Source organism: Oncorhynchus mykiss, chromosome 20 (genome assembly GCF_013265735.2).
Source record: "Oncorhynchus mykiss isolate Arlee chromosome 20, USDA_OmykA_1.1, whole genome shotgun sequence".
NCBI classification, from domain to species: domain Eukaryota; kingdom Metazoa; phylum Chordata; class Actinopteri; order Salmoniformes; family Salmonidae; genus Oncorhynchus; species Oncorhynchus mykiss.
This window is the reverse complement of record NC_048584.1, coordinates 22,599,908-22,661,514: the sequence shown is the minus strand read 5'-3', so window position 1 is coordinate 22,661,514 and position 61,607 is coordinate 22,599,908. Positions and strand designations below refer to the sequence as shown.

The window sequence follows — 61,607 nt, the reverse complement described above, 5'->3', positions numbered from 1 at the left end:
CTTGGCTGCATCTCTGATCAGTCTTCTCCTTATATGAGCTGAAAGTTTAGAGGGACGGCCAGGTCTTGGTAGATTTGCAGTGGTCTGATACTCCTTCCATTTCAATATTATCGCTTGCACAGTGCTCCTTGGGATGTTTAAAGCTTGGGAAATCTTTTTGTATCCAAATCCGGCTTTAAACTTCTTCACAACAGTATCTCGGACCTGCCTGGTGTGTTCCTTGTTCTTCATGATGCTCTCTGCGCTTTTAACGGACCTCTGAGACTATCACAGTGCAGGTGCATTTATACGGAGACTTGATTACACACAGGTGGATTGTATTTATCATCATTAGTCATTTAGGTCAACATTGGATCATTCAGAGATCCTCACTGAACTTCTGGAGAGAGTTTGCTGCACTGAAAGTAAAGGGGCTGAATAATTTTGCACGCCCAATTTTTCAGTTTTTGATTTGTTAAAAAAGTTTGAAATATCCAATAAATGTCGTTCCACTTCATGATTGTGTCCCACTTGTTGTTGATTCTTCACAAAAAAATACAGTTTTATATCTTTATGTTTGAAGCCTGAAATGTGGCAAAAGGTCGCAAAGTTCAAGGGGGCCGAATACTTTCGCAAGGCACTGTATATATATATACACACACAAATAGAAATTTGACCAATTGATCGGTATCTGCTCTTTTTGGTCCTCTAATAATCGGTATTGGCGTTGAAAAATCATTATCGGTCGACCTCTAGTCTGCAGTAACGCCTCTAGCACTGAGATGCAGTGGCTTAGACCGCTGCGCCACTTTGGAGCCCCGAGATTAAGCATGTGGCATAGGAGTGGGATTCTGTGTTTTCACATGCAAAAGTGATTGCTTTTGATGCTTTATCTGCCTTCCAAATTAAAACTGGTTAGACAATTATATACACGAAAGTATGTGGAGACCCCTTCCAATTAGTGGATTCGGCTAGGTCTGCTGACAGGTATATAAAATCAAGCACACTGCCATGCAATTTCCCTAGACAAACATTGGCAGTAGAATGACCTTGCTGAAGAGCTCAGTGACTTTCAATGTGGCACCGTCATAGGATGCCACCTTTCCAACAAGTCAGTTGGTCAAATTTCTGCCCTGCTAGAGCTGCCCCAGTCAACTGTAAATGCTGTTATTGTGAAGTGGAAACGTCTAGGAGCAACAACGGCTCCGCCGCAAAGTGGTCACACAAGCTCACAGAGCGGGACCGCCAAGTTCTGAAGCGCGTAGTGTGTAAAAATCGTCTGATCTGTTGCAACACTCACTATCGAGGTCCAAACTGCTTCTGGAAGCAACGTCAGCACATGAACTCTTTGTCGTGGCGCAGAACAAGCCTAAGATCACCATGCGCAATGCCAAGCGTCAGCTGGAGTGGTGTAAAGCTCACCACCATTGGATTCTGGAGCAGTGGAAATGCGTTCTCAGGAGTGATGACTCATGCTTCACCATCTGGCAGTCCGACGGATGAATGTGTGTTTGGCGGATGCCACGAGAATGCTACCTGTCTCAATGTATAGTGCCATCTGTAAAGTTTGGTGGAGGAGGAATAATGGTCTGGGGCTGTTTTCATGGTTTAGGCTCCTTAGTTCCAGTGAAGGGAAATCTTAACGCTACATTATACAATGACATTCTAGACAATTCTGTGCTTCCAACTTTGTGGCAACAGTTTGGGGAAGGCCCTTTCCTGTTTCAGCATGACAATACCCCCGTGCACAAAGCGAGAACTTGACTGGCCTCACAGAACCCTGACCTCAACCCCATCGAACACTTTGTGATGAATTGAAACGCTGACTGCGAGCCAGGCCTAATTGCCCAACATCAGTGACCGACCTCACTAATGCTCTTGTGGCTGAATGAAAGCAAGTCCCAACATCTAGTGGAAAGCCTTCCCAGGAGAGTAGACTCTGTTATAGCAGCAAGGGGGGAACTAACTCCAAATTAATGCCACAGTTTGGAATGAGATGTTCGAAGAGCAGGTGTCCACATACCTTTGGTCATCAAGTGTATGTTTTATGGAAAATAGATGTTTTATGTTTCTGGATAATGCACAATGCTGCCTTGTTGACAACATGACTGAGCAGTGCAGATTACTGTTCTGTTTTAAGAAGGGCACTCCTCCCTCACCGCGTTTGCCCGTTCATGTCACGGGCCATAGACCGGTACACCACGGCTCAGGTTAATAGAACTCCGTCAGTGACTCGGATAATCCTACAGTAGTATCAGTGTTGTCCATGGCAACTGTAACAGGCAGCTGACCTTCTGTGTGCTGTGCTTAAGCGCCATGCTGAGGGTATTGATCAACTATTTAAGCTCAGCCAGTGTTTTCTCCTCTCCCTTTAAATTAATCTAATCTGTCTGACCCTCACTATGGTGACTATTAATAGCCCTGGGCCCGTGGGTAAAGGAAGGCAGACACGCTAAGGCCTGGTCTGGCCCTGGGAAAGTGGACCAGAAGAACCCCTTACCCATGTCTCTTAACAAAAAAATAAATTTATGTTATGTGTCACATGCTTCATGAACAGGTGTACACTAACAGTGAAATGCTTTCTTGCGGGTCTGTTTCCAACAACGCAGAATTAAAGATGAATAAATATAAAGTGACAATAAATACATAGTGAATAACAAAACCTAGTAAAATAACATGGCTATATACCGGTGAGTACGAAGTAATTGAGGTAGCTGTTAGAGGTTGGCCGATTTCAAGTTTTTCATAACAATCGGGTAATCAGCCTTTTTGGACGCCGATTATATTGCAATCCACGAGGAAACAGCATGGCAGGCTGTGACCACCTGTTACGTGAGTGAGCCTGCCACGTGAGTGCAGGGTCAAAAGGACCTTGTGGATGCAAGGAGCCAAGGTGGGTTGCTACCTAGCATTAAACTTATAAAAATAAAAATTATTCACATAATCACTAGTTAACCTAGTAATATCATCAACCATGTGTAGTTATCTAGCTTGTCCTGCGTTGCATATAATCAATGCGGTGCCTGTTAATTTATTATCAAATCACAGCCTACTTCAACTTAGCCAAACGGGTGATGATTTAACAAAAGCGCATTGCCGAAAAAAGCACAATCTTTGCACAAATGTACCTAGGTAAGGGTATATATGTACAGTGCCTTGCAAAAGTATTCGGCCCCCTTGAACTTTGCAACCTTTTGCCACATTTCAGGCTTCAAACATAAAGATATACAACTGTATTGTTTTGTGAAGAATCAACAACAAGTGGGACACAATCATGAAGTGGAACGACATTTATTGGATATTTCAAACTTTTTTAATAAATCAAAAACTGAAAAATTGGGCATGCAAAATTATTCAGCCCCTTTACTTTCAGTGCAGCAAACTCTCCAGAAGTTCAGTGAGGATCTCTGAATGATCCAATGTTGACCTAAATGACTAATGATGATAAATACAATCCACCTGTGTGTAATCAAGTCTCCGTATAAATGCACCTGCACTGTGATAGTCTCAGAGGTCCGTTAAAAGCGCAGAGAGCATCATGAAGAACAAGGAACACACCAGGCAGGTCCGAGATACTGTTGTGAAGAAGTTTAAAGCCGGATTTGGATACAAAAATATTTCCCAAGCTTTAAACATCCCAAGGAGCACTGTGCAAGCGATAATATTGAAATGGAAGGAGTATCAGACCACTGCAAATCTACCAAGACCTGGCCGTCCCTCTAAACTTTCAGCTCATACAAGGAGAAGACTGATCAGAGATGCAGCCAAGAGGCCCATGATCACTCTGGATGAACTGCAGAGATCTACAGCTGAGGTGGGAGACTCTGTCCATAGGACAACAATCAGTCGTATATTGCACAAATCTGGCCTTTATGGAAGAGTGGCAAGAAGAAAGCCATTTCTTAAAGATATCCATAAAAAGTGTAGTTTAACATTTGCCACAAGCCACCTGGGAGACACACCAAACATGTGGAAGAAGGTGCTCTGGTCAGATGAAACCAAAATTGAACTTTTTGGCAACAATGCAAAACGCTATGTTTGGCGTAAAAGCAACACAACTGAACACACCATCCCCACTGTCAAACATGGTGGTGGCAGCATCATGGTTTGGGCCTGCTTTTCTTCAGCAGGGACAGGGAAGATGGTTAAAATTGATGGGAAGATGGATGGAGCCAAATACAGGACCATTCTGGAAGAAAACCTGATGGAGTCTGCAGAAGACCTGAGACTGGGACGGAGATTTGTCTTCCAACAAGACAATGATCCAAAACATAATGCAAAATCTACAATGGAATGGTTTAAAAATAAACATATCCAGGTGTTAGAATGGCCAAGTCAAAGTCCAGACCTGAATCCAATCGAGAATCTGTGGAAAGAACTGAAAACTGCTGTTCACAAATGCTCTCCATCCAACCTCACTGAGCTCGAGCTGTTTTGCAAGGAGGAATGGGAAAAAATGTCAGTCTCTCGATGTGCAAAACTGATAGAGACATACCCCAAGCGACTTACAGCTGTAATCGCAGCAAAAGGTGGCGCTACAAAGTATTAACTTAAGGGGGCTGAATAATTTTGCACGTCCAATTTTTCAGTTTTTGATTTGTTAAAAAAGTTTGAAATATCCAATAAATGTCGTTCCACTTCATGATTGTGTCCCACTTGTTGTTGATTCTTCACAAAAAAATACAGTTTTATATCTTTATGTTTGAAGCCTGAAATGTGGCAAAAGGTTGCAAAGTTCAAGGGGGCCGAATACTTTCGCAAGGCACTGTAACAGTTTGGGCCGCCTGGCTCGTTGCAAACTGTCAACTAATTTGCCAAAATTGTACATAATTATGACATAACATTGCAAAACCTTCAATGTAACAGCAATATTTTGAATTAGAGTTGCCACCCGTTAGATAAAATGCAGAATGGTTCCATATTTCACTGAAAGAATAAACGTTTTGTTTTCAAAATGATAGTTCCGGATTTGACAATATTAATGGCCAAAGGCTTGTATGTGTGTTTATTATATAATTAAGTCTATGATTAGATATTTGATAGAGCAGTCTGTCTGAGCGGTGGTAGGCAGCAGCAGGCTCGTAAGCATTCATTCAAACTTTACTGCATTTGCCAGCAGCTCTTAGCTATGCTTGAGGCACAGCGCTGTTTATGACTTCAAGCCTCTCAACTCCCGAGATTAGGCTGGCAATACTATAGTGCCTATAAGAACATCCAATTGTCAAAGTTATATGAAATACAAGTGGTATAGAGAGAAATAGTCGCTGCGTCATAATTCCTATAATAACTACAACCTAAAACTTCTTAACTTGGAATATTGAAGAACTGGGAATATTGAACCACCAGCTTTCATATGTTCTGAGCAAGGAACTTAAACATCAGCTTTTTTACATGGCACATTTTGCACTTTTACTTTCTTCTCCAACACCGTTTTTGCATTATTAAAACCAAATTGAACATGTTTCATTATTCATTTGAGACTAAATTGATTTTATTTATGTATTATATTAAGTTAAAATAAGTGTTCATTGTTCATTCTGTATTGTTGTAATTGTCATTATTACAAACTAATATATAAAAAAATATGTATTTGAAAATAAATAAAACCCGGCCATTTAATCGGTATCGGCTTTTTTTGGGACATCCAATAATAGGCATCGGCATTGAAAAATCATAATCGGTCGACCTCTAGTATGTACCTTATTTCAGTCCACTTATCAGTCTACTCTGGCCTACTTGGAGTAGGCTAGGGGAAAGGGGGATACCTAGTCAGTTGTACAACTGAATGGATTCAACTAAAATGTTTCTTCTGCATTTAACCCAACCCCTAGGAGAGGTATGGGGGGCTGTCATAATTGACATCCACATCTTCGGCGCCTGGGGAACAGTGGGTTAACGGTCTTACTCAGGGGCAGAACGACAGATTTTTACCTTGTCAGCTCAGGATTCGATCCAGCAATCTTTCGGTTACTGCCCCAACAACACAAGTGAGAGCGTGCGTAATTATACATGCTGAAAGGCTTTCAATATCTGGGAAAAAAAATCCACATCGGGCAGCAGGTGAGCTAGTGTCGGACAATGTGGTGATGCGGCTTGTAGAACCTTGTGTTGGCAAGGGGAGACATTTCTTCACTTCACTGTCATCGGCAAACAAGTTTCTTGCAAAGAAAACATGTCTGGATGGCACCATGAACAAAATGAGACTGGAGCTCCCTCCCTCTGTGCAAACAAGGCACCTGCACAGCCGTTGTATGCCTTCTAAACATTCCATCTCTGAGATCTACAGACAGTTCCTTGGACTTCATGCTATAGTTTCTGCTCTGACATGCACTGTCAACTGTGGGACCTTATATAGACAGGTGTGCTTCCTTCTAAATCATGTCCAAACAATTGAATTGGCCACAAGTGGACTCCAATCAAGTTGTACTGACGTCTCAAGGATGATTAAAGGAAATTGGATGCACCGGAGCTCAATTTGGAGTGTCATAGCAAAGAGGTGTGAATACTTCTGTAAATTAGATTTCTGCATGTCATTTTCAATACACTTGCAAAAATATATATGTTTTCACTGTCATTACTGTGTGTAAATGGGTGACAAAATAAACATCTATTGAATCCATTTTGAATTCAGGCTGTAACAAAATGTGTAATAAGTCAAGGGGTGTGAATACTTTCTGAAGGCACAACAAGCAGACTAGGTAAATAGATCAACTTTTCTACTATGGGTTGTCTGACTTTTATATTCATTACTCATTTAGTTTGCAGAGGAAAGGTAAATGTGGACTGTCCTAGCATCATTAAAGTGCACCTATTTTTACATGTTCCATATTTTTATGCCGTGGCGTAGCGCCACAGCTAAACGACTGCAGCGGAAACACTGACTAAACAAACAAACAAACCAGAAGGATGTGAAAGAGCCAGACAGAAGTTGTTGTACTAACTGTGATCAGCTCAGAGCCTAGTTAGGTCTATGACGCATCCACTGAGCTGGGAATCGCCACTGTAATGTGACTGAGGAGTGTGTGTGCCAGGACTGATGAGAACACGTCCAGACAAGCACACAGCGCACAACACACTTAGCCAAAGAAGGGTGTGAGAGCTTGTCTGTGTCCAAACAAAAACAGCAGTAGCCTAAACCAGGGGTTCCCAAACTTTATCAAGTCGGCTCCACTCCCGGCATTGGGGAACACCCCTCCCCCAGCATTGGGGAACATCCCTCCCCCCCAGTCTATTTCTATGGGCACAAGCACGGTTCATGACCAACTGTTCACACCCCTCATTTGCGGAGAGAACATTTTGAAGGTTTAAAGCTTTTTCCTGCAGTTCTATACATTATACATTTTGTCATGGGATGCAGAGCAAAGTTTACAGTTTTAAAGTGCATATCCTGCAATTCTACACATCCAGCTCTACTAGATGTCTCATCTGTTTGTACTGTTGACCACTCTTTAGCCTACTCATGTCATCTCATGCATGCCATACATTTACAGCAGGCAAAACCAGAGCCAGCATGGATGCCAAACCCACTAACCCAGAGCATGCACGTATGGAATGACAAACACCGCAGTGTTGGCTGAAGCAGAAAACCGATCAGTGGTGATCAAGCACCAGACACTCCAGTGCTTCTAGGGACACGAGAAAGATCCAACCGTGTGTTCTCAGACTAACATGGTAGCGTGAGAGACGTGACATGTGGAATACAGAGGAGTCTGAGTCACAGTGGGCCATGGAAGGTTGTTAGAGGAAGGTCGCACACAAAACGCCTTGGAGGGAAAACAAGAGTCAACTGTCAGATACGATAAAGTGTCCCCACCTCAGTAGCAGCTATTCATAACTGCTGTTGGGACAGACTCTTACTCCTTCCATGACAACGCCTCATACTGCTTCTAAATAGGACACTGTCATGCTAGTTGTCACTCAAATGCTGTGTGTTTGGGTCCCATGACGTTTTCATTCCAGTATACTTCTCTCCAGTCAAACGCATGCTATTTATCTAACGTGACTGAAAGAGAACATGGCTTGAAGCAACAGCAGGAGCCTGTATTTTCAACAGCGTTGTTTCTGTACACGCCCTCTCTGACTTTAAATGGGGTGGAGAAAACCAAAAGAACAATAACATTCCGGAACGACAGAAATAAAGTGTTGAGTGTATGGAATGTCTTCACTGAGCAACAGGAATTCTGAGGGACTCCACCTGCTGTCTCTAGACTCGATGGGAATTTCCATGGGAACCAGACTAAACACAGCACCAGAGGAGACCCAGAGCATCAAACTAAATTGAACTGAAATTAAATTAATAGAATATACACACACAGTCTTTACTTTGCACTACTAGTACCAAAGATTGTCAAATTTCCTGGCAGAGTGTTACATTTTGTTACCAACATGAGGAAGAATGACATCTGTAACTCAGCTAAGAGCCTCTTGTATTCACATATGCTGAGTCCGCAGTTCCATTGACTTACTGTACAGCAAGTAATGGGCGAGTTGGTAGAGTAAATGCAAAAATGTAGCCTAGGTAATGATTTATTTACCTGTAGAAGGTCATCGCTGAGGACTTCTGTTTTCTCTGCTCTGTGGATGAGAAAACACAACAGGAGATAGATTAGGTTTGACAGCTACTGATTAGAGACACTTTGTATATGCAAACACTGTCAATACAATGAGGCCTTTCCAGACAGACTAGATTCCACACAGTGCAGAAGAACAGGGTCAGGTATTATGGGCAGTGATCATGTGAACCACTGCACTAGCCTGGGTACCAACCACACTGTTTGAAATGTATTATACAAAACAACTATGGTACATTGTTGCCTCGGTAAGACAACAGGAAGTTGGTTGAAGCACACTGGCACCCAGTATAGAAAACCACATGAAAGCCTGAGCACTATCGGTTCACATGGTGGGGTTTAGAGCCCGACCGATAAACAGGTTGACCAATATTGTCGGCTGATATTAGCCTTTCACAGAAATATTTGTATCGGTCTTGACTTCACATACAGTGCCTTGCGAAAGTATTCGGCCCCCTTGAACTTTGCGACCTTTTGCCACATTTCAGGCTTCAAACATAAAGATATAAAACTGTATTTTTTTGTGAGTTAATACTTTGTAGCGCCACCTTTTGCTGCGATTACAGCTGTAAGTCGCTTGGGGTATGTCTCTATCAGTTTTGCACATCGAGAGACTGACATTTTTTCCCATTCCTCCTTGCAAAACAGCTCGAGCTCAGTGAGGTTGGATGGAGAGCATTTGTGAACAGCAGTTTTCAGTTCTTTCCACAGATTCTCGATTGGATTCAGGTCTGGACTTTGACTTGGCCATTCTAACACCTAGATATGTTTATTTTTGAACCATTCCATTGTAGATTTTGCTTTATGTTTTGGATCATTGTCTTGTTGGAAGACAAATCTCCGTCCCAGTCTCAGGTCTTTTGCAGACTCCATCAGGTTTTCTTCCAGAATGGTCCTGTATTTCGCTACATCCATCTTCCCATCAATTTTAACCATCTTCCCTGTCCCTGCTGAAGAAAACCAGGCCCAAACCATGATGCTGCCACCACCATGTTTGACAGTGGGGATGGTGTGTTCAGCTGTGTTGCTTTTACGCCAAACATAACGTTTTGCATTGTTGCCAAAAAGTTCAATTTTGGTTTCATCTGACCAGAGCACCTTCTTCCACATGTTTGGTGTGTCTCCCAGGTGGCTTGTGGCAAACTTTAACCAACACTTTTTATGGATATCTTTAAGAAATGGCTTTCTTGCCACTCTTCCATAAAGGCCAGATTTGTGCAATATACGACTGATTGTTGTCCTATGGACAGAGTCTCCCACCTCAGCTGTAGATCTCTGCAGTTCATCCAGAGTGATCATGGGCCTCTTGGCTGCATCTCTGATCAGTCTTCTCCTTGTATGAGCTGAAAGTTTAGAGGGACAGCCAGGTCTTGGTAGATTTGCAGTGGTCTGATACACCTTCCATTTCAATATTATCGCTTGCACAGTGCTCCTTGGGATGTTTAAAGCTTGGGAAATATTTTTGTATCCAAATCCGGCTTTAAACTTCTTCACAACAGTATCTCGGACCTGCCTGGTGTGTTCCTTGTTCTTCATGATGCTCTCTGCGCTTTTAACGGACCTCTGAGACTATCACAGTGCAGGTGCATTTATACGGAGACTTGATTACACACAGGTGGATTGTATTTATCATCATTAGTCATTTAGGTCAACATTGGATCATTCAGAGATCCTCACTGAACTTCTGGAGAGAGTTTGCTGCATTGAAAGTAAAGGGGCTGAATAATTTTGCACGCCCAATTTTTCAGTTCTTGATTTGTTAAAAAAGTTTGAAATATCCAATAAATGTCGTTCCGTTTTCATAATCATCGGAAATCGGTATTTTTGGGCGCTGATTTGCTGATTTTTTAAAAATACCTTTATTTAACTAGGCAAGTCAGTTAAGAACACATTCTTATTTTCAATGACGGCCTAGGAATGGTGGGTTAACTGCCTTGTTCAGGGGCAGAACGACAGATTTTCACATCGTCAGCTCGGGGGATCCAATCTTGCAACCTTACAGTTAACTAGTCCAACGCAATAACGACCTGCCTGTCTCTCGTTGCACTCCACAAGGAGTTACGCGAATGCAGTAAGCCAAGGTAAGTTGCTAGCTAGCATTAAACATACCTTATAAAAAACAATCAATCATAATCCCTAGTTAACTACACATGGTTGATATTACTAGATATTATCTAGCGTGTCCTGCATTACATATAATCTGACTGAGCATACAAGCATACAAGTATCTAAGTATCTGATTGAGTGGTGGTAGGCAGAAGCAGGCGCGTAAACATTCATTCAAACAGCCCTTTTGTGCATTTTGCCAGCAGCTCTTCGTTGTGCGTCAAGCATTGCGCTGTTTATGACTTCAAGCATATCAACTCCCGAGATGAGGCTGGTGTAACCGAAGTGAAATGGTTAGCAAGTTAGCGCACGCTAACTAGAGGGACGGAAGCTATACTGTTACACTGGCAATACTAAAGTGCCTATAAGAACATCCAATAGTCAACGGTTAATGAAATACAAATGGAATAGAGGGAAATAGTCCTATAATTCCTATAATAACTATAACCTAAAACGTCTTACCTGGGAATATTGAAGACCCATGTTAAAAGGAACCACCAGCTTTCATATGTTCTCATGTTCTGAGCAAGGAACTTAAACGTTAGCTTTTTTACATGGCACATATTGCACTTTTACTTTCTTCTCCAACACTTTGTTTTTGCATCATTTAAACCAAATTGAATATGTTTCAGTATTTACTTGAGGCTAAATTGATTTTATTGATGTATTATATCATTCAGTATTGTTGTAATTGTCATTATTACAAATAAATAAATAAAAATCAGCCGATTAATCGGTATCGGCTTTTTTGGTCCTCCAATAATTGGTATCAGCGTTGAAAAATCATAATCAGTCAACCTCTACTCCATACCATTTGTATTTCATATACCTTTGACAATTGGATGTTCTAATAGGCACTTTAGTATTGCCAGCCTAATCTCGGTAGTTGAGAGGCTTGAAGTCATAAACAGCACTGTGCCTCAAGCATTGCAAAGAGCTGCTGGCAAACACAGTAAAGTTTGAATGAATGCTTACGAGCCTGCTGCTGCCTACCACCGCTCAGTCAGACTGCTCTATCAAATAGACTTAATTATACTATAATAACACACAGAAATATGAGCCTTTGGTCATTAATATGGTCAAATCCGGAAACTATCATTTCGAAAACAGAACGTTTATTCTTTCAGTGAAATACGGAACCGTTCCCTATTTTATCTAACGGGTGTCAACCCTAAGTCTAAATATTGCTGTTACATTGCACAACCTTCAATGATATGTCATAATTATGTAAAATTCTGAAAAATTAGTTCGCAGCAAGCCAGGCGGCCCAAACCGCATATACCCCGACTATGCGTGCAATGAACGCAAGAGAAGTGACACAATTTCCCTAGTTAATATTGCCTGCTACCATTAATTTATTTAAACTAAATAGGCAGGTTTTAAAAATCTACTTCTGTGTGTTAATTTTAAGAAATGCATTAATGTTTATGGTTAGGTACATCCGTGCAACAATTGTGCTTTTGTTAAATCATCACCAGTTTGGCGAAGTAGGCTGTGATTCGATGATAAATTAACAGGCACCGCATTGATTATATGCAACGCAGGACAAGCTAGTTAACCTAGTAATATCATCAACCATGTGTAGTTAACTAGTGATTGTTAAGATTGATTGTTTTTTATAAGATAAGTTTAATATTAGCTAGCAACTTACCATGGCTCCTTTCTGTACTCCCGTAACAGGTGGTCAGCCTGCCACGCAGTTCCTCGTGAAGTGCAATGTAATCGGCATCCAAAAATGCTGATTCCCCACTGTTGTGAAAATTTGAAATCGGCCCTTATTAATTCAGCCATGGCGATTAATCGGTCGACCTCTACTACAGACCTTGGTTCGATTCCAGGCTGCATTCATTTAGGAACCGGGCTGCTTCCCGGGCGTGAGCCAGGTGCCCCGTTCAAAGCCAATGGTGAAGTGAAATTGTCTCAAAACAAAATTGACATAACCTAGCTAGATTAAGCACATGGAATAATGAGTAGGATTCTGTCATTTCATACCTCAGCAAAGAGACGGTGTAATATTGCATGTGACCAACATGTTGAAAATGGTGCTTTCACACAAGACTCCATAGTCCATTCCCTCTCTCCCCCTCCCCCATGCCTTTCTATTCCTCCTACAAGTCAAGTAACCCGTTTTGTAGCTTGTAACGTTTCCCCTTGCCAACTGGTCCTAGTATAGTTTCCCTGTTAAGGTCCCACTGCTTAGGTTTAGGCTGATGTACAGCGAAAAGTTCTCAGGTCAGATGTTAAACAGCAGACAGTCAGTAACTGGAGCCCTAAACTCAGTCCCTCCTCTCCTCCAAAAACTGGGCTCTGTGCACTATAGTAACCTTGTGACAGTGGTGGACAGCTGCTTCCAATTACAACCCAGAGAGAGGCATGGTAAGTGAGCGAGAGAGAGAGAAAAAAAAGAGAAAGAGATGGAGGCTAAGAGAGAAAGATGGAGGCAGAAAGAGAAGGAGAACGAGAGAAAGGGGCTGCGAGCCAAGCCCCAAAACCAAATCCAGCGAGGATTCAAGTCAAAGTTTTCTGGAGAAGTGCCTGAAGCCAAGCAGCTTGGTGAGGTCACATGGTGTGTGGACATTCAACCTCAGAAACCAGAAGACATGGGTCTGCGTTCCAAATGGCAAAAGTAGTGCACTAATAGGGGGCCATTTGGGACAAACATGGTTCGAGCAGCAGCAGGCAGCCAGGGCCAGAGGGGACATATGAGACTCACATCACTCACCACATCTACAGCACTCCAGAGAGAAACACACTTTAAAACATATTACTAAACCACAGGTCAGAATCCCTCTAGCTGTCTCCCATTTATTGCCTCTGTGTTATATAACAGTTCAGAGCACATGGAATGAGTCTGCATGGAATTATTGACTCGCAGCACCAATCAATTATATTTGCATGGCTATTTGGTGTATAAACAAATATGAGTAGCAGTAGCCTCTAACAACATAAAAGCCACACTCGCTCATCCAGACAAACTAAACTGCGTCACTAAAAACAAAAATAGACCTAGTATAATGTCCCAGCCCAGGAGCAACAAAACAATTGTTTAGCCCAGGTCAGCTGAGAGATTCTATCAAAGTGAATGGAGCTGAGTGACTACACCAGGCTCTGTAGAACTGTTACACTCACCACGAGGTATCTTTGTGACCTAGCTAGCTATAGCAACAACAGTCACTTGGATCACTGAACAACATAACAGTTAGGCTGCACCCCGCCACCAGCCTAAGAATTATCCCCATGGCAACGTGCTGGAGATGGTAAATGAATACTCTATCCGGTTTCTACAATAGAGGGGCTGTTGCTGGCCTTTTCACCACTCATTCAGTTTGGAGAAGAGGTTGAGTTTGTCATATTAGCAACAGTTGGCAGCTCAGGGCTCACAACATAATGGATATTGGACAGATGAAATGATAGGACTTGTGCACAACTGAATACTTACAGGTGTGAAGTAGCATACTGTTGCTGTCTGGTTTCATAGCCACGGGAAAGTGTGGGGTGGTGCGCTAATACAGGACTAGAACAGGCCCAGAGCACTACTCTGGTGAAAATTTTATTTGTAAAGGTTTTATTATTATTTATATTATTCTGATTTTGCAGGGGGTGCTGCAGTATCTTCAGCACCCTTACTGTGTCCAGTTTTACAAGGAGATGTTGTGCCACTGAGCACACTTCTGACCAGTCAATTTCAGTGTTGCATGGACCTACCACATAGACACCCAACCCTTTGAGAACTAGGGAACTGAAGAATGTCTTGTGGTTTTAAACAACTTACTGTGCTGAGATGTGCAACCTGTCTGCCTGTGACAAACTGTGGCTAGATTTTTTCCTTAATCCTTCTACCACTCTGCTGGAACAGGCTCAGTCTTATCACCAGATCTAATCACACTAGATTCAGCAGAGTTACCTCACCAGGTTCTGTCTGAGGTCCATCAGAACTTGGGAGTTAAAAATCAAGAAACAAGAGTAGGCAAGGATTCACATCCTCTTCTACACAGGTACTTCTGTAGCGTTCGTCACACCAGTGTTTTTCACCCATTTTCTCTTCTTAGAAACAGCACTTCTCTAGCAGGCCATTTCCTGTTTGGAGAATAATAAGGAGAGATTTCCTCTGAGTGGCTGACTGCTGAACGCAGTGTTCTGCTCCGGCACAATCACAGGAACCCAGGGACAGGCTAAAGGCCCTTCTCTATCACACACAACAAGCACACACACATTCATGCTCACATGCACGCTCGTAGCTCGCACATGTGCTCACATGTATACTTGTACTCACACACTCCCACAGGTCTGCTTTCCGGATCACACACACTCCTGATTTAATGTTAGTTAAATACAGTGAGGAAATGATTAGTATTCCAGCAGTCCTGTCTGTTCACCCTGAGCCAGTGGCACAGCGCTGAAGGTACATTAAGGGGATACTCTGAGCACTCAGGATACGGTTACACTAAAACACGCCAGGATTATCTGGGTATGGCAACTTGGATGTCTCTCTATGCTAACTACACTGTCATTCAAAAGATGCCAAGATGTACAGAGTAGCTTAGCCTTGCAGATATTTTCTAGAATTAGAGCTAGGCCCTATGAACATTGTTTCTCCCCATAGAATTAGAGTTTGTAGAACGGATGGACATTCCAATTCAACGCTATGTTCCATTCCACAATCCACATGTGGCATTCTAGGTGACTTTTGATCCTTAGACCAGAGCAAAGCAAGATTCCCCAGTCTGAGATATTATCTTGGCTGTGTCTCAAAACTCTGCAATTGCTTCCTTTCCAAGTCACCTTTTCTCCATCAGCACTGAAAGGACTGGATAGGTTTCCAACTTGTTCTTTCACCTATCATTATGTTCTGCCAGATCAGAGATCATGGCAGTAGGAACATGAAGCTAGTTAAAACCATTAGAGCCACAACCGTTGCGTGTTGTGCAATGTGTATCATCTCTGGTCATGTGTTCACTCAGAGAAGCCAAGGAGACCTTCCGTACCATCCCGTGCTGGGCTCTCCCCAAGCCCATAGCTAAAAGTTATATTCATACTCCCACGCAGTACCCCTCACACTTCAGCCCCACGTAATGATAACAGGCCAGGGCCCGGTTTCCCAATAGAGATGGAATTTAGGTGTTTTAAGGATGCAACTTTCCTACAACGGCCGAACATGCGTTTCCCAAAACACCATGCAGAGAGAAAGGTAGCCAAGTGCGTTGTTAGAGAATATGTCGGTACTGATAGGATCGAAAGAAAGGGAGTGCTGCTCTCGGATCAGCTTTCGCGATTCAAATTTTTACTTAACATTAGAATTATATTACCACCTATAGCTGCAAATATTGAGGCGGCTTATTCTAATAAAAATTCACTAAATCACAGATTTGGCACATCATTGTGCACATGAAAGGCTACACATGAAATACCGAGACAAATTAGATAGTGGTCTACAAGTAGCTAAATAAAACGCAATTGAACATGAAAATGTATTTCAATATGATTAATATAGGCCTATAGCCTACTGTTTTAATTTCATGCATATTTTTTAAACAATGCTTGTTTATACCATTGCAAAGACATTGGCAACATTGTATTTGTGGTCAACTTTGTTCTGAAGTTATCAGCGGTCAGAGAGAGACAAATAACTCATGTGATTCTACGTTTAGTGGAGATCTTGTGTATAAAGTGATGCGGGAGAGCAAACAAAGCATCTTACGACACACTTTGCTGTTCTACAAGTGGTCTGAGGCAGGCATTAGATTACGAGCCGTTTTCAAGTGCAACATTAATAATGATGGTTTTGGGAAACCACTCAGATATTAAACGATGCTCCTACGAAGGTTCTAACGATGAACTTAGCCTCAATATTATTTTGGTAAACCTGGACCTGGCCAGACAACAACACTGGCTGTGTATTCTACTAGCTACTGTCTGCAAGGCAGGGCAGTCCTCCTTTTCAAGGATACTGTTACAGGGAGGTTCTATATCTCTCTCCATGGATAAAAGCCTACGGAATTAGTGATCCGTTGCCAAGATATTCCCAAAGATTACACTTATTCAAAAGGTCTGCTCTCTCAAGGGTAGATCCATTACTGGTGATTAGGCCAGTGGCCCTAGACTATGGTTGAGAGTGAGAAGAGACTGAGGCACTATCGTGCCATACTTATCTCAGGCATTAGACACTAGCTTGTTTAATGCATTAAATCTTGCTGACTGTGTGTAGTTTTGCATGCCAAATGCAACTCGACTGTTTGAATCGTCAGTTTCAGTTTTAGTCTGAGTGAAAGTGGAATGGAAGAGAGCATGGCGTGGCTCCATTATTTGATCGTTTAGTGCCCCCCCCCCCCCCTCCCCATAAGTACTAGAGGTGAAACTGTTCCGGGGGCCTTCTACCGCAAGCACACCTGTGCTCTTTTGAGCCACACAAGGGTAAACAAGGATGTTATCTCTTGGTTAGCATCAGTTAATATGAACTTGATCACTCATCCTGGCTACCTCAGCAGATTAGGCTGACATGGCATTGAAGTGACATGGCCAGCCAACAGAGCTGGAGGACTGGTGACTCACTGATGGACTGGCATCCCAAAACATTGCTTGAATATCTTCACTAGGTAGGAATCCATCCAATTTCAGACAGATTTTCATGTGAATATTCTAAAATCTTCATAAAACAATGAGCATTTTCCCACCAGAGATGTTTCCATCGAACTACATTTTTGTGGATAAACGCCTGTGCGTTAAATTGGTTTCCATCGCATTTTCAACTCTGCTGACGTTTGACACAAAAACTTGCGCTATATCCAGTAGCAAATGTGCCCACTCTGGTCTTGGTACATGAGCTCTAGGCAACAGCTAGCAGATACAGTACGGGTAGACTACCAACCTACAGTATGAGATTATTATGGATAACAGCGATATTACTTGTATTTACCAAACGGAGGCCAAGCATTGATCATCATGTCACCAGAATAAGACCCTCGATATTTATTGGAAAGGAGCATCAAGCTCATCACCTTGCACATTCACCACCCTGTGAAGTTCACCATTTACTTCATCTGTAGCCTAATAAACTGCATGCTTTCCCGAGTCATAGTGGGAGGACCACACAACATATCATAGCGTGACTCCCAAGTCTACTTCGATATGATGGTTATTATATCAATATTTGGCATGAAGGCGTTTCCACTGCCATTTCTCGCATGATACATTTTACCGACACAAAAATATCCCACCATGTCGAACGAACAAATTGCATTAATACAATTGTTCCGGCACTTCACCTTTCCATCAGCCCGGACGTGATTGTTTTCATGCGTCAGGTAACGTTAATGTATTCGCATGAAATTGTTGCATGAATAACCAGCCAGGTTAATGTCAGTTAAATTGGGGACAAAAACTGTTGCAGGGCATGCACTTTTTGTACCATTTCCAGCGTAAGCCATTTGTGGCTCGGCCACGTGAAGTAGGTCGTCGTCACAGTCCTTGGATAACAGCTGTCAAATGTCTTTAAGCTCAGCAGTAGACGATGTGCAAATCTGGCCGTTTACCGATGTAAATGTGCGATATGCATGCTGGCGAAGAGATGTTTCACGGTGAATTTAGCATCACGTTTAGACTTCCAGCCATGGCATAAACCGTTCATAAGCAAGCAACAGATGTGAACTGTTTAGGAAACCTCACCACTTTTCCCTCGATGAACAAAGCTCCAAATTAAATGGGACAACATTCACGTTAGCTCTAGCCTTGACATGACCCGTTATTGATATTAAACATTTATTTTCTAGCCAACTGAACTGACAATACGGCATACGAACGCCATAGAAAATCAGGGCAACATCCCTACCCCCAACGCCGCAATAAAGACAAAACTAGCTAACGTTAGCTAGCTAAATTTAACAACAGCCAACATTACTTGCCTGCCAACTGTTTGGTTGGCGAGTTGTTTCATCCGATTGAACTGTTTCTTCATTTTGCGTCCTTCTCCAGTGGAGTCTTGCGACGTTTTAGAGCTGGAAAAGTAACTCCTGCGATGTGCTTCATCAGACGAGGTTGGTCATGAAGTTCACAATACCCAGCTAGCTTTTTGTCGAAGATTAGCTTGCAGCTAGCTAAGCTATGAACCAATTAAAATAGCTAACTTACTGTGGCTAGTCACTTTTTAGCAAGTTTAGTCTAGCCTTCAAGTACTTGTTTCAGAAAAAAGCTATTCCCTCGCAAGCTGACGACATGGTTAAAGCTGATATGATCAAAAAGCTATCCAGAGTTCCACTGACTGGTTGCAGCCTTTACATTGCTGAATATCTGGCTGGCTACTCAACGTCGACCGCTTTTCCCAACCAGCTTGCAGCACACCTCTCCCCTCTTTGCCAGCACAAGCTGAGGGCGTTGAATGGGTGGCAGGAAGTATACGTAGCAAAAGCATCCATCCGTCTAACACCATCCCCAGCACTGCTAAATGTGCAGACTGTGTAATTTGGGCTAGTTTACGAAAGTAATCTTGCTCGCTCCCGTGATACAATACAGTACTGCAATAATTTGCACTGACCTCACAACCTCACTAGAATTGTGATCATGAAGACATTGAACATGCCTACAGAAGTATACAGTAACATTTACCCATACCTATTAAAACAGTCAGTTGAGTTGAAATATCAAACTGTTATTCAATGACATACAGTACCAGTCAAAAGTTTGGACACACCTACTCATTCAAGGGTTTTTCTTTATTGTTTTACTATTTTCTACATTGTAGAATAATATTGAAGACATCAAAACTATGAAATAACACACATGGAATCATGTAGTAACCAAAAAAAAGAGTTAAACAAATCAAAATATATTTTGTAAGAAGCCACCCTTTGCCTTGATGACAGCTTTGCACACGCTTGGCATTCTCTCAACCAGCTTCATGAGGTAGTCACCTGGAATGCATTTCAATTAACAGGTGTGCCTTGTTAATAGTTCATTTGTGGAATTTATTTCCTTCTTAATGTGTTTGAGCCAAACGTTGTGTTGTGACAAGGAGAAGACACAGATACAGAAGACAGACCAAGTCCATATTATGGCAAGAATAACTCAAATAAGCAAAAAAAAATGACAGTCCATAATGACTTTAAGACATGAAGTTCAGTCAATGCGGAAAATGTCAAGAATTGTAAAAGTTGTTTCAAGTGCAGTCGCAAAAACTATCAAGCGCTATGATGAACTGGCTTTCATGAGGACTGTCACAGGAAAGAAAGTTAATTAGAGTTACCAGCCTCAGAAATTGCAGCCCAAATAAATGCTTCACAGAGTTCAAGTAACAGACACATCTCAACATCAACTGTTCAGAGGAGACTGCGTGAATCAGGCCTTCATGGTCGAATTGCTGCGAAGAAATCACGACTAAAGGACACCAATAAGAAGAAGAGACTTGCTTGGGCCAAGAAACACAAGCAATTGACATTAGACCGGTGGAAATCTGTACTTTGGTTTGATGAGTCCACATTTTACATGTTTGGTTCCACCGGGTGTCTTTGTAAATACAGCAGCCAATGGAACTCTCCGGTAGTTTGAAGGAAGAGTGAACGCGAGATGGGGGATAGGTTATAGCAGTTATTTATTCCGACCCATAACCATTCAATCAATCTTTGTGAAGAGAAGTCAAAGCATTCTGCATCTAATTCTAGTCCTGTATTATTCAAGGGTGTCATTAGAATGATGAAGATACGGACAAGGGAACGTATGTAATGTAACTGTTTAAAGCGGGGAGGGCTGAAGCAACAATAGAGAGAGAAAGAAGAGGTAGGCTAATAACATTAGGGGAAATATATATGCATCAGCCTACTAATTATACAAAAATGAAATAAAATTCGCTAGCCTATACTTGTAACTTTGTAGGTTCTCTTTTGCTTTATCATGGTTTGAACTATGTGCGTAATTCCAGTCCATACATTACTGTAAAATACAGTACAGTAACACAGTTCACACTCAAAAAGATTAGCCTACTGATTCATGTATTTACCCAAGAGAGCATATAGCTAGTTACATCTATGGGCTTTCATGTTTTTCTGTCGTGCGTAATGCGCAGTAGCCTATATCATATAGGCTATGTATTGGATAACAGCACAATCATTTGGCCTTTTTTGGGCTTGGGCTCATTAACATTAAATGTTGTTCATGTAGGGCTAGTAAAATGTATTTAATATATGGCTCATCAGGCTCAGGTAGTATCAGGTTTGAATTTTCATGCTGATCAAAGCTTTAATCAAATCCAGACATATTTAAATACTTTATAATGCTTTTGAATGGCACTTCCTGTTTTGGCGGGAAATAGTGGGTTACCCGGGAGAAAAGTTCAGCCCTATTTATTCTCGGGATGAAACATTTCGAAAATATCCCGGGAAAATATTCAGCCCTAATGAACATGTGGTGTCATCTGATTCCTCAGGAAAAATGTAAAACAATTCCATTCATTAAAATAATCTTGAAGGAGAGAAAAGAAGATAAGAAAAACAGAGGAGAGAGACAGGTTTTACTGATAAAGTAGCCATGGCCACGGGGAGTATGGATCATTTATTAGTATGGCTGCCATTCTTTATTGATCCAATTCCATTTGGATTGGCACCACTTGCATAGCCTGGCTGACGCAAATCATGAGTTAGGTGTCAACCAGATTTACACTTGCCCTCGAGGCCGAGCTCACCAAGCTTGGCATTACACTAAATGTCATTATTACATGCACAAAACTAGATGTCTTTAATTGAAGTCAACATGATCAAAACCCCTGTCAAATGTTATTTCTATAACTGACCCATACTTAATACCATAGAGATAAAATATACGTGTAACATCATAACAATCCCAATGAAATTTGATGCATCTAAAATGACAATCCCAGATCTGTTGAGAGGTTATCTGATGTCATTATAATGCATTTAATTTATTGGTTGTGGCGGCTAGAGAGTAGGACAATGAAAACGTTAGAAAATGAATACAGCGTTGCATTGTGGGACACATACACCGGAGCCCAAGTTCCGATGAAGCAAGACGGTGGATGGTGGTTGGAAGAGCGCGCTTGTTTGAAATGGAAAATGCTTTGCGGTAGCTTTTGATAGAGAAGAACATCAAGACGAGGCGGCTGCTTTACAAGTGGGATGTACTGTTGAGCGCTACATCCCGAGGGGTTTGTGCTGATTGTACGGAGATTGTGACAACTGGTTAAATGGCGTCCCTTCAGAAGGCAAAAACAAGATGCATGTCAGGAGAAGTACAGTATTATCATAAGGAGATGTTTACTTGGAATACGGAGAAGGAATGGAGGGAAAAGGAGAGGCAGAGGAGGTCTGAGAGGGAGGGAGGAAGAGGGTGAGCTTGAGTTGGTTAAAAATGTCTGGAAAAAGGGAGATGGTTTGTTAAAGAAGAATGGTAGAACGTGTAAGCAGAGTGAGCTGAAGACAGGGTGAGAAATGGAAGTGAATGAGGTTGAAATGTGAATTGTTTTGCTCTCAAGAAAAGGGCGCCATTGAAAGGAGTGAATACTGGGGTAGCAGTAAATGTCAAAGTTGACCAACTGAAGGGGAAGATGCTCGCCGTTTGGTGCGACGCAGACATGGTGGCGTGAGTGGTGAAACAGAAGTGTCATTGTCTGTTCTTTTGGGTTTTGATGTTAAGTCTTTGCCCAACAAAGTGATGATAGGATATATGTTATCCTGTACGAGCTTTTGTGCCGAATAAATTACGTTGTTAGCGGTGCCAAGCTTATGGGCATGTGGCAGCAGTGTGTAGGAGGGAGGTCCCTAGGTGTGAGAAGTGTACAGAAGTGCATGAGACAAAGGAATGTGTAGCATTGGGGAAAGTATTGGTATGTGTTAATTGTAGGGGTGCCCATGGGGCTGGAGATCAGAAATGTCCCATGTGAAAGAGGCAGGTTAAGGTTTCCAGGGTTAGAGGAGTGAAGAAGTTGTCATATACTGAGGCAGTGAAGAAAGTAGAGGAAGATGGGTCAAGGGGGAGGGATCCTGAGAGGAGTGTTGTGAGTAGTAGATCTGTGCCAGTACAGAGAGATAGGCCAACAAGTGATATATGTTTCAGTAAGATTGGATTTTTAGCATTGATAGCAATGGTTATCAACTGTACTGCAGGGATGGAACGTAAGTCTCAGAAAATTGAGGTTGTGGTGGCAGCTGCAGGGAGGTATTTGGGTGTGTGAGACTTGACATCAGAAGAGTTAAATTAAATCAAATCAAATACATTTGTATTTGTCACATGCGCCTAATACAAAAGGTAGACCTTACAGTGAAATGCTTACTTACAAGCCCTTAACCAACAATGCAGTTTTAAGAAAATACCCTGCAAAAATAATAAGTAACAAATACTTAAAGAGAAGCAGTAAATAACAATAGTAGGGCTATATACTGGGGGTACCAGTACAGAGTCAATGTGCAGGGACACCGGTGTCGAGGTAATTGAGGTAGTGTGTACATGTAGGTAGAGTTATTAAAGTGACTATGCATAGATAATAACCGAGAGCAGCATCAGCATAGAAAGGGGGGGTACAAACAGTCTGGGTAGCCATTTGATTAGATGTTCAGGAGTCTTATGGCTTGGGGGTAGAAGCTGTTTAGAAGCCTCTTGAACCTTGACTTGGTGCTCCAATACCACTTGCCGTGCGGTACCAAGGGAACAGTCTATGACTAGGGTGGCTGGAGTCTTTGACAAGTTTTAGGGCCTTCTTCTGACACTGCCTGGTATAGAGGTCCTGGGTGGCAAGAAGCTTGGCCCCAGTGATGTACTGGGCCGTACGCACTACCCTCTGTGGTGCCTTGCGGTCGGAGGCCGAGCAGTTGCCATACCAGTCAGTGATGCAACCCGTCAGGATGCTCTCGATGGTGCAGCTGTAAAACCTTTTGAGGATCTGAGGACCCATGCCAAATCTTTTCAGTCTCCTGAGGGGAATAGGTTTTGTCATGCCCTCTTCACCACTGTCTTGGTGTGCTTGGACCATGTTAGTTTGTTGTCGAAGGAACTTGAAGCTCTCAACCTGCTCCACTACAGCCCCGTCGATGAGAATGGGGGTGTGCTCGGTCCTCCTTTTCCTGTAGTCCACAATCATCTCCTCTGTCTTGATCACGTTGAGGGAGAGGTTGTTGTCCTTGCACCACACAGTCAGGTCTCTGACAACCTCCCTATAGGCTGTCTCATTGTTGTCGGTGACCAGGCCTAGCACTGTTGTGTCATCGGCAAACTTAGTGATGGTGTTGGAGTTTATGCCTGGCCGTGCAGTCATGAGTGAACAGGGAGTACAGGAGGGGACTGAGCACGCACCCCTGAGGATCAGGATCCTGTGTTGAGGATCAGCGTGGCGGATGTGTTGCTACCTGCCCTTACCACCTGGGGGCGGCCCGTTAGGAAGTCCAGGATCCAGTTGCAGAGGAAGGTGTTTAGTCCCAGGGTCCTTAGCTTAGCGCTGAGATTGGTGTTGAACTCTGAGCTGTAGTCAATGAATAGCATTCTAACATGGGTGTTCCTTTTATCTTGGTGTGAAAGGGCAGTGTGGAGTGCAATAGAAATTGCATCATCTGTTGGGGTGGTATGCAATTTTGGCGTGGGTGTAGGGTTTCTGGGATAATGGAGTTGGTGTGAGTCATGACCAGCCTTTCAAAACATTTCATGGCTGCAGACGTGAGTGCTATGGGTTGTAGTCGTTTAGGCAGGTTACCTTAGTGTTCTTGGGCACAAGTGAGCATAAAGTTATTTGGCTCATCTGGTAGGCTCGTGTCACTGGGCAGCTCTTGGCTGTGCTTCTCTTTGTAGTCTAATAGGAGCCGGTGTAGTACAATTCGATCTTAGTCCTGTATTGACGCTTTGCCTGTTTGATAGTTCGTCGGAGGGCATAGCGGGATTTCTTATAAACTTCCGGGTAAGAGTCCCGCTCCTTGAAAGCGGCAGCTCTACCCTTTAGCTCAGTGCGAGTGCTTAATGTAATCCATGGCTTCTGGTTAGGGTATGTACGTACAGTCATTGTGGGGACGACGTCATCGATGCACTTATTGATGAAGCCAGTTACTGATGTGGTGTAGTCCTCAGTGCCATCGGAGAAGTCCAGGAACCTATTCATGTCTGTGCTAGCCAAACATTCCTGTAGCTTAGCATCTGCTTCATCTGACCACTTTTTTTGTAGACCAAGTCACTTGTGCTTCCTGCTTTCATTTTTAGCTTGAATCAGGAATCAGGACTATAGTATTATGGTCAGATTTGGAGGGCCCTCCAAATGGAGGGCAAGGGAAAGCTTTGGGGGGTGTTAAGTGGTGGTGTCTCATTTCAGGTTGTTGGCCTGAAGTAGGACTAAATATATTTAAATAGTGGATTAGGGTGGTGTTATTTTTTATTATTTGTGTGTGTGTAGTGTTAGATGGTAGGGTATTTGTTTATTTATTTATTTTCAAGCAAGGTATAAGGGAGTTGTACTCCAGTCTAGTAGGTGGCGGTAATGCAACATTTATAGGATGCCAACCGCTCTTAAACCTCATCGAAGAAGAACACATACATTGTAGGTACCGGATGTTGAAGCCTGGCAAGCTCCTTCAGCTGAGCAGTGGTATCTAAATAATGCCAATTTAACAGAATTTCTTGCATATGTTATGTGACGGTAGTTAAATTATTTAACTGCTTCTTATATCAATTCGTCCATCTACTATAGAGTTTCACCAACCGGCTGGTCAAGTTGTTTTGCCTGGCTTCAAAGCTACGGTCAAAGTTATACAGTGTTAGCAACTAGCTAACGTTAGCCACATTGGAACAGCTGATGCATTTGGTGTTGCAGAGAATACCGTTTTCTTTTTAAATATCAACAACAGGGACTTTTGTATGAGGTGTGAAACTGTTAGATGGCTGCCCGACAACCCTTCACAGATTTAGACACTGCCGACGAAGCAGTGAGGTCGACTTGTGACGATGCAACGACATGCAAAAGGTAGCTAGCTAGCTAGATTCATAACATGTACAAGCTGCTGCTTAGCTAGGTGATCAGAATTGCAACATGGTTGCTGTGCGTTTGCAACACGTCAATTGCCTCCCCCAGTTGTAGCCACCTGCTTACCAGCAACATGAAAAGTGTATCTATTGAACCACATAGTGGTGGCATAAATAATCAGCTTGCCATTAGTATTTATTCAGATTTTACCCAGTAAATGACACAACCATATTCAATAAGACTTATTTCATAAATGGGAGTGTAGTATTTTTTTATACTGCGTTTGAACATGCAATACTTACCATTTGTTTGATTTTCAGATATGCAACCAGTAAAGGCTACTGGACGGACCCCTATGTCCAGTATTTTGTGAGGTCGGTAGGGGAACGAAAAGCTCCAGAAATTAACCGAGGCAAGTGAATGTTGGCCAGAGACAAAAACACATTCATAAAAAAATTTGGCGTGAAGAAGGCTTGCTTAATACTGTATTACTAAATCTTTGTTGTCCTCTGTTAGGTTACTATGCCCGCGTGCAGGGAATGAACCACCTCCTGGATGCCTTCCTCAGGAAAACAAAGTGTGACTGTCAGATAGTGAACCTGGGGGCAGGGCTGGACACCACTTTCTGGAGGCTAAAGGTACAGTCTAATAATCCCATTAAAGAAATGCATTCATCTTAGAGTACAATTCATGCTTGGTCTTGGTTTTTACTTGCATTGTCTTTCATTTGTCATTTGTATGTTTTTAGGATGAAAACCTCATGCCTAGAAAATACTTTGAAGTTGACTTTCCAATGATTGCTGCCAGGAAAATACACAACATAAAGTAAGACGTTCTACTTTTTCTCTTTAGAATAATTCATATAAATCAGTTTTGGGTTTAATTTGTTTTGATGGTCTCAGTAATGTCAGAAATTGACCTGTAGAGGGAAGCAGAGCCTGTCTATAAACACTTTTGGAAATAGTCTGTCCAGCTACACTTGTATTGTGCTAATCTGTTAAAAATAAACACAATTTAGTGTGTAGTTATAATGTTGTGAACCTTCTCTTCAGGACAAAACCACCACTGTCAAAACCTCTCATTGAGACCCACTCCACAGACTCACTATTACTAGGTAATGAAGTAAAAGACATTGGCTGATACAAATCAACATAATACTTGTATGTAGTTGTCTCTTATGGTAACATTTCACCTAGTCATTTGTATTGTCTGTGTCTGTTTCAGATGGCCACAGCCTAGACTCAGACAGGTACTGCATCATCGGTGCTGACCTCAGGGACATCCCAGGCCTAGATGACAAACTGAAGAAGTTCCACCTCAACCCAGAGTCAGTGAAAATAACATTATATTGAATATGTTTGGCCTAGAATTCACTGTTGCACTATTTTTATTTAATTTTGTTGGACAGCTTTGCAAGAGTCTAGACATTTTTGAGGTAGCAGTATCCAACCGTATCAGTGGATCACCAGTTTTGCTGTAGCGCTGCAGTAGGATGTTTGGCAGTCTATTGATGTCTTGGGCTGACAGTGTTCTTTCCCTGTACCTAACTCGTATTTATGGTCTTGGCCAGACGTGGCTGAGTGTTTGGCAGTCAGTTCCTGATGACAACGATCATACACTTGGGTGCTCTTTGATTTTCCATCCTTCCCACCTGCGCTTTCAAAGAGACCCATCTCCTTTGATCTCAGCCTATGAGACTTGGAAAAGCCGCCATAGCCACTGGCCCAGTGTCAACCAAGGGTTCTGCTTTTCTGAGAGCTTATTGTTTTAGTGCATATATTAACTTCTTCCTGTGAGGTCTGGTCTACCAGCCAAGCCTCAATGACGTTAGAAAACGTTTTGTCTGCCACTTGTGCCAAAGGCTCTGTGGATGTGGTGTTTTATGTCACAGATTCAGAACTGATTAGGAATCCTCTGGCTTTTTCTAACTTGGGGATGTTTTGTTCTCCTAGGTTGCCTACGTTGTTCCTGTCAGAGTGTGTGCTGGTCTACATGACTCCAGATCAGTCATCCAAGCTGGTGAACTGGGCCTCAGTCACCTTCCACACAGCCATGTTTGTCAACTATGAGCAGGTAAAGGATGAACAAGATCAGACTCTGAACTATGGCGAGATAGAATGCCTCTGCTGATTCCATCTATATTGCTGAGAGTCTCTGCTAATTATTTCTCTCTCTTTCTAGGTGAACATGCTGGATCGTTTTGGCCAGGTGATGATTGAGAATCTTCAGCGTCGTCAGTGTAATCTGGCTGGAGTGGAGGTGTGTCAGTCACTGGAAACGCAGGTACAGCACCCTCAACCGTACAGCAACTTTACAACAACACTTTAAAACACCTTTGTATTAGATCAGAAGTGACGTTACAGAATTAGCTAAATAAATCTGAAGGCAGCAGTGACTATGGAGCACAGTTAGATAAGGTTCACTTTGTGACGCAAACACGGTGTATACACGCTGAGTGGGTGTGATTAGAAGACTACAATTCTGTATTTACAGCAGCTGTGTCAGTCTCCAGATCTCTGTCTGTGGTACCAAACTTAAGGTCTCAGGGCCGAAGACTTATGAGGTCACTTGGTCAAGAGTTTCGCTTCCTTTTGATAGTTTCACAGTCATAATGACTTAAATCCTTTGCTTGTAAATATTCTGTATTGAAACTTGATCAAATGTCACCCCAAACATATATATGTACTCAATCATAACAATTAAACAACAAATCCCAAGTGTTGATTTTGTGCAAGACATGTCCTGAATTAAAACATGCTTGCATTTGTAGAAGGAGCGCTTCCTAAAGACGGGCTGGGAGAATGCAGATGCTCTGGACATGATGACTGTGTACAGTGTTATACCTCAGGACGACGTGGCAAGGTAAGACACTTAAGTGTTAATGCTAGAGAAGCCAGTGTTTTGGAGGATATATTGGCACGGGTGTTGACAGTCGACGGCCTGCAAACCGTGCCGGTATATCCTCCAAACACTGGCTTCAAGGGCATTATTCCTTTTATACAACATATTCAAATAATGATATTTTCAATCAAAATGTTATTTTGATAAATTGATTCATACAATTTCATCCTTCCACAAGAATCACTTTTATAATGTTTACATATTTTGCATTACTCATCTCGTGTGTATATACTGTATTCTATTCTACTGTATTTTAGTCTGCCGCTCCCACATTACTCATCCAAATATTTATATATTCTTAATTCCATTCCTTTAGATTTGTGTGTATTGTGAAATTGTTAGATATTACTGCAGTGTTGGAGCTAGAAACAAGCATTTTGCTACAACCGCAATAACATCTGCTAAACATGTGTATGTGACCAATAAAATTGTATTTTATTTATATAGTCCCGAAACAAATATAGGGTTGCAACCCAATCTGACTGGTCGTTCGTTCTATTGGTTCGGTTGCCAGAGACGCGGCCCAGTCGTTCAGTCTTTTCGTTCTGTATCTACAGACACGACCCAGTCGTTCGTTCTAAATGTTCCATTGCTATACCTGCTGGCAACTTTCTTATCCCTTGCTGGTTAACTTAGTCACGTCCAACAGTGCAGACAGAATAACAACAGTAGCTGCATTTGTTAAAGCTGTTTTCTAGTGACATTTATTTGGATACATCCATAACAATGAGCTAATGAGGCACGATTTTACCTGGCATAGAAAATGTGCTCTCTTGTCAGGACACTGTTCAGAGGACACAGCTGACACAACTTCAAACTGAAGCAGGAAAGACTACAAACTAGCTGCACTTCGTTTCATTTGACCTTTTTTCGATTGTATATTCTTTGTATATATATCCATAAAATGATGCCAGCTGATTGCTTTAGACTGGCTGAGAAACACTGCCTGCCTCTCTCGTCCCGACCCCTACACATTCATTACTATGGGACAGTGGGGAATCTAAATTAGAACATTTCGGAGAGACCGACAGCAAGGTTTATACAAATCTCCGCTGTTGAAAACTAAATGTTAGTCTGAAAGAAATGTGAGATAATGTGTACGTTTTTATAGTGGAGATCAAGTTTCTAACTTCCCTGGCTGGGCTGATGAGACAGTCAATTGTGCAGTCAGATGGAACAGAGTAGATAGGCATTTTAACGTCAAAGATTTAGCCGGTGGTAACTTGTGGAATAGACACTGGCTGGAATGCGCTTTTAACCAATCAGCATTCAGGATTAGACCCACCTGTTGTATGAAGTCTTTTCAATACATTAGGCATCATGTTATTTCTCCGTTGTCAGTTTCACATGGTTTAGCTCAAGTTTTTAATTAAAAAAAATGTCAACTCTTTATTTAGTTTCTCCATCTTTTTTTAATACAGAATAGAGCGTCTGGAATTTCTGGATGAGAAGGAACTTCTGCAGCAGCTCCTCCAACATTACAGTATCTGCTGGGCCACCAAGGACAAGCTCAAGCTAGGTACATATGGGTTAGAGTACTGCCACAAAGTTTATTTTTAAGTCTTTACATTTGGACACAGAACGTTGTTTTTAATTTATATCACTGTTCTTTATAAGATCACCAATGACACTATCGTCTGCTTGTTCCAGGACTCTCACAAGTTGCTTTCTGAACCTGGACTGTGGACCGACTGTCTTAAGCCTGTTTCTCTGTGATCAACACCACCATGTAAGGAAGAAGGAACCCGTTAACATCAGACTCCAGTCCTGTCTGTCTTTGCTTCAAATAAAGTCTGGGAAACTTCTGGCATCAGCAGAATTCTACTTAATGTGTTTCCTTTGCATCCCATAAGTGCACCCACGGCCTCCCAGCATGTTTTTGGGAAAGAAAATAGAAGTTTGTGCTGGAAGTGTGATATGAATGACAAGACTTTGGAAAGGGCAGTATCCCTAGACTTCATTTCATTGTTTCTAATGTACCTTCAGACCACATTGAGAAGGTTTGCTGGATGTTGGAGAAAGTACAAGCCAGGTACGTACCGGTCAAGTTTTTAATGTGCCATTGTGTATGTATTATTAAAACTCTAAAAATGTATTGCCAAGACCGATAGTGTCTTACGAATAGAAATGTAAAGTTAATACATTGAATGCACTTAAAGATTTATTTGATTCAATTAGGAAATTGCTGGATTTAAGGTAGCAATAGATACATTTGCATGTAACAAGGATTCTAGTCAAAGAAATAGGAGTGGCATTTTCAATCAGAGCAAACTCATTTCAAGTTCTTGCAGGTGATACAACAGTACCAATGACACGACAATGCAGGTCTAGAGGTTGAATAAAGCTGTTAATATTTGTGTTTGAAAACCTGACCTCCATTTCATTACCTATGGTCAACAGACTGCATTAGATGCCATGAAAGTCGATGTCATTTCCACATTGAATAGTTTGTCACCCTCTGAGACCCTTATGTCCTTCTGGTCAGATCCTGTGTTTTACAGAGAAACATTAACCCAATATGACCTTGTGTACAGTGTGGTATGGATACAGATAGCAGCACTAGAGCACTGAAGACAGTGATAGAAGAGAGATGTTTATAACACATATACAGTGTCTAGTTAGTCTTCACACCCCTTGCACAGTCTTCACATTTTGCTGCCTTAAAACTTAACCCCAAAAATTTATTAAATTACTTTTTTCCCTACCTATGTACTCAACCCTACAAATTATAGAACATTTTCCAAATGACTTGTAAATAAATAAAAAGTAGTGTGACATACAGTGGGGTTTGAACATTTGTACACCCTTCATAGAGATGAGCAATAATCACTGCATCAAATATTTCAAATATTGAGCTTTATTGAATGCTCATAATATTGGGGAATTGTTTTATACTAATATAATTGCTCAGAGAAAGAGATTTTGTTTAACGAGTTATATCTTTTTTTCCTCAGGTAGGGGGTTCAAAATGATTGACACCCCTAAAGAGTCTTATAAAGTAGTTATAGTTCAGTATTTGGTCCCATATTCCTATCACACAACGACTACAAGTTTGTGACTCTATAAACTTGGATGCATTTGCAGTTAGTTATGGTTTTTCATCTTTCAACATTTATTAAAAAAATATATTACTTGAGCAATTGTATTAATATTACATCATATAATTTCACAAATTTGTTATCATACAATATCTCAGTATTTGAATTATTTATTTTATTGAGTGATTATTGCTCATCTTTATCAAGGGTGTTAATAATTTCGAACCCCACTATATTCATTGTTTTTGTCAAAATTGCTCAAGCTCAGCAAATTTTGTTGGTCATTGAAGGACAGCAATATTAAAATCTTGTCTTTGATTCGCACACCGATTTATGTCAGGACAGAGACTGGAACATTCAGGAACACCACCTATTGGAAAGCCATCTGGTGTGTCTTTGGCATTCAACTTTGTGTAATTGTCCTGCAAAAATAAATTCAGGAGGCATGGTTTCTTTAAACATTTTATCTGGGCTTTGCTACTTTCATATTTATTTTGATCTTGACAAACTCCACAGTCCCTGCCAATGGCAAACATACCCATAACATGATGCTGCCATCACAATACAGGAATATGGTTGTACATGGTTGTTGTACATGGTCTCTGACAACAACAACAAAATGTCCCTCTGGTGCCAGAGTCATGAATTAGCCACAACTGTCATTGGCAGGATACTGCCTGCGGCTGACGTTGGTGACTCACCACTCAGGCAATCAAAGTATTTTAAATTGTAAGGCAAAGGCTACCACGGTGGAGCAGTAGCGGAGCCCATTAAGGATCCGTAGGCAGGGGCAGGCTGGGCCCAGAGAGGAGGTCAGGAAGTTTCCCAGGTGCAAGGGACAGAGGGTATTTTAGTGCAGGAGGAGGGCAGCCACCCAGAGGAAACAGCAGGCCCCCTGGGTCAGGAAACAACTAAACCAACTAAAGGCAGAGAGTGCAGACCTAGTGGGGCAGAGAACCTGGCGGAGCAGCGGACTAGGGGCTGAGTAAAGCTGGAGACAGCGAAACTAGAATGGCTGAAGGGTGGGAGCCTACTGTCGTGCTGAAAACTTTTGTCCTAACAGGAAAACTCTCTGGGCTAGGAGAGTGGGAAAACTCTGGGCCTACTTGGAGAAAGTGGAAGCTCAAACACTAGGGTGACAGCTGTGATTAGGATCCCGATTACTGAATTTTTTTATTCTGTTAAGTGAGTGTGGAAGAGGTGAAAAAAATATTGACAAGCCACCTGGGTCAATGACAATGACAAGCCACCTGGGTCTGACAACTTGGACAGAAAATTACTGAGGATAATAGCGGACGATATTACCATCCTATTTGCCATATCTTCAATTTAAGCTTACTAGAAAGTGTGTGCCCTTGGGGCTGGAGGGAAGAAAAAGTAATTCCGCTTCCTAAGAATAGTAAAGCCCACTTTACTGGTTCAAATAGCCGACAATAAGCCTGTTACCAACCCTTAGTAAACAAACAAATTGACAACAGACTTTTAGCACGCTTATAGGGAAGGACATTCAACATGCACAGCACTTACACAAATGACTGATGATTGGCTGAGAGAAATTGATGGGGGGCTGTTTTGTTAGACTTCAGTGCAGCTTTTGACATTATCGGTCATGATCTGTTGTTGGGAAAATGTATGTGTTTTGGCTTTACATCTCCTGCTATATTGTGGATGAAGAGCTACGTGTCTATCAGAACAGAGGGTGTTATTTAATGGAAGCCTCCAACATAATCCAGGTAGAATCAGGAATTCCCCAGGGCAGTTTTTTTCAATCTTTACTAACGACATGTCTTTGAGTAAAGCCAGTGTCTATGTAAGCCGATGACCCAACACTATACACGTCAGCTATTACCAGGGTTGGGTAGGTTACTTTCTAAATGTAATCCGTTACAGTTACTAGTTACCTGTCCAGAATTGTAATCAGTAACATAACTTTTGGATTACACAAACTTGGTAACGTAATCTGAGTACATTCAGTTACTTTTAAATTACTTTCCCCTTAAGAGGCATTAGAAGAAGACAAAAATGTATGTTACCAATTGAATGACATCTGTTGCAGGATAAATCAATGTTAAAGTTCACATAACTGGCCATATATGGATGTAAAATGTTAATTTATGGATTGGTTATGTAGGCTTCTTCTAACCTATCGCTTTCTACTCCATATAATATGACTAAATTATATCTTTACATTAAAAACCAAAGTCTATCAGAATTCCAGTCATTCCAATAAAATGTTATACACCTTGATCTTCAAGACCAGGACTTGGAAATATGGAAGTATAGATTAGCCAAATTGTTTTACCTGAGCATAACCCCAAAACTATGGACTTATTAGCCAGTCCTACTCTGTTGTTTATGATTTTGTTGTCATAGAGGATTTATAAACGTATGGAATCACGTGGTAACCAAAAATATATTTTATATTTGAGATTCTTCAAAGCCACCTGCTGCAATGATGACAGCTTTGCACACTTTTGGCATTCTCTCAAACAGCATCACGAGGTAGACACCTGGAATGCATTTCAATTAACAGGTGTGCCTTGTAAAAGTTAATTTTTAATTTGTGGAATTTCTTATCTTCTTAATACGTTTGAGCCAGTCAGTTGTGTTGTGACAAGGTAGGGGTGGTAAAAGACCAAGTCCATATTTGTATTTATTTAACTAGGCAAGTCAGTTAAGAACAAATTCTTATTTACAATGACAGCCTACCAAAAGGCCTTTTGGTAGGGGGCTGGGATTAAATATAAAATATAAATATAGGACAAAACATACATCACGACAAGAGAGACAACACAACACTACATAAAGAGAGACCTAAAGACAACAACATATCAAGCCAGCAACACATGACAACACAGTATAGTAGCAACACAACATGACAACAACATGGTAGCAACACAACATGGTAGCAGCACAAAACATGGTACAAACATTATTAGGCACAGACAACAGCACAAAGGGCAAGAAGTTAGGGACAACAATACATCACGCAAAGCAGCCACAACTGTCAGTAAGAGTGTCCATGATCGAGTCTTTGAATGAAGAGATTGAGATAAAACTGTCCAGTTTATGTGTTTGTTGCAGCTCATTCCAGTCGTTAGCTGTAGTGAACTGAAAAGCCAAGCGACTCAGGAATGTGTGTGCTTTGGGGACCTTTAACAGGATGTGACTGGCAGAACGGGTGTTGTATGTGGAGGATGAGGGCTACAGTAGATATCTCAGATAGGGGGGAGTGAGGCCTAAGAGGGTTTTATAAATTAGCATCAACCAGTGGGTCTTGCGACAGTATACAGAGATGACCAGTTTACAGAGGAGTATACTGTAGAGTGCAGTGAGGAGTCCTATAAGGAGCATTAGTTGCAAATCTAATGGCTAAATGGTAAGGAATATCTAGCCGCTCGAGCACACCCTTACCTGCTAAACTATAAATGATGTCTCCGTAATTTAGTATGGGTAGGATGGTCATCTGAATCAGGGTTAGTTTGGTAGCTGGGTTGAAAGAGGAGTGATTACGATAGAGGAAACCAAGTCTAGATTTAACTTTAGCCTGCAGCTTTGATATGTGCTAAGAGAAGGACAGTGTACTGTCTGGCCATACTCCCAAGTACTTGTATGAGGTGACTACCTCAAGCTCTAAACACTCAGAGGTAGTAATCACACCTGTGGGGAGAGAGGCATTCTTTTTACCAAACCACATGTCCTTTGTTTTGGAGGTGTTCAGAACAAGGTTAAGGGTAGAGAAAGCTTGTTGCAGAGCATTTAACACAAAATCCGGGGAGGCCAGCTGAGTATAAGGCTGTATCATCTGCATATAAATGGATGAGAGAGCTTCCTACTGCCTGAGCTGTGTTGTTGATGTAAATCGAGAAGAGCGTGAGGCCTAGGATTGAGTCTTGGGATACTCCCTTGGTGACAGGCAGTGGCCTGTCAGAGACACCCCTCAGAGACACCAATACTCCTTAGCCGGCCCACAAGAATGGAACGGTCTTCCATATCAAAAGCTTTGGCCAAGTCAATAAAAGTAGCAGCACAACATTGCTTAGAGTAAAGGGCAATGGTGACATCATTGTGGACCTTTAAGGTTGCATTAACACATCCATAACCTGAGCGGAAACCAGATTGCATACCAGAGAGAATACTAATCGACATTAAGAAAGCCAGTCAGTTGATTTTTTTTTTCTCCAACACTTTTGATAATCAGGGCAAAATAGAAATAGGCCTATAATAATTAGTATCAGCTTTATCCCCCCCTTTAAATAAAGGACGAATCGTGCCTGCCTTCTATGCAATGGGAACCTCCCCAGAAATGAGAGAGGTTAAAAAAGGTTGGAGATAGGCTTGCCGATTATAGGGGCAGTAACCTTAAAGAAGAAAGGGTCTAAACCATCTGACCCAGATGTTTTTTGGGGGTCAAGTTTCAGGAGCTCCTTTAGCACCTCGGACTCAGCGACCGCCTGCAGGGAGAAATTTTGTAGCGGGGCAGGGGAAAAAAGAGGGAGGAGCATTGGAGCTAGTTGCATTAGAAGGGGTGGGAGATGAGGAAATGTTGGACTGGTAAGGAGGCATGGCGGAGTGAAATAGGAATCCTGACTTAATGAAGTGGTGATTAAAGAGCTCAGCCATCTGCTTCTTGTCAGTAACAACCAAACCATCAACTTTAAGGGACATGGGCAGCTGTGAAGAGGAGGGTTTATTCTCAAGGTCTTCAACCACTTTCCAGAACTTCTTGGGGTTAGACCCACAGAGAGAGAACTGCTCCTTAAAGTAACTAACTTTGTCCTTTCGGATAGCCTGAGTGCACTTATTTTTCCTTTGCCTGAACGAGAGCCAGTCAGCCTGAGTATGTGTGTGCCGAGCCTTTCGCCAAATGGAATTCTTGAGGTGGAGTAACTTGGCAAGATCACGGTTGAACCAGGGGCTGAACCTGTCTTTAATTCTCATTTTCTTTATGAGGGCGTGTTTGTTAACAATACCACTGAAAATATCAAAAAAGAAGGTCCACGAGTCTTCGACAGAGGGGATCAAGCTGATTCTATACCATTTTACAGAGGCCAGTTCATGAAGGAAGGCTTGCTCATTCAAGTTTTTTAGCAAGCGCCTATGACAAATCAGTAGTCGTTTCACTGAGCAGCCATTACGAAAACAGGCTGTAAAACAGTGATCACTAAGGTCATTACAGAAAACCCCAGACTGATACCTATCAAGATTATTTGTGAGGATAACATCAAGAAGAGTAGCCTTTTCTGAGTGTTAGGGAGTCCCATTGCTTTAGGACTTGGTCAGGTGGTTTAAGCATGTCCCAGTTTAGGTCACCTAGCAGGACAAATTCAGACTTAGTGTAAAGGGGCCAGGAGAAAGCTTAGGGCAGGTTGAGTAGAGGCTGGTGGTGATGGAGGACGATAGCACCCAGCAACAGTCAACAAAGAGCTATTTGAAAGTTTAATACTTAAAACCAGCCAATCAAATTGTTTGAGGACAGACTTGGTGGAGACAACCGAGCACTGAAGGTGATCCTTGGTAAAGATTGCCACTCCCCCAAGATCTGTCTTGCTGAAAAAGGTTATAACCAGAAAGGTTAACATCAGTATTCAAAACACTCTTCCTTAATCATGTCTCAGTAATGACCAACACATCTGAATTTGAGCTGTGAACCCACACTTTCAATTTATCAATTTTAGGAAATAAGCTTCTAGTGTTAATGTGCAGAAAACCAAGCATTTTACGAGAGCAGAAATCAGTGAAGCAGATATCAGAGCACAAGTCAGAATTGTGGCTAACAACAGTAGATGGGCCAGGGTGCACATGCACATTTCCAGATATCATCAACAGTAATACAATGAAGGCACGGCATAGGACAGTGAGTGCTCTGCAGTGCTGATTTATGACATCTGAATGTGCATCAGATGGCAACAAGATCATATTGTACAGCAATTTCATCAGGTAACATGAATACAAAGCCGGCGAGAGGTGGTTAGAATGGGATGGGAGGCCAAAAGACTGTGCAACGAATAGAGTCCCAAGTGTGGGAACAAGCATAGTCTGTCCCACGTTTGGGAAAAGAAAGTTTGTAGTCAACAAAGCATGCAGGAGTCATGAGGCAAATATCGAAATAGCAAAAATGCAGACCGGTGGAAATCTGCCCTTTGATCTGATGAGTCCAAATGTGCGATTTTTGCTTCCTGGTCTTTGTGAGACGCAGAGTAGGTGAAGGGATGATCTCTGCATGAGTGGTTCCCACCATGAAGCACCGAGGAGGAGGTGTAATGGTGTGGGGTTGGTTTGCTGGTGACACTGTCTGTGATTTATTTAGAATTCAAGGCACACATAACCAGCATGGCTACCGAAGCATTCTGCGACATGCCATCCCATCTGGTTTGTGCTTAGTGGGACAACCATTTTTTTTCCAACAGGACAATGACCCAACACACCTCCAGGCTGTGTAAGGGCTATTTGACAAAGGAGAGTGATGGAGTGCTGCATCAGATGACCTGGCCCCCACAATCACCCGACCTCAACCCAATTGAGATGGTTTAGGATGAGTTGGACCGCAGAGTGAAGGAAAAGCAGCCTGCTACATTCAGATATTATAAATGTTTAATTTTGTCAGAAAGTCATTTTTAGTTAAAGCGTACTGTTAGCTACTGTAGCTAGCTAATCTCAGCTGGCTGACTTGCTAGCTAACGTTGTGTATGATCTGTGTAGTAATATTATTTGTATCTCAGAGCCATTTGTACACAAGTTATAGCCTAATGTTAGCTAGCTAGCTAAAAAATTGAACCTGGTTGCAGGACAGTAACGTTATGAGTTGGGATTATGGCTCATTGTTTAGCTAGTTATCCAGCTAGCTACATGTCTAAACAAACTATGCAAGTAACCATTGCCCTGTAACATTTACACTTTCTGTAGCACTCACACCTTCTGTATCACTCACAACCATAAGCTTATTTCAGTTTGGAGAAGAGGTTGAGTTTGTCATATTAGTAACAGTTGGCAGCTCAGGGCTCACAACATAACGGATTTTGGACACAGATGAAATGATAGGACTTGTGCACAACTGAATACTTATAGTAGCATACTGTGACATGGTTTCATAGCCATGGGAAAATGTTGTGGGGGTTGTGATTTCTTTCATTGACGAGGGTCTGCTAATACAGGACTAGAACAGGCCCAGTGCACTACTTTTGTATACTTGTACTCACACACTCCCACAGGTCTGCTTTCCACATCACACACACTCCTGATTCAATGTTAGTTAAATACAGTGAGGAAATGATTCGTATTCCAGCAGTCCTGTCTGTTCACCCTGAGCCAGTGGCACAGCGCTGAAGGTACATTAAGGGGATACTCTGAGCACTCAGGATACGGTTACACTAAAACACACCAGGATTATCTGGGTATGACAACTTGGATGTCTCTCTATACTAACTTCACTGTCATTCAAAAGATGCCAATTGGAAAGAAGTACAGAGTAGCTTAGCCTTGCAGATCTTTTCTAGAATTAGAGCTAGGCCCTATGAACATTGTTTCTCCCCATAGAATTAGAGTTTGTAGAACGGATGGACATTCCAATTCAACGCTATGTTCCATTCCACAATCCACATGTGGCATTCTAGGTGACTTTTGATCCTTAGACCAGAGCAGAGCAAGATTCCCCAGTCTGAGGTATTATCTTTGCTGTGTCTCAAAACTCTGCAATTGCTTCCTTTCCAAGTCACCTTTTCTCCATCAGCACTGAAAGGACTGGATAGGTTTCCAACTTGTTCTTTCACCTATCATTATGTTCTGCCAGATCAGAGATCATGGCAGTAGGAACATGAAGCTAGTTAAAACCATTAGAGCCACAACCGTTGCGTGTTGTGCAATGTGTATCATCTCTGGTCATGTGTTCACTCAGAGAAGCCAAGGAGACCTTCCGTACCATCCTGTGCTGGGCTCTCCCCTAGCCCATAGCTAAAAGTTATATTCATACTCCCACGCAGTACCCCTCACACTTCAGCCCCACGTAATGATAACAGGCCAGGGCCCGGTTTCCCAATAGAGATGGAATTTAGGTGTTTTAAGGATGCATCTTTCCTACAATGGCCGAAGATGTAACATGCGTTTCCCAAAACACCATGCAGCGAGAAAGGTAGCTACAGTGCCTTGTGAAAGTATTCGGCCCCCTTGAACTTTGCGACCTTTTGCCACATTTCAGGCTTCAAACATAAAGATATAAAACTGTATTTTTTTGTGAAGAATCAACAACAAGTGGGACACAATCATGAAGTGGAACGACATTTATTGGATATTTCAAACTTTTTTAACAAATCAAAAACTGAAAAATTGGGCGTGCAAAATTATTCAGCCCCTTTACTTTCAGTGCAGCAAACTCTCTCCAGAAGTTCAGTGAGGATCTCTGAATGATCCAATGTTGACCTAAATGACTAATGATGATAAATACAATCCACCTGTGTGTAATCAAGTCTCCGTATAAATGCACCTGCACTATGATAGTCTCAGAGGTCCGTCAAAAGCGCAGAGAGCATCATGAAGAACAAGGAGCACACCAGGCAGGTCCGAGATACTGTTGTGAAGAAGTTTAAAGCCGGATTTGGATACAAAAATATTTCCCAAGCTTTAAACATCCCAAGGAGCACTGTGCAAGCGATAATATTGAAATGGAAGGAGTATCAGACCACTGCAAATCTACCAAGACCTGGCCGTCCCTCTAAACTTTCAGCTCATACAAGGAGAAGACTGATCAGAGATGCAGCCAAGAGGCCCATGATCACTCTGGATGAACTGCAGAGATCTACAGCTGAGGTGGGAGACTCTGTCCATAGGACAACAATCAGTCGTATATTGCACAAATCTGGCCTTTATGGAAGAGTGGCAAGAAGAAAGCCATTTCTTAAAGATATCCATAAAAAGTGTTGTTTAAAGTTTGCCACAAGCCACCTGGGAGACACACCAAACATGTGGGAGAAGGTGCTCTGGTCAGATGAAACCAAAATTGAACTTTTTGGCAGCAATGCAAAACGTTATGTTTGGCGTAAAAGCAACACAGCTCATCACCCTGAACACACCATCCCCACTGTCAAACATGGTGGTGGCAGCATCATGGTTTGGGCCTGCTTTTCTTCAGCAGGGACAGGGAAGATGGTTAAAATTGATGGGAAGATGGATGGAGCCAAATACAGGACCATTCTGGAAGAAAACCTGATGGAGTCTGCAAAAGACCTGAGACTGGGACGGAGATTTGTCTTCCAACAAGACAATGATCCAAAACATAATGCAAAATCTACAATGGAATGGTTCAAAAATAAACATATCCAGGTGTTAGAATGGCCAAGTCAAAGTCCAGACCTGAATCCAATCGAGAATCTGTGGAAAGAACTGAAAACTGCTGTTCACAAATGCTCTCCATCCAACCTCACTGAGCTCGAGCTGTTTTGCAAGGAGGAATGGGAAAAAATTTCAGTCTCTTGATGTGCAAAACTGATAGAGACATACCCAAAGCGACTTACAGCTGTAATCGCAGCAAAAGGTGGCGCTACAAAGTATTAACTTAAGGGGGCTGAATAATTTTGCACGCCCAATTTTTCAGTTTTTGATTTGTTAAAAAAGTTTGAAATTCCCAATAAATGTCGTTCCACTTCATAATTGTGTCCCACTTGTTGTTGATTCTTCACAAAAAAATACAGTTTTATATCTTTATGTTTGAAGCCTGAAATGTGGTAAAAGGTCGCAAAGTTCAAGGGGGCCGAATACTTTCGCAAGGCACTGTAAGTGCGTCATTAGAGAATATGTCGGTACCGATAGGATCGAAAGAAAGGGAGCGCTGCTCTCGGATCAGCTTTCTCAATTCAGATCTTTCCTTAACATTATAATTATTTCAAAACGCTGATCAGCTCCTGGAGAGATAATATCACCTGGCTGCAAATATTGAGGGGGCTTATTCTAATGATTACTCAATAAAAATTCACTGAATCACAGATTTGGCACATCATTGCGCACATGTAAGGCTACACATCATGAAAGATATTGAGACAAATTAGACAGTGGCCTACAAGTAGCAAAATAAAACTCAATTTGATTGAACATTAAATGTATTTCAATATGATTAAAATAGGTGTCACGCCCTGGCCATAGAGAGGCTTTTTATTCTCTATTTTGGCTAGGCCAGGGTGTGACTAGGGTGGGCATTCTATGTTCTTTTTTCTATGTTTGTATTTCTTTGTTTTTGGCCAGGTATGGTTCTCAATCAGGGACAGCAGATATCTTGTGTATAAAGTGATGCGGGAGAGAAAACAAAGCATCTGACGACACACTTTGCTGTTCTACAAGTGGTCTGAGGCAGGCCAGTGTTTTCAAGTGCAACATTAATAATGATGGTTTTGGGAAACCACTCAGATATTAAACGATGCTCCTACGAAGGTTCAAATGATGAACCTAGCCTTAAGATGCTTTTGGTAAACCTGGACCTGGCCAGACAACAACACTGGCTGTGTATTCTACTAGCTACAAGGCAGGGCAGTCCTCCTTTTCAAGGATACTGTTACAGGGAGGTTCTATATTTCTCTCCATGGATAAAAGCCTATGGAATTATTGATTCGTTGACCAGATATTGCACTTATTCAATGGGCTGCTCTCAAGGGTAGTTCCATTACTGGTGATTAGGCAAGGGGCCCTAGACTATGTTTGAAAGTGAGAAGAGACATTGAAGCACTATCGTGTCACACTTAGCTCAAGTATTAGACACTATCTTGTTTAATGCATTAAATATTGTTGACTGTGTGTAATTTTGTATGCCAAATGCAACTCTAGACAGTTTGAATTGGCAGTTTCAGTTTTAGTCTGAGGGAAAGTGGAATGGAAGCGTGACTCCATTATTTTATTGTGTGAAGTGTCCCCTCCATAAGTACTAGAGGTGAATCAATCTGGATCAATCTGGTGTTGGAAACTTCTGGCATCAGCAGAATTCTACTTAATGTGTTTCCTTTGCATCCCATAAGTGCACCCACTGCCTCCCAGCATGTTTTTGGGAAAGAAAAGAGAAGTTTGTGCTGGAAGTGTGATATGAATGACAAGAAAGGATAGTATCCCTAGCCTTCATTTCGTTGAATCCATTTGTCTGAGATTTCACGGCCTGTTTCTGGGGCGGCAGGGTAGCCTAATGGTTAGAGCATTGGACTAGCAACCGGAAAGTTGCAAGTTCAAATCCCCGAGCAATCTGTCGTTCTGCCCCTGAACAGGCAGTTTACCCACTGTTCCTAGGCTGTCATTAAATTTAAATTTAATAAGAATTTGTTCTTAACTGACTTGCCTAGTTGCCTAATAAAGATAAAATAATGTACCTTCAGACAACATTGTTTTTCAAATTCTTCAAGCTCTGCCAAATTGGTTGTTCATCATTGATTGTTAGAAAAGGATTTTCAGGTCCTGCCATAGATAGCTTTGATTGGACTGATCAAGCTAGCAGTCATCATCATGAATCAAGTCGACAATCTCCCGGCAAATCCTTTCAATCCTTGTCATATGAAGAGAAATAATCAAGATAAATTATATATAAAATGTATCGGTGCTCGTCAGATATTGGACATAAACATTACACAACAAGTTGGAAATTGCAAATTGAACAATGAGTGGTTTGGAAGTAATCAGTGGCTAACTGCAAGCATTGTAAAGCAATCACTAGCCTGCTATTCAGTTGAGTGGGTGTTTGGTCCAAGTCTGGGTTTAAGGGTCTCTTTTCCAAGCTTAAAAGGGATAAACATTCAACATTGGCCTTGCTGTAAATCCAGCATGACTTCTGCCGCGCTCAAAACAACTGGAAACTCTGAACTGGGAAAGCTCAGACTTCAGTGGGTTCAAGACAACTGGGAACTCGGGAAAAAACCAGCTCCGACTGGGAAAATAAGTTTTGAACGGTCATCCAACTCAGAATTGCAAGTCGACAATTCATGCCGCTTTCTATAGCTCAGACTTGAAGATTCCTGACGTCTTTATGATTTGACCTGTTTTTTTTCTTCAGAATTCCCAGTTGTCTTGAAAGCATCATAAATCCAGATAATGCCAGAATGCCAGCCAAGTGGCGCATCTCAGTGCACAAGGCATCACTACCGTCCCTGGTTTGAATCCAGGCTGTAACACATTTGGCTGTGATTGAGAGTCCCATAGGGCGGTGCACAATTGGCCCAGCGTCGTCTGGGGTAGGCCATCATTGTAAAGAATTTGTTCTTAACTTACTTGCCTAGTTAAATAAAGGTTAAATAAATAAAGGACTGCCCTGCCACCTTCCTGTTCAAGTGAGCACAGCACAACAAGGTGAGTCCAAAATGCATTTTATGCTGCTGCATAAATTATGTAATATGCTAGGGAGATATGTATACTGTAGCTAAGAAAGTAATACTACGTGTATGTTGTGTAGTAAGCTGTTAGTAGCCCATGTGCCTCACCCTAATAATTTGGTCTCTTTTCCCTCATCATTTAGCCTACGCTTCTGACTTGGTGATACACATGTAGCCTATAGCCTGTTTTAGAGAAATGCTATCATCGAATATTGTACTAGTTTCATTGTCTGCTTATTTGCCCCCTTTATGTATCCTATGGTTCTGACTTGGTGTACAGGGTGAATACTGTAAGAATGGCCATGTTCTGAATTCTGTCGCTGTACATTTCAAAAGTGCTGAACAAATAGTTATATTGACAATGTCCATCCTAGCTCGCTCATTAATGTCTTAATCAAAATTGCAGATTTCCTCTTATCTACTCGTCATCCACTTATGCCATAGTTTGTACATCTCAATTGTCAGTAGAAACCACATTCGTTTAAGCAAGTCAGCCAAATCAGCTATCTTTTTTTAAAGGCAGTAAATGAGGCTGAATGAACTGTTTTGCTGCCAGACAAGGCTCCGCTTATAGTCAGGTGTAGTAGTGGTAAGGTGTTGGGACTGCTGTTGGGGACAGCTTTATGTAGGCCCTAACAGTTTGTGGGCACCGTGTGTCACTATTATAGTGCAATTCTTGTCTTGTTTAGTGTTGTGTTGTGTAGTGGCTTTGGGGAGTTTGCCCCACCAAGATTTAGAAATGCTAAAATCGCCACTGAACCCATAACATGATGCAGACACTATTATGCTTGAAAAAATGTAGAGTGGCACTAAGTAAAGTGTTCTATTGGATTTGCCCCAAACATAACACTTTGTATCAGGACAAACACTGAATTGCTTTGTGAAAATGTTTTTGCAGTATTATCTTAGTGCCTTGTTGCAAAAAGGATGCATGTTTTGAAATATTTTTATTCTGTACAGCTGTCCTTCTTTTCACTCTGTCAATTAAGTTAGTAATGTGGAGTAACTACAATGTTGTTGATCCTTCCTCACAGCCATTAAACTCTGTAACTGTCTTAAAGTCACCATTGGACTCATGGTGAAATCCCTGAGCGGTTTCCTTCCTCTACGGCAACTGAGTTAGTAAGGACGCCTGTATCTTTGTAGTGACTGGGTGTATTGATACGCCATCCAAAGTGTAATTAATAATATTCAATGTCTGCTTTTTTTACACATCACAAGGGGTTGAATACCTTTTGACTCAAGACCTTTCAACTGTTAATATTAAATTAATTTTGTTAACATGTTAAAAAACAAATTCCACTTTGACATTATGGGGTATTGTGTGTAGGCCAGTGACCAAAAAAATCTTAATTGAATGCATTTTAAATTCCGGCTGTAACACAACAAGATATGGATAAAGTCAAGGGGTGTGAATACTTTCTGAAGGCACTGTAGATAGTGCTGCTGAGAACATGTTAAATGGCCTTGAATACTTACAACATAACCTCTGCTTATTAACCTCTATTAGGCCTAATTAAAGTTATTAAAGCTAGAGTCCTTAATTGAAAGAATGACAAAGAATATTCCCTGCCTCTGCTTTTGTAAAAAGCTAAGGGATTGGCCTGAAGAACCACTCATAGACAGAGCTATGGATGCAAGGACTGACCATCCACCATATCAACATTTTAGTTTTAACCTTGTTTTGAGGCTATATAGTGTTTGTTAAGATTTACTTTGTTTACAAACTTTGGAGTAAAACAGGCTTGTATGTTGGGTTCTTAAGGGGGACTTCAGTTGAACTAAGCTCATGAGGCATTTGTAAGTTATATTCTTCAAAAATCGATGGGTACATATTTGTAACGGTCGTCGTCGTCTGATGAGGAAGAATCGGACCAAAGTGCAGCGTGGTACGTGTTCATGACTTTTATTAAACTGAACACTGAAACAAAATAACAAAGTGCAAAACGAAACCGAAACAGTCCTGTCAGGTGCAGAACACTAAACAGAAAACAACTACCCACAAAACATAGGTGGGAAAAAGCTACCTAAGTATGGTTCCCAATCAGAGACAACGATAGTCAGCTGTCCCTGATTGAGAACCATACCCGGCCGAAACAAAGAAATACAAAACATAGAAAAAAGAACATAGAATGCCCACCCCAAATCACACCCTGACCAAACCAAAATAGAGACATAAAAAGCTCTCTAAGGTCAGGGCGTGACAATATCATTAATTTATACGTCCAAAATAGATGTAGCAACAACAGAGTAGGCAAGTAGGACAATTCAACACACTTGATATTGTTCTTTAGCAGCTATGCCTACTTACTAGGCTAATTATGAACACGATTTATTACTGCTGTGTTACCCTGATAAGCTAATCCTCGTCTTTCCATCATCAATGCTTCATCCACTACAATAACCACAAACACTACGGCTATTACTATACTCAGAAATGGGGATGTGTGCCAAAACATGTCACCATATTAAGGGGTGTTGGCGATATGAATACTCCCACACATATCCTGAGACCACCCCAATATGACGGTCCTGCCTCTCCTGTCTGCACTTTTATCACGGCATGTATCATGCTCTGGCTGACCACTTAACAGAGCAGGTGTATGTGACACACAGAGAGCAGCAGGAGTCAGCTGAGCAACATGTCCGTGAAAGAGTCAAAGACAGAGCTCTTCATCGTGGCTGGGACTGACACTGTGGAGTCAGGGCCAGGTTCAGAGGTTTTCAACTCCAGAAAGCTAGTTACCACCTTTGAGAGATATATCCAACCGTGCTTGGCTGAGGTGGTGGGATGCGCCCTTTTCATCTTCGTGGGATGCGGGTCTGTTATTGAGAATGCCGGCGTTCCGGGGAGCCTCCAGCCTGCTCTGGCTCATGGGCTGGCGCTGATGATTGTTATCGCTGTGCTGGGAGAGATCAGGTGAGGACATGCTGACACCTGTTAACATCTCCCTCCTCTAAGGTCAGAAAGTATTAGGATGTTTTTATGAATGATTTCAACTTTGGGCTAAAATAGAATTTTGTTCACATGAATTGAGATTTATAGCTGTAATACGTGTATGAATCTCTTTTGTCAATGTTTTACATTTTTTCAATGTGATTGTACACCTCCTAATTCTTTCGGAATCCAGCGGTGGCCACTTCAACCCAGCTGTGTCTGTGAGTGTGTGCATCAGTGGAGGACTGGACGTCATCCTACTGGGGCCATATATACTCTCCCAGATGGTGGGGGGAATGATTGGGGCTGGCTTGGCAAAGGTAAGGGGGCTTTCACACCAAGTTTTTTTTTCGAACTATGGAGCGATTAACCCCTAAATTTGGTTAGATTGGACAGGTGGGAACACTAACCGTACTGGGGTGTAAACCAAATAACCCACCGGGCACAAACTGGTTGAATCAATGTTGTTTCAACGTAATTTGTCAGTGTATTGTGACACGTGGAAAATACATTGGTTTTGAAAAAAGTCATCATGATAAACTGTTGTTTTCAGGATTCACGTCTCCATCAAAACCAAAAATCTAAATTAAAGAATAGGAATAAATCAAACTTTAAAGTGCAATGAAATTTTGATTTGATTTTGTTCTGTTCTCTGGATTTTTGGTTGCGATGGAGACATGAATCCGTCATATCAGTTATTAATTTGTAGACAAACTGGAATTAAAGCCAGACTGAGTCAGTGGCACAGAAGGAACTATCCAAGCAGAAGATACATCTCCTTTAAAATGTCAATACTTGGTTGTGTTGACAACCAAGCATAATTCAATATCACTTTTGAAATACAATAAATAGCCAAATAACTTGTAAGCAAGTTAACAAATGATATGTTGTATTCTCCAACTCAACCAAAAATAAAAGGTAAAGAATGGGATTAAGCCCGTGGCTCAGATGGAACTATCCATGCAGTAGATACATCTCCTTATAATGTTGATGTTTGGTTGTGTTGTCAACCAAACACAATTCAATATTACTTTTGTAATACAGTACAGTGCCTTCAGAAAGTATTCACACTTTTTGACTTTTTTTTAATGACTACCTCGTCTCTGTACCCCACACATATCTGTAGTGTCCCTCAGCCGAGCAGTGAATTTCAAATACAGACTCAAAGAAGGGCACCTATTGGTAGATGGGTAAAATGACAAAATAAATGACATTGAACGCACTTTTGAGCATGATGAAGTTATTCATTACACTTTAGATGGTGTATCAATACACCCAGTCACTACAAAATGCAGGCGTCCTTCCTAACTCAGTTGCCGGAGAGGAAAGAAACCGCTCAGGGATTTCACCATGAGACCAATGGCGATTTTAAACAGTTACATAGTTTAATAATGGCTGTTATAGGAGAAAACGAATGGAGGATGGATCAACAACATTGTAATTACTCCACAATACTAACCTAAATGACAGAGTGAAAATAAGAAAGGCTCTACAGAATAAAAAATACTCCAAAACATGCATCATTTTTGCAATAAGGCGCAAAAATAATTTGTCAAAATGTGTCAAAGAAATATGTCCTGAATACAAAGCGTTATATTTGGGGCAAATTCAACACAACACATCACTGAGTCCAACTCATCACTGAGTCCAAATCATATTTTCAAGCATGGTGTTGGCTGCATCATGTTATGGGTGTGCTTGTCATTGGCAAGGACTAGGGTGATTTTTTTAGGATAAAACGGAATAGAGCTAAGCACAGGGAGGAAAATCTGGTTCAGTCTGCTTTCCAAGAGATACTGGGAGACAAATTCCCCTTTCAGCCGGGCATTAACCTAAAACACAAGGCCAAATCTACACTGGAGTTGCTTACCAAGAAGACATTGAATAAGACATTGGCTAAAATAGAAGTCAGTTCTATTAGTGACGCAGATTGCGCTGCAAGTCCTGCCTCTCCCATCTCCTCATTGGTTTATAGAAGAAGGTACCCACGTGCCATCTCCTCATTGGTTATACCCACGTGGGTGATTGAAAGACGAACGAGGTCAGTGGCGGTACTTAATTTATGAAAGTTGCCAACCGCAATATAAAGTCAAGAGAAGAAAAAGCCTAGAAGGAGGAGAGATGACTAGAAACGATTCGGTTGACCATTTTATGTGTGGATTCATTGTCGGAGTAGAGGACTTTGCGTATTTCAGGTAATATAACAAATCAATGTTTATATCCCAGGACAAATTAGCTAGAAACAGAACGCTAGCTAAATAGGACAAATTTGCTAGCAAGTGCAAGTGTTTAAATGTTTAATGTTTTTCGCCTGTCCCCCACCCCCCCCCCCCCCCAGCCAGCAAAATAAATTCAGCGCCCCCACCCCAAAACATCTTCCTCTGGTATGGCCTATGATGCTAATTTCCACATGGCTTACCCTGGCAACAATTTAGAAATCAGTTTGAAATAGTCTATCTATGGCTCTTCCTTTCATCTTTTCAACAATATAAATGAATTGTTCAAGGATAGCCTACTCCTATAATTCAAACAATTAAAACATCAAGACATGAATGTTTTACTTTCAGCTCATGTAAAAACACAGAATCCCTGCTCCTCAATATTTAGATATGCTAATATGAATTGACCAGATGACCTCTTGCAAATAAGTCGCACACATTCATTCTAAAATGACTAGGTTACAGAGCACCCTCTCGATTGGAGTAATAGGCTACGTTAGTACCAACCAATGATAAGAGAACCAGCCCCAGTCTCCCCTATTCACTGCACTTGGCAGGTATTATAGAGCAGCTATCGCTCATGTTACAAAGCGAATGCAATATGAAGATTGGGACACAAACGTGTTGCTCCATATGATCATAGATGGATTTAACGTGAGCATTTCTGTCCAATAAACAAATGACTTGCATCACACATAGTTTTGTATAGCCTACATATTTTAGTTTGTTCGACATTTGGCAATGTGAAACCAACTGGACCAAATGACCAAAACACAATGTGGCAAATAATCAAACTCTGATTCAAACGATAGCAAACAAACATGTTTTGAGAAACAGTCTCCATGTGCTGTTTTCTTGGAATAAAACACGTGAATGATGTACATCTTTGTTCAGCTTGGATATTAAAATAGGCCTAATCATTTTTTCAAAAGCATTCGGATCTATGAATAAACAAAAGACCTTCTGATTGTGTTTAATAAAAGGAAATATAACCCAATGTAATCCCAATCTAATCGTACAGATGTTGTGATGTTCCTCAGGCAGCATCCTCCACCATCAGCTATGCCAGTGCAGCAGGGGGAGTGTTCAACGTGGTTAAAACCAGCGGAGTGATCGGCAGTGCCACCGTAGCAGAGATAGTCATGACCCTCTTCCTGTCCCTAGTGGTCTGTATGGGGGCTGTGAACGGCAGGACCCGTACACCACTGGCCCCACTCTGCATCGGGCTCACTGTGACTGCTAACATACTGGCTGGGTAAGGGCTGAGGAAAATCTATGGAGACCCATGAATGTCAATAGATACAGATTGTTTGGAAACACCTGAGGCCTACAGTATGTAATGCATTGTCATGATAGATGGTTTAGATTTAGATTTAATAGGATCACTGTTAGCTGACGCCAATGGTGACAGCTAGTCTTAATGGGATCCGACACATAACGAAAAATACATTACAGACAAAAGGCTTTACAATTTGCATACATTTAAAGCATTAACATGTAGCGTGTGTGTGCATCTATCAGTTCTACATACACATCAGTACATACACACAGCAAGTAGGTCACATGGAGGAGAGGTGTTGCTTTATTTGTTTTTGAAACCAGGTTTGCTGTCCACTTGCGCTATATATGATGGAAGGGAGTTTCATGCAATCATGGCTCTGTATAATACTGTAAGTTTCCTTGAAAAAAATTGCTGGACCTGGGGACTGTGAAAAGACCCCGGTTGGCATGTCTGGTGGGGTACGTGTTTGTGTCAGTGCTGTGTGTAAGTGGACTATGCAAACAATTTGGAATTTCCAACACATTAATGTTTCTTATAAAATCAAGAATTGATGCAGTCAGTCTTTCCTCAACTCTTTGCCAAGAGAGACTGACATACATAGTATTAATATTAGCCCTCTGAATACAATGAAGAGCAAGACGTGCCGCACGGTTCTGGGCCAGCTGCAGCTTAACTAGGTCTTTCTTTGCAGCACTTAAAAGAAATGACTGGACAATAATCAAGAAAATATAAAACTAGAGCCTATTACGGACAGACCTCTCCCCATCTTTACAACCATTGAATCTACAGTATATGTTTTGACAATGACAGTTTACAATCTAAGGTAACAGCAAGTAATTTAGTCTCCTAAACTTTTTCAACAGCCACACCATTCATTACCAGATTCAGCTAAGGTGAAGAACTTAGGGAATGATTTGTAACAAATACAATGCTCTTAGAGATTTTAGAGATGTCGAGGACCAGTTTATTACTGGCCACGCATTCCAAAACAGACTGCAACTCTTTGTTAAGGGTTTCAGTGACTTCATTAGCTTTGGTTGCTGATGCATATATGGTTGAATCATCAGCATACATGGACACACATGCTTTATTCAATGTCAGTGGCAAGTCATTGGTAAAAATAGAAAAGAGTAGAGGGCCTAGAGCACTGCCCAGTAGTACACCACACTTTACATGTTTGACATTAGAGAAGCTTCCATTAAAGAAAACCCTTTGAGTTCTATTAGATAGATAGCTCTGAATCCGCGATATGGCAGATTTGAAAAAGCCATAGCACACAAGTTTTCTCAACAACAGGTTATGATCAATAATATCAAATGCTGTACAGGAATCTAACAGTACAGCTTCCACAATCTTCTTATTATCAATTTCTTTCAACCAATCATTAGTCATTTGTGTCAGTGCAGTACATGCTGAGTGCTTTTCTCTATAAGCATGCTGAAAGTCTGTTGTTAATTTGTTTACAAAGAAGTAGTATTGTATTTGGTCAAACACCTTTTTTTCCAACAGTTTGCTAAGAGCTGACAGCAAGCGGATAGGTATGCAGTTAGAACCAGTCAAGGCCGGTTTACCACTATTGGGTAGCTATTGAATGCTATTATTGAATGACTTTGGCTTCACTCCAGACCTGAGGACAAAGACTTTCCTCTAGGTTCAGATTAAAGATATGACAGATGGGAGAGGTTCTCGAGTCAGCTACCATCCTCAGTAGCTTTCCATATGTTGGCAATGCCAGGAGGTTTGTCATTATTTATCGACAACAATCATTTTTCCTCCTTTCCCACACTAAATTTACAACATCAAATGGTTTGGTGATGAATGGTGTTTTGAAATGACAAGTGTTCGCAGCAGAACAGTTTCGATACTATTTCTGCTGTGCTATTTGTTGTTATCGACAACAACAAGAAATGTCACAGCAGAAACAAAGAGGGCATTGCCATTGACATCACTGCCTGCCTGATAATGATTAATTATATGAATACATGAATTGATCTAATGTAATGCATAGTTCTATCAATATAGTAACCAGATGTGTTTGTCCCATTGGTCTTTCAGAGGGTCAGCATCTGGAGGGTGTATGAACCCAGCGCGGGCGTTTGGCCCTGCAGTGGTAGCTAACTACTGGGAGTACCACTGGATCTACTGGGTGGGACCGATGGCAGGGGCCCTTATCACCGGCAGCTTGGTCAGGTAGGATACAGCACGCCCAGCTTTCATTACCCATTTATAGATTGTATTACCCTTAGGCCATAGATTATTGCCTAAAATAGGCACTAAAATGGCACTGCATTTCCATACGGTTTCAGCATGTTATAGTCATACTGAATACAGTCACTAGGAGAATATTTCTTCATCGCATTGTGATTAATGTATTGTTTACTATTATTTAGTTCAGATTTTTGTACACAGGTTGTTGTTGGGAGACCAGAAAACTCGTCTTGTTCTGAAGTGAATGTACCGCCTCGGAGCAACGGGAGCCTTTTTGACTATGTGTTTGCCATGATTTTTAAAAAAAAAACAATGTCATTGTCTTCCCAAGTATTGTATTGCCCTCTATAGCTTGCAGAACCTTTGCAGTTCCCATCTTGTCGTACACATCATATTGTATTGAACTGTAGTGAACTATAAAACAAAAACTGTTTGCATAAATACATTACATTCAAACCTATGATCCTTTCTGGCCATTCAGTCCATCAATCATTGTTGATATGTTTGGTTCAAAGTTCTTAAATGGAAAACATTAATAGTTTATGACTATTTTATTACATGATAGGTGGTGTAATAACTTCCAGAACTCAACAGAGGCATTGAACTCACTGACCAAATTTGGTCAAATCACACTTCAGCTTGCATGCATATATATATATATATATATATATATATATAATTTATTGACAATAAATGCATCCCTGTCTATGACAGTGTCTCAAATGTAAAATATGTCGATATAGAAAGTGTTGTGAGTAGGTGACCTTGTCAATGTCCTCCCATTTAACTTTCAGATTGTGACAAAGTGACCTTTATCGAGACACTTTTAACCTGGTAGCCGTAGCCAACTGAAGTTTATTTACCCTTATCGATTTGCAAGGCATGAACATGACGTTGCCTCCCTCTCATGCTGTCTTGTAAAGCTGTTGGGCACACTTCAGGCTAAGAAGTCCTTTGTTGAACTGGTATGAACTGCCTCTATCAGAATGAGGTCAAGGAGCAGAATAAAATATGTCTAGAAATTGCCCTGCTAAGGTTTATGGTCAGTGGGTCAAACAATGAGGCAATATCAATATAGACCGCCAGTGATTATAAATTGTCAAGACACTATCATAAGTCGCTCACTTGTATCTCAGACACTTCAACTAGACAGTCAGACGGACAGTCAGATTTACTCTTGAGGTCCGGACAGACACAATGGGAGTTGAGAAAATGGAGCTGGATGAGGGACACTCGACTCTGATGAGTGGCACCAAGAAGCCTCCCCCGGTTCGGCCTCCCAACACGTTTGAGCGCATCATCCAACCCTGCCTGGCAGAGGTGGTGGGAACCATGTTCTTTGTCTTCATCGGGTGTGTGTCGGTCATTGAGAACGTTGAGTCTGCAGGCAGGGTACAGCCGGCGCTGGTCCATGGCCTGGCTGTGGCTGTCATGGTGGCATGCATGGATCAGATCAGGTAGGACTCATCTGTACTGCTCTGGTTGATCTTAACTGTGTGATCTTACCTCACCTGGCTTTTTCATGCAACTTAAAGCTTTGCTTGCAGCAAGCTAATGGTCTACTGTGCAGATAACTATTTCTTATTTTCTCAAGATATAAATTGGAATGAAATGTATTTTGGATAAAAAATGATCTGAAAAAATATATGTATGAAAAATAGTTTGTTATAGAAGCAAATCATTTTATACAATTGAATTTGAATAATTATATCAGTGTGTAGGCTTTTTTAATGCAGCTTACTAGATCCTTCTCTTCATGCAGTGGATCCCATTTCAACCCTCCCTTCACCATTGCTATCTACCTGTGTGGCGGCATGAAACTGTTCATGGTCGTCCCATACCTTATCAGCCAGTTATTAGGAGGGGTGCTGGGAGCTGCCATGTCAAAGGTCAGTTGAGTTATTAATGTTCACCTGCGGTAACCTCTAATGAACAGGTTCAGTGGTACAAATGGGGAACAGCTTCTAATTCTATAGTGGAAAGGTTCATCTCTTCCACCAGCCGGCTCTCATTGAGCCTGGGGACAAAATCAGGGAAAGGCATTCTTATAAAGTTAAGAAAATCAATCAATCAATTATTTGTATAGGCCTAGAGCTTTTATGAATACATTTGTCACTAATGTGAAGTGGTGTACTGCTGTGCTTACCTCCTGCAATATGCAGGTCAGCAGTTGACTGATGTATACTGTCCCTCAGATGATGACATCAAAGGAGAACTATGCCAACGCCACCGGAGCGGCGTTTACTATCCTCCATACAGAGGACCAGCTGGCGGGAGCCATATTTGGAGAGATCGCCATGACGTGCCTGGTTACCATGGTAGTATTGCTAGGGGCGGTCAATGCAAAGAGCAAAAGCCCAATGGTGCCTTTCCTGGTAGGCTGTACTGTCATCATCAACATTCTGGCAGGGTGAGTTGAGAGAAGATATTTATTGAATTGTACAATATTTAAGAATCCAATATTACCTTTTTAAGCCTGCCCTAAGAATTCTAGACTATTGCAATACCCACATGCTCAGAATTCACCAATAGTCAGTTTCAGACATATTGCCAAGTTTGTATCATGTGCCAGATAATATCCCCTTTACCAAACAGCATCTCTGATTTCTCTAAAGTTGGCGTTGACTGTTATCCTAGATATTAGTACTTAAGCACTTAACCTGTCTGTGTGCTGGTGCAGGGGGGATGTGTCTGGGACCTGTCTGAACCCAGCCAGGGCTCTGGGGCCAGCGGTAATGGCCAACTACTGGACCTACCATTGGGTTTACTGGGCTGGTCCTATCACAGGAGGTCTACTGGCAGCAGGACTAGTGAGGTGAGAGACACAGTAGATAGGCCATCACATAAAATATGTTCAAACCTGTAATGTGTTTTTTTTTTCTTTTTTCAAATTCCATACATTTACATTTACGAAAATATATACATCCTTCTACAATGTACTTGATATCCTGCATACTATAGATCAAATTTTGCAGTAGCAAGTTGACTTTGTAAAGGTAAAAAGTTTAATACAGAGCTTTCTGGATACAGGTGGTTATGTAAAACTGCAAAGGCTACTAGTACCAGGGGCTAAAAGACCAAGGCCAATAGCATGGTGGCTAAAGAGCATGGCTAAAACACAAATGGTCAAAACGCAAAATATGCTTCTGAGTCTCAAGACTATATAATCATTCTGAATTAATAAAAAATCGGTGCCTTCCGAAAGTATTCACACCACTTGAGTTCCACATTTTATTATGAAACACCCTGAATTTAAAATGGATTAACTTGAGATTTTATACTACTGGCCTACACACAATACCCCATAATGTCAAAGTGGAATTATGTTTTTACACATTTTTCCAAATGAATTAAACATGAAAAGCTGAAACGTCTCGTGCCAAACCTTTTTTATGGCAAGCCTAAATAAGTTTAGGAGTTCACGTTTGCTTTACAAGTCACATAATAAGTTGCATGGACTCACTCTTTGTGCAATAATAATGTTTCACACAATGTTTTTATGACGACCTCATCTCTGTACCCCACACATATACAGTACAATTACCTGTAAGGTCCCTCAATCGAGCAGTGAATTTCAAACACAGATTCAACCACAAACACCAGGGATGTTTTCTAATGCCTGCAAAGGGCATCTGTTAGTACATGAGTAACAAAGATACATGCGTCCTTTCTAACTAATTTGCTAGAGAGGAAGGAAACCACTCAGGGATTTCACCATGAGACCAATGGTGACTTTAAAACAGTTTCAGAATTGAATGGCTGTGATAGGAGAAAACTGAGGATAGTTCAACAACATTGTAGTTACTCCACAATACAAACCAAAATGACAGAGTGAAAAGAAGGAAGCCTGTACAGAATTTAAAACATCCAAAATGTGTGCCCTGTTTGCAATCAGACATGATTGTAAAACTGCCAATAATTTGCCAAATAAATTAACTTTATGTCCTGAATACAAAGTGTTATGTTTGGTGCAAATCCAACACAACACATCACTGAGTACCACTCTTCAGATTTTCAAGCATGGTGGTGGCTGCATCACGTTATGGGTATGCTTGTCATTGGCAAGGACTAGGGAGGTTTTAAATAAAAAGAAGCGGGATAGAGCTAAGCACAGGCAAAATCCTAGAGGAAAACCTGGTTAAGTCTGCTGTCTAGCAATGATCAACAACCAACTTGACAGAGATTGAAGAATTGTAACACAAGGCCAAACATACACTGGAGTTGCTTATCAATATGACATTGGATGTTCTTGAGTGGCCTGGTTACAGTTGTGACTTAAATTGGCTTGAAAATCTGTGGCAAGACTTGAAAATGGCTGTCTAGCAATGATCAACAACCAACTTGACAGAGCTTGAAGAATTTTAAAAATAACTATGTGCAAATATTGTACAATCCTGGTGTGCAAACTTCTTATAGACTTACAAAGAAAGACTCACAGCTGAAATCACTGCCAAAGGTGCTTCTACAAAGTATTGACTCATGGGTGTGAATACTTATGTAAATTAGTTATTTCTGCATTTAGATTTCAATAAATTTGCAAAAATTTCTAAAAACATGTTTTCACTATGCCATTGTGGGGTATTGTGTGTAGATGGGTGAGAGAAACAATATAAATGTCATCCATTTTAAAGTCAGGCAGGATGTAACATAACAAAATGTGGACTAAATCAAGGGGTATGAATACTTTCTGAAGACATTGTAGATATGACACTGATACAACTGTAAGTTGAACTGTCTAACAACAGTTAGACTTCTGCTACTTGGTCATGTTGTCCGGAACAGAGAGTGGTGTTCAGCATTTTAGCAAGTTCAAGGTTGGATTGTCAGTTCCTGAGGCCCAGAATTCTGTCCTGACATCTGTGTCAACTGGATTTATGGATTAAACACGTTTGTACATTAGATGGTTTTAAGTTATGTGTAAGCAATTAGGCAAGCTATTCATATTAGGCAGACCAATCATATTAAGCAAAACTATGTGCGTATGTGGTGGTCGTCGATCTTGGTCGTTGTCTTGGTCGTTGTCTTGGCATCCTGGCCGCCCCCCAAAATACCTTATGTTGCTAGTGTGATATCTTTATCCGTGTCTAGTTTCTGTTGTGATTTTGAGTAAAATATCCACTTTTCTTTTCCAGACTTGTGCTTGGAGATGAGAAGACACGAGTCATCATGAAGTGACATCCTACTCTACATGTCCTGTGCAAGTCACTTACCTTTTTGTCATATTATAAAGCTTTTTTTTCCTAAGAAACGTGAATTTAGACTGGAATTTCTGTTTAATTTGAAAGACTATGAATCTGGTTTGTAAATGTCAGCAGATAGGAGATGTCATATTGTACTAATATAACTCTTATTGTACTCTCTGATTCCAGTTTGCTTTCGTGCTTTTCCTTTAAATTAAAAGATAAAGATGTGGATGCCCTCTAAAGATGATTGTAACTGCTGCAAAAGCACCCCCCCCCCCCCCCCCCCCCCCCCTGTTGGGCATGACCCAACTGGTCCATTTGTTGTTTCATTTTGCATTTCTGGATGTATTGGTCTCTGGCAACAATACAAAACCAGCGCTAATAGCATTGTGCAGATCGGACCATATGGCGCTGCCCGCTGTGTTGGTGATTTAATAGCAAGACCGCACGTCAAACTTCACCTGGGCGGCGCTGTTTCAGCTGCTGAAATTGACCTCTCTTTTAATGACGCATTATAGGCCTACTACAGTATTGGGCTTACTTAGCATTCATCACCACCAATGTACACCCAAATAAAGCATGTAAATATGCTTACTTACATGTTTGATTGCGTATATGATTTGCTTAATGAAAAATATTGCGATATTTTCGTTATTTCTCTATTTTTGTTTGCTTCGAAGTAGGTCTACCAAGAGGCACACTTTTGAATAGAGTTCAATATCATATAGTTTAATTTACTGGTAGACCTAAAGCTATTCATCATAAAACAATTTCGGTATATTCTCACTTCGACTTTTCTTAGCTCATCAAGCCTTCTCATCAAACAACATTAACAAAGTCAAAAGAAAGCAACAAAACGTGTTGTTTTTTATGCTGTTGCGACTGGACAGAGACATCTCTCCAGCCAATCCTAGTCGAGAGAATGGAGGGAAGGGGCTTGTAGTGGTACCACTTGCCCAGAGCGGACACGACCAAGGACAATAACTTCTGGAAAGATGCTCTGGGAGGATGGGAAGTTGTTGCACATCCTCCCAGCGACTACCACGGTCAGAACATCAGCCAGCAGCTAGAGTACAAGAACGTTGCCAGCCAGTATGGCAATAGAATATTTAGAACGAACGACTGGGTCGCCTCCATAGATACAGAACAAAAAGACTGAATGACTGTGTCACGTTTCTGGCAACCGAACCGATAGAAGGAACAACCAGAAGTCTTGGGTAGCAGTATATGATTATAAATAATCATATATAATAATACAAAATACATATTTAAATACATATAGTAAATTGTTTAATACAATATAGCAACCCCTTGTGTTTAGTTCAAAACGGCTATATGGTTGATGTTCTGGCTCAGTATGACCTATACAGTAGCCTAAGTACAGTAAGTAGGCTACAGTGAATACAGTAAGTACAGTAAGTACAGTAAACGTACAGTTACCCATCAAAATGTTAAGAATAGCCTACATCAAAAACAGACAGGCTTTTATTTCATTCTACTATTGTAAGGCAACCAATGTGATAAATCTAAAAAATGACATAAAAAAAATAAATGTTTGTTATCTATTATTTTTATCTAAATACTTTTTTTGTTATTTGAATCATTATTAATAAAAAAAAATATATATATATATATATATGTTAATCTGAAGGTTTCCACTCATGAAATACAGAAGTCTATGCTAAATCTATTTTAATAATTCAGAAATACTCTTTATTGTGGTAATTTTCATTACATTTAATTCATTTATCTCAGTGTATTTGTTAGTTTCTTAAATTGTTGAAGTGACTCCATTACAATTTCACATGAGCTTTAATTCGTGTTGTTTGCTTGGAATTCCACACTTCTTTCGCAGATATATGTAGAATAGTTTTACAAGTCACGTTGATCTACTACAGTCCTAGTGAATGAGGTATAAATTCCCCCTCTAAATTATTATGTAAAAGCGCTTTGAGCATTCGAAAAGCACCCAGCATGCACTACCAATCGAAATTTTGTTATTAGTATAGCATAGCTATTAATATTGATTATAAGTCATTTTGCGATCATTTCAATTTATTGGGATAAGTAGTATTGTAATTTAATAGTGTCATTCATAACATTTGCTATTTTTTTAAATGAAATTAGTAGAAAGTCTTTGCTTTATAGTTTGTGACTCCAATTTTTTTAATATCTTATTGTCGACTATGACATCCTCTTTTTATAGCTAGCTAACTCACAAACATCCTTTTTTTTTCATATTTTTTTTTTACAAAAGTACGAAGAAAGACCATCGAAACTTTCGATTTCATTGATTGCACTTTTTATTTCTCAGTAAAGAAGACCTTTTATTTCCACACTGAGGACCACATCGGGTGTGAGTGCTGATTGGTCTTTTAGCGGTACTTCTCGGACAGAGCCAGGGCCACCAGGGCGAGGAACTTGTCCACCGCAACATGGATCTGAGGGGTGAACTCCTCGGCGAACAGCATGGACAAGACCACCATGATGCAGTGGGACAGAATCTGACGAGGGACAAACAGAGCAAAGAGTCCGTTTGATTATGCTGAGAAAAGTGCAATGACACCTTCTGCAAACGTTATAGGTAGGCTAATACATGGCCCATACGCCTATAGAGCATATGGTTACATTGGCTATAGTTTGTGAAAATTACCTTGAAGTTGACGGGGTCAACTCTAAGAACGAAGGCGTGCAGCTCGCTCAGGTTCAGAAGACCACCGGCCAGGTCATCGATCTTGCTCACCGCCTCGTACACGCCACCCATGACCGTGATGCCGTGCTTCCTAACCGGAGCGCCGTTGGGGCTCAGGTCCTTCCAGTGGGCGAAGTAAGACTTGGTCTGGGGGTACACCACGATCAACCTGCATGGAGGAAGGATAGAAATGATTGCTTAGGGTAAGTGGTAATTGTTCTGTCGAGCATATCAATACTCAGTACCAATAACACTCTGTATCTGACAAGTATCAGCCATGCAGTCAATTTCAGGAACTGGTTTGTATTTTTTAAAATTCATATAGGCCTGTTAGATCCTATTATATTATAATTGTTTAATACAATAATGTCTAATACAATTTCTATAAATCGAACGAGTTTAGATAGACTCCACCCCGTTGTAGCCTAACTGATGATAAAGTATCTCCATCTTTACCTGGCGAGAGCCTCGGCGCCGATCTCGTCGGACCGGCTGGAGACTTTCGCAAAGAAGTCCTTGACGATTACTTTTTCCTTCGCTGACAGGCTCATTTTGGCAAGAGGTTCTGCTGTACCACACAAGATATTCAGAGGATGAATGAAGCTTTAGAAGGGTCTGGAGTTAGACGGATCCCGACACCTATTTTATGGCCCAAGACACACATGTCACCAAACCACACCTCTACTCGTTTTCTATTGGCTATGATGAGATAATTGAGTAAAATTATGGAGTGAGATGGAGCATCAGTTCTGTGAATTTAGGGTGTTGTCTTGCCTTATCGCTTTAGGCTATGTATGGAAACACAACACATCCTTACGCGTTTTACATATACATATAGGAGTAACCAAGTTCATTGCTATGCGTTGCCGCTCTATCTATTAGAGCTAAATATAGCCTAGAAACACTTCTCTAAAAATGTATTCTACTTTTTTTGAAAATAGGGACTTTGATATCTTACGACGAAACAGATATGATCTGTTATAATGCAATAATATATCTTACACAATATAACGATGGCGAATACTTACTGCTGCTTGCTATTTGACAATAACCCAAGTATGACAATTGATCTGTTCTTATGAAAATAGATGATACTTTGCACCAATTTCTACTTTCTTAAAATGGTGCACAATTAAGAAGATAGAAAAGTGACCGTTTTATAATTGATTGAGTTGCTAACAGAGGAGTGGTGACTTGATATTAACAGATGGGGGAAAAAACAGAATG

General features: G+C 41.2%; 5 protein-coding genes across 15 annotated transcripts in view; 3 read left to right on the top strand and 2 right to left on the bottom strand.

Moving 5' to 3' along the window:
* Nucleotides 1-19,090, bottom strand: part of arhgap17a (Rho GTPase activating protein 17a) — a 49,300-nt gene extending 30,210 nt beyond the window's left edge. For 5 of the 8 annotated variants that reach the window (XM_036956001.1, XM_036956002.1, XM_036956004.1 and 2 more), the window contains exons 1-2: nt 18,554-19,090; nt 8,514-8,553 (exon numbers count right to left, since the gene is read on the bottom strand). In XM_036956001.1, the coding sequence (XP_036811896.1) occupies nt 8,514-8,553; nt 18,554-18,606 (93 nt within the window). In that variant the 5' untranslated portion in view covers nt 18,607-19,090. The remainder of the gene's footprint in view (nt 1-8,513; nt 8,554-18,553) is intronic. The other 3 variants (XM_036956003.1, XM_036956008.1, XM_036956007.1) reach the window with 2 other exon arrangements.
* Nucleotides 19,091-21,825: 2,735 nt separating this feature from the next.
* Nucleotides 21,826-31,988, top strand: lcmt1 (leucine carboxyl methyltransferase 1). 4 transcript variants are annotated; one of them, XM_036956011.1, is made up of 11 exons: nt 21,826-21,875; nt 25,911-26,002; nt 26,107-26,228; nt 26,339-26,415; nt 26,643-26,704; nt 26,815-26,917; nt 27,543-27,663; nt 27,772-27,873; nt 28,361-28,452; nt 29,913-30,010; nt 30,142-31,988. In XM_036956011.1, the coding sequence occupies exons 1-11, from the start codon at nt 21,841-21,843 to the stop codon at nt 30,162-30,164; spliced, it is 927 nt and encodes a 308-aa protein (XP_036811906.1). In that variant the 5' UTR covers nt 21,826-21,840; the 3' UTR covers nt 30,165-31,988. The 4 variants fall into 4 exon arrangements, with proteins under 4 accessions (XP_036811906.1, XP_036811904.1, XP_021431807.1 ...); XM_036956009.1 differs by lacking the exon at nt 21,826-21,875 and adding an exon at nt 21,892-21,983; XM_021576132.2 differs by lacking the exon at nt 21,826-21,875 and adding an exon at nt 25,029-25,590 and having other exon boundaries at nt 30,142-30,295.
* A 14,462-nt stretch (nt 31,989-46,450) lies between these two features.
* Nucleotides 46,451-52,804, top strand: aqp8a.1 (aquaporin 8a, tandem duplicate 1). The gene is made up of 5 exons (XM_021576121.2): nt 46,451-46,778; nt 46,990-47,116; nt 50,056-50,270; nt 52,353-52,487; nt 52,707-52,804. The coding sequence occupies exons 1-5, from the start codon at nt 46,501-46,503 to the stop codon at nt 52,747-52,749; spliced, it is 798 nt and encodes a 265-aa protein (XP_021431796.2). The 5' UTR covers nt 46,451-46,500; the 3' UTR covers nt 52,750-52,804.
* A 777-nt stretch (nt 52,805-53,581) lies between these two features.
* Nucleotides 53,582-57,919, top strand: aqp8a.2 (aquaporin 8a, tandem duplicate 2). The gene is made up of 5 exons (XM_021576122.2): nt 53,582-53,962; nt 54,268-54,394; nt 54,701-54,915; nt 55,186-55,320; nt 57,638-57,919. The coding sequence occupies exons 1-5, from the start codon at nt 53,703-53,705 to the stop codon at nt 57,678-57,680; spliced, it is 780 nt and encodes a 259-aa protein (XP_021431797.1). The 5' UTR covers nt 53,582-53,702; the 3' UTR covers nt 57,681-57,919.
* A 2,054-nt stretch (nt 57,920-59,973) lies between these two features.
* LOC110499168 (hemoglobin subunit alpha-2-like) lies at nt 59,974-61,029 on the bottom strand. Its single transcript, XM_021576120.2, has 3 exons — nt 60,837-61,029; nt 60,342-60,549; nt 59,974-60,192 (listed from the first exon to the last, which is right to left on the bottom strand). Exons 1-3 carry the CDS (start codon nt 60,929-60,931, stop codon nt 60,064-60,066), a joined length of 432 nt encoding a protein of 143 aa, XP_021431795.1. The 5' UTR covers nt 60,932-61,029; the 3' UTR covers nt 59,974-60,063.
* Between the last annotated feature and the right edge of the window lie 578 nt (nt 61,030-61,607).

What these genes read in the sequence shown, in the direction of transcription:
- lcmt1 (XM_021576132.2), top strand. Translation starts at nt 25,505, where the DNA reads ATGGCTGCCCGACAACCCTTCACAGATTTAGACACTGCCGACGAAGCA. An exon ending in CACAGACTCACTATTACTAG is followed by an intron (nt 26,705 to 26,814) that starts GTAATGAAGTAA and finishes TGTCTGTTTCAG; the next exon opens with ATGGCCACAGCCTAGACTCA. An exon ending in CAAGGACAAGCTCAAGCTAG is followed by an intron (nt 30,011 to 30,141) that starts GTACATATGGGT and finishes TGCTTGTTCCAG; the next exon opens with GACTCTCACAAGTTGCTTTC.
- aqp8a.1 (XM_021576121.2), top strand. Translation starts at nt 46,501, where the DNA reads ATGTCCGTGAAAGAGTCAAAGACAGAGCTCTTCATCGTGGCTGGGACT. An exon ending in TTGGGGCTGGCTTGGCAAAG is followed by an intron (nt 47,117 to 50,055) that starts GTAAGGGGGCTT and finishes GATGTTCCTCAG; the next exon opens with GCAGCATCCTCCACCATCAG. An exon ending in ATCACCGGCAGCTTGGTCAG is followed by an intron (nt 52,488 to 52,706) that starts GTAGGATACAGC and finishes TTTTGTACACAG; the next exon opens with GTTGTTGTTGGGAGACCAGA.
- aqp8a.2 (XM_021576122.2), top strand. Translation starts at nt 53,703, where the DNA reads ATGGGAGTTGAGAAAATGGAGCTGGATGAGGGACACTCGACTCTGATG. An exon ending in TGGGAGCTGCCATGTCAAAG is followed by an intron (nt 54,395 to 54,700) that starts GTCAGTTGAGTT and finishes ACTGTCCCTCAG; the next exon opens with ATGATGACATCAAAGGAGAA. An exon ending in CTGGCAGCAGGACTAGTGAG is followed by an intron (nt 55,321 to 57,637) that starts GTGAGAGACACA and finishes TTTCTTTTCCAG; the next exon opens with ACTTGTGCTTGGAGATGAGA.
- LOC110499168 (XM_021576120.2), bottom strand. Translation starts at nt 60,931, where the DNA reads ATGAGCCTGTCAGCGAAGGAAAAAGTAATCGTCAAGGACTTCTTTGCG. An exon ending in GGCGCCGAGGCTCTCGCCAG is followed by an intron (nt 60,550 to 60,836) that starts GTAAAGATGGAG and finishes TCCTCCATGCAG; the next exon opens with GTTGATCGTGGTGTACCCCC. An exon ending in TTGACCCCGTCAACTTCAAG is followed by an intron (nt 60,193 to 60,341) that starts GTAATTTTCACA and finishes GTCCCTCGTCAG; the next exon opens with ATTCTGTCCCACTGCATCAT.